The 72,089-nt window shown below is 32.0% G+C and overlaps 1 protein-coding gene across 1 annotated transcript; it reads left to right on the top strand.

Moving 5' to 3' along the window:
- Window positions 1-47,208: 47,208 nt before the first annotated feature.
- Window positions 47,209-48,510, top strand: LOC115885995. The gene has a single exon (XM_030905028.1). The coding sequence runs from the start codon at window positions 47,209-47,211 to the stop codon at window positions 48,508-48,510; it is 1,302 nt and encodes a 433-aa protein (XP_030760888.1).
- Window positions 48,511-72,089: the final 23,579 nt, after the last annotated feature.

Raw genomic sequence — 72,089 nt, 5'->3', positions numbered from 1 at the left:
AATTTTTCGACTATTCATAGGTTCATTAAACTTAAAATAATTTACAATGGGGCAAGAACGGGGGAAATTTTTCGTTATAATATTAAATTGTTTGAATGGAGGAAAAATAATATATGTGAAAATCAGGCGGATGTACGAAGATTCATAGTTATGAATCTTCAAGTAGTTTAGTTACTACTTTGGGATTTTCAAATTTAACTAAGTGGATGCAAATTTTTGGCTTACATTATTTCAACTTTCTTGTGTCTTCGAATAATCGCGTAATATAGATCAAAACCAGAGGAATATTAATTTACTTACCCGATCCGAGCGAATAAAAATGTCGCTATTAAAATAAATATAAACTTATTATTAGAAAATCAAATATAAAATAGGAGTAAATTGAAAGGCCGGCTCAAGAAAATCGAAACAATTTTAGTTGATACGCAAAAACAAAGGCTATTTCTAAGCAACCACTGTCGATTCAGCGCCTATATTATTATATAATATTCAGCGGCATATAGCCTACAACAATACATTAATTTCACCTGAATTAGGAAGATTTAGTTTTTAATACTTATTGTATATAAATTGCCATTGCTAAATATACAGGGTGTAGACTATATAAAATATTTTTTTTTCTTTTTAGTTGCCGTGAAAATATATTTCACGATGATGAATATGTGCGGTCATCACACTGGACGTGAAGAACGCATTCAACAGTGCTTCATGGCAGTTAATTCTGGACAAGTTGAGGAGAAGAAGAATAAATGGAAGCCTTCTGGCATTGGTAAAATCATATCTGAGTGAGCGTGAGTTGATGGTGCAGTACGAAGGTGTAACCAAGAATTTGGAGCTGAGTAGTGGCGTCCCTCAAGGCTCAGTTCTTGGGCCATTTCTGTGGAATGTCTTATATGACGATCTATTGAGAACGGAGATGCCAAAGGACGTAACGCTAATTGGATTTGCAGACGACATAGCAATAGTAGCAGTTGATAGGAGTGAGGACTGGCTCATGGAAAAAGCTAATCTGGGTCTAATGAGAGTCTTAAACTGGATGGACAAAAACTGTCTCAGTCTGGCACCGGAAAAAATGGAAGCGGTCCTCCTGACTAAAAGGACTAAGTTGAAACCAGTACATTTTAACCTGCTTGGAACACGAACTGTACCTGGTAGATCATTAAAGTATCTCGGGGTGTGGCTGGACAGCAAGCTCACTTTCTCCATACACGTACACCGTACCATAGAAAAAGCGGAAAAAACAATGTCCGCCCTTTCCAGACTTATGCCCAATATAGCTGGTCCAAGCGAATCGAAAAGGAAAACACTGGCATGTGTAATGCAATTTCATTCCTATGCTGCACCAGTGTGGAATAACGCAACTAATAATAAGGCACTTACCAGGAAACTCACCAGAGTTCAGAGGCTAATGTCCATTAGAGTAACTAGGGCCTACAGGACAATCTCAGCTGAGGCAGTTGGAATGATAGCTGCAATACCCAATAGACCTCCTTATCAATGAAAGAGCCAACATATACAACGGACAGGACAGAGCCACGGCGCGAAATTCCCTAATGGTCAATTGGCAGGAGCGCTGGAGGACTAGCACAAAAGGCCGATGGACACACAGGATCATCACAAACATTAGCAACTGGCAGAATAGGCGCTACGGGGAGGTCGATTACTATCTCACTCAGGCCCTCTCAGGGCACGGCTGCTTCAATGCATTCCTATATAAAAGGAAAAGAGCAACTACGGAGATTTGTAGGTAGTGTGAAGCAATAGATGATGCTGAACACACGATTTTTGCCTGTCCTAAATGGCACAACGCAAGAGAGATATATGAGAAGGAACTGGGGGAGGCGGTTTAGTCTGGAGAGCTTTGCCTTGGACATCATGGGAGAAGAAAATGAATGGAAGATGACCTATAATGTTGTACGGACGATCATTAGAACCAAGGAACAAGAAATGAGAACTTTGGGACAAGAGGAGTAGGTAGTAAGCCAGCTACCACGTTGAAGTAATGCGAGAGCAGTTCCAGCGTGGAGCATGGATTGGCAAAGGGGGGTTTTTAGTCGGTACAAACCCGACACGGCCCACGACCATCCAACATCGGGTGTCTTTTGAAGATTTTCCCCTCCATAAAAAAAAAGTTATGTCCGCGTTCACAAGTATTACATGATCTCATAAGTAACACATTAGCATCGCTAATTTATACTAATGTCTGACTCGAGGCTGTTATGCGCATCTATCTACCTTATACGGCTCTAGTTTTTCAGTACAGAATTATTAGAATCAATATTTTTTAGACGACGTGATGCTTACCAGATCGCATTTCTTGTAAATATTGGCTGAGCTGAATATACAGGGTGTATACTATATATTTTTTTTTTCTTTTTAGTTGCCGTGAAAGTATATTTCACGATGATGAGAAAAAAGTCTGGTAGATTTTGAGCTCTTAATACTAATATTAAGAGGTGTCTCATTATGATTTTCTATTTCCCATTTAAATAAAACGGGGAATCAATTTTTTTTGGAATTTTATTGCGTTCTAAAAAATCAGCGTATTATAAAAACCAATACATAATCCTATAGGAAATTGGACGGTCTTCAAAAAAGATCTGATATGATTTTTCATTTAATCGACTCGTTTGAAAGTTATCGAAGGTTAAACTTCATCAACAGACCAATTGTTATTTGGTAATATCTAAATATGAAAATGTAACAAATATTTTCCCTACACTAGAACTTACTACAGCTCATACCTATATAAAAGGAAAAAAATATTGATAAACATTACAGAATGTACAGGGTGGGTCAACGATAGATGACGAAAATCCATTATTTCATTTGTTTCGAAGTTTACAAAAAATGTTAAATATTATAGTTATATGCCTATATTTAGTTCTGTATAGAAAAATTGTCCGTTGGATGGTTTGGTGAGGTTAACTCCAGTTTTAAGATAGAGAAAAGTATGTCATATATTTAATTAAACGTTGCTTTCGTTTTTTAGAATCTCTTTGAGCTTTGAAGGAATCTAATAAAGGCAGATCAATTCCAGAACACTACAAAAACCATTCTTCACTAGACAAAACTCACCGGGATACCCGTATCTATTATTTTTTATTTTAGAAGCCATTCAATACAATTGTATTTACCTACTTATCACCAAAAGATTAATTCCAAAATAAAGTTATTTTCCTAATAAATTTGATATTTATTTCCTTTAAATTGTTAGTACTGATCCTATTCGATTAAAATCGACTCAAGCTTTAAACAAAGTGACATATTAATAAATCATTAAGTAATGCACATCAAAATATAAAGATAAAGGCTTGAAATAAAAAGAATGTATTTGAAAAACAAAAAGAAAACACTAATAAACAAATATATATTTCTTTAAACCAAATAGGCAGCATTTTTATTCTAAATCTGATATACCACTAACAATGACAATGATCATGTATGTTTTATATGTACGAGTATATGCATAAAATCAATAGATGTCTTATTAATTTAATTATGACCATTAATGAGGCCAAAATATGTTTGATTTTATTTGATTCGTTAGCATTATTTTTAATTTTTTAATTTTAATTTAACGTTTTTTCTCTCAGTGATACTAATGTATATCATTAGGCCATTTTTTTTAAATGATAAGGCGGGTTTTGCAAGTTAACACCTCATATCTACTCCTCGGAGAATAAACAGCTGTTATCAGAGGAGGATGTGAAGTACACTGTCCTCCCTCCAAAAGGAAGATTCCCATGTATCAGGAGTTATAGACCGTATGATGAGTTATAACTCAAGAAAGGAAGAAAGGGGGAGACAATAGATCTTCAAAGTCGGAGTGATTAACCCCCCCTCCCTTCCAATCATTCTACATTCTACGCACATTAATACAATTTTACCCTGATTTAACCATCCACGTATCTCCTATAGTTTTCGAGATCTCAGTGGCGGAGGTCGAATTTGAATAGGCTATTCCTTTTATTTTTAGGCTAAATCGATTTATTGTTCTATTTTGTCTAAGTCAGAATAGAAAAAGAAGAAAGTTGGTACTTATTCACATTACCCATTGATTAGAAGAGGTGAATAGACCTCCGGCATTTAACGTACCATGCAATTCAATTTAGATAATATGAATATGGGACTAGAGATAGGGCCAGCATGAGCGCCTCATTGGAATACCGGTACGACTAAGTTTTATTGGACTTATGTTAAAGTGACAGTGTGCTTTTTCTAATTCGGTTTCTACTTTCTTTTACGGTTGCAGTTATCTACAACATTCAATTGTAATAACGTAGTTATTACATACGTACTTAGTTTATAATTTTAATATAAATATCGGGTGTTTAACAAAAGTGGCTAACAAAGCTTTTTTATTTTTTTCAGATAAAAAAACGAGATTTGGTATGTTAGTATACAGGGTTGTTCACCACATGCAACACCTCATATTGTAGCTAAACGATTAGATTTTTACAAATTGTAAGTTTTGGGTTCGTTGAAGGATTATTAGAGCTACAATTTGAAAATATTTTTACAAGATACAGAGTGTCCCAAATAAGTTAAAAATATTATAGTTGTATTTTTCTAAATGGAACACCCTCTATGTTATTATATTTTTAGATTCTACGACTGAAATAAAGGTAAATTTGATTAAGGTATATTACACTTTAAACTTAACGTTTTAAAAATATTTTCAATTTTATGAAATTGCAGTAAAAATGTAAAGCTTCATTTCTCCAAGGGTATCGAAGTTTTTAATACTAAATAATTATTAAAGTTTATTCATTGATCAGATATTGTGTTGCAATAATAAACAAAATACTACCTTATACAGGGTGTCTAAAAATTCATATTAAATAATTACTAGCTTTAAACGGCAATAACTTGTTTAATTTAAATAGAACACTTTGTATATTTTACGAGAATCAGATTCACAATTTAATTGCCTATCAAATTGTATTATATTATTTTTTATCTATCTCTTCAAGTTTTTGTAGAAGTAGCATTTTCTTATAATTTAGACCTCATTTATCACTATACCCATGGAATATTGACATTTTAGATTATTTTTAAAATGTAACAAATTTTCAAAGGGTAGCAGATACTAATATCGATTATAATTCGTTTATTTCATCAAAAAAAGTAAGAAAAACTGTTTAAATATTTGTTAAATAGCACCAATTAATATGATCCTAGTAAAACTACATTTATTGACTGTTTACGTGGGTTAACAATAATTGCTCCAAATACTAAAAACGTGAATTTTGTATTTGTATTAGACAGTGTGGTAAAAGTAACATCTTATAAATTTTATTTCGTTTTTTGACGAATGCTGATTTATGACAACAGAGACGTTCATTTACATAACTTAGTATTGTATTGATTTCTGAGTCAAATCCACATTTATTTAGAATAATTTATTAATTAAAACAATTAAGTATGTAATTAACTAATTGTTAGGCGGAAATAATAGGCGGAGTATATTAATAATAGTAATAATTGGTATACTTTTTTAGAAAGATTTAAATAGTTTTCTTTTTCAAAAAACAAATGGGCTTGCAATATTATTATTTTTACCATCTGTGCATTTTGTACATATTATGTTGCTTTAAAAAAAATCTAAAATGTCAATATTCCATGGATATAGTGATAAATGAGGTCTAAAATAGAAGAAAATGCATTTTCTACGAAAACTTGAAGAGATAGGTAAAAAATGGTATAATACAATTTGACAGATAATTAAATTTGCATCTGATTCACGTAAAATATGCAGGGTGTTCCATTTAAATTAAAGAAGTTATTGTCGTTTAAAGCTAGTAATTATTTAATATAACTTTTTGAACACTCTCTATAAGGTAGTATAATTTATATTATTGCAACATAATATCTGATCAATAAATAATCTTTAGTAAATATTTGGTATTAAACCTTTAATACCCTCGGAGAAATGAAGCCTTAATTTTTTTACTGCAATTTCACATAATTGAACATATTTCAAAAACGGTAAGGTTTAAGTGCGATAAACCTTAATCAAATTTACCTTTATTTCAGTCATAGAATCTAAAAATAGAATAATATACAGGGTGTTTAAAAAAATACAACTATACTATTTTTTACTTATTTGGGACACTCTGTATCATGTAATATTATTTTTAAAATGTAGCTCTAATAGTATTTCAACGAACCCAAAACTTACAATTTGTAAAAATCTAATCGTTTAGCTACAATATTCCGTGTCGTATGTGGTGAACAACCCTGTATATGACATCAATCGGGACTGATTGACGTATTCAAATATTTTCGGTTACTTCTTGTTTCACCGGAAATGTCTACAACTTCTGATTTTTTAATGTTTCCCCGGTATTTTTTTACTTTATTTGATAGAAAATGACATTTCTAATAGAATGACATATCGTATGTAAAAATAGCATCTAGGGTGCCATGCAATGGCTATGTTAAAACCACTAATTTTTGATCAATGAGCCTTGGAAAAATACATTAAATCGTCTGACATTTTTCGTGTTTTTTCCTGACCGGTTAGAAGATAGGTACCCAAATCGTATTTATATTCATAACTCAATTTTTTCAAATGGAAGGAGCAGCATATTTGGAAAAAGCATTTTTACTAATAATTTGGTATCACTTGGCTCAACTTTCGTTTAGCTGAAATCTGTTATATAAAAAAATTACTTTTATACTATATGCATTCTAGAAGGCATTAGGAGTACAAATATACAAAAAATTTTACTGAGGCAAATGTGTCATTTTCATTTTTCGGACTTTAGTACAGCCGAAATCTGGTACATCAAAACTAGTCTTGGGGTGTGTTTTAGACATTTTTTAAACATAAAAACACAAAAAAGTGTCTGCGGAAATTTTTATTTTTATTTTACATAAAAAATGCTTTGACTTTAGAATAGCCGAAATCAGATACATGAAAAATGAACTTATATTTGTTTTATACGAGCCTTTACGAGCAAAGAAATACAACAAAATTCCTGGGGAAATGTGTCATTGTCATTTTGTGCACTTTGTTTTTCATATATTTTTCAGTTTAGAAGCTTACGGGACCCGGGAGCGAATAGGGCTAGGTGGGGTAATAACAATTCTTGTAGAATAGACAATATGATAATATAGGTTCTGGTAAACTATAAGTACCTCGGAATTTTGCACTTATTCTTGTTTTTTATTAAAGCTTTACGTAACTAGGGCTGATTCAAAACAAAAAAATCATTGGATCGTGCAGTTTTCTTTTATATTTTAATAATTAACTGTGATTTTGCAAAATATTAGATTGGTTAGCCTTTGGGTTGCTTTGGTTAGCTTTTCTTTGTGGAGGGTGTTAAGCTGTGGTTTTTATATTTTAATAATTAACTGTGAATTTTGCAAAAAACATTATTAGATTGTTAGGATTTGGGTTGCTTCGGTTAGCTTTTCTTTGTGGAGGGTGTTAAGCTGTGGTTTTTATTATATATATTTAAAATCAAGCATTTCCGCAGGAAATTTCTTATTTTCCTGAGTTTGCAAAAGTTTCTAAAAGGCAAAAATATATTTATTTTTTATATAACTGATTTCAGCTATTCTAAAGTTTAATAAATTTCCTTAGAAAATGAAAACAGCTTACTTCCGCAGGAAAATTTTTGTGTTGTGTTCAGAAAAGTATTAAAAATAAAACGCAAAATGTATTTTTTATAGCAGATTTCAGTTATTCTAAAGTGCGAAATTTGGAAATTACGCACTTCCGCAGGAAGATTTGTGTTTTCCGTGGTTCACAGTAGCTTTTTAAAGACATTTTTTTTCTAATAACTAATTTCAGTTAAACGAAAGTTGACCCTACCACATACTCGGTATTTCGAGTCAAATTTACAGTTTTGCTAAATTTATTGTCGTGACACTCTAGATTGAAATTTAAAATACTATTTTTTAAAGTGAAACTGTCAAAATTTGACATATCATATGTCATTCTATTAAGAATGTCATCTATCAAATAAAATTAAAAAATGACCGAAACGAATTGAATACTTCAATCAATAATCAATCCTGAATTATACCGGGTGCGTCTCAAAAGTGGCTCACCCCTATAACTTTTTTATTTTTTCAGTTAAAAAAGCCAGATTTGTTATGTTAGTATATGACATAAATTAAGATTGATTGACGTATTCAATTGTTCTCGGTTACTTCCTGTTTCAGCGGAAATGACTACAACTTTTGATTTTTAAATGGCACCCTCGGTATTATTTTACTTTATTCGGTAGAAAATAACACTCTGAATAGAATGATATATCATATGTCAACTTTTGATATTTTGGCATTTAGTTTATTTGAAATTATAACTTGCTAGTGACGAATAACGAAAATTTTACTCGAAATACCAAGTCTGAGGTACCAAATCATATATATTAAAATATGCTAATTAGCCACCGTCGTTCTATTTGAAAAAATTGAGACATGATTAAGAATACGATTTGAGCATTTTCTAACTGGCCAGAACAAGACAATAACAACATTAGACGATCAAATTTATTTTTTTCACTCTAGATTGAATTTTAAAATACGATTTTTTATTAAGCGAGAATGTCAAAAGTTGACATACTATGATATGGCATTCTATTCAGAATGCCATTTTCTATCGAATAAAGTAAAAAAATACCGAGGGTGCCATTTAAAAATCAAAAGTTGTAGTCATTTCCGGTGAAACAGGAAGTGACCAAAAACAGTTAATTGAACAATCCTCATTTATGCCATATACTAACATACCAAATCTCCTTTTTTAACTCCTAATCATACACATCATTATAACATTTTTATGTTCCTGGCTCGGAACGCCAAATATGTTTCGTTGCTCAAGTAGTTGTAATAAATATAACCAAAATTTATCTTATTACATTATATTCTCCTCATTATAGCTTAATTATTTCTCTCTCATAACAAACTCACATACAAATACAAGAATCATATAAAATTCTGCCGTATTAAAGAAAGATGCTTTTTATGTTCAAGTGTCTTTATAAAAAAAAATATTTTCCAACTAAATAAAAAGAAAAAACCCTTCTTTTGCTTTATTTCTAAAATGTACTTTTTGTAATGTAATGAAATATACTTTGGCTCAAGTGTAAATTCAACAGTTATCTATACTAATATATAAAATCCTTAAGTGACTGACATACTGATTAATCACGATCCTGCTCAAACCACTCAACGTAAGAAGCTCAATTTTGGCATACAGGTTGATTCTAGAATGTAGAGGTTCTATAAGAAGGGATTTTTCGAAATTCCAGGGTTAAGAGGGTGAAACCACCACTCAAATATTACAATATTTTTTATTTAAAAAACGGTCGTTTTCGAAAAAACGCTTAAACACCTATATTTTATTTTGTTTTTTTTACATATTTTAAGATTTTTTAAAAATGTATACAGGGTGTTTCGAAAAATCTGGCCATTGATTATCAGGGTCCTGCATAAAACGCTTGACGTAAAAAGCTGATTTTTGGAAAACAGATTAACTGGGTGTAGATTGATGGGGTGTAGAGGTTCGATAAGAAGGGATTTTTCGAAACTCGAATTCTAAGGGGGCGAAACTATCCCTTAAATATTAAAATATTTTTTATTTAAAAACCGGTGAGTTTTTCGGAAAAACTTTTAAACACGTATATTTTATTTTATTGTTTTACATATTTTAAGATTTTTTATAAATTTATACAGGGTGTTTCATAAAATATAACCATTGAGTAATCACGATTCTGCTTAAACTACTTGACGTTTAAAGCTGATTTTTGGTAAACGGATTGACTGTGGGGTGTAAAGGTTCGATAAGGAGGGATTTCTCGAAGAGGGTGAAAACGTCCCTCAAATATTACAATATTTGTTATTTAAAAAACGGTTAGTCTTTCGTGAAAACGCTTGGACAAGCATAATTTATTTGGTTTTTTACATATTTTGAAATTTTTTAAAAAATCATACAGGGTGTTCCAAAAAGTTGGGTAATTTCTTAACCACGATTCTGCTTAAACTGCTTGACGTAAAAAGCTTATTTTTGGCAAACGGATTTTTCGAAAGTCAAATTCCAACGAGATGAAACTACCCCTCAAATATTACCAAGTTATATAATAATATCGCCATATTGTTTTTTCTCATGCTGACATAAATGTGAGAAATTTTTATCCAGTGTGTATGTTAATGGAAATTCTTGCTTTGCTTTATCATCACCATTCTTCTTCTTCTTGCGGTGCCGTGCCTGTCTTCAGGCGTTGGCGATCTCCATGACTATTTCGTTGAAGAGTTATCTATCTTCTGCTGCATGAAACAGCCTCTCCACCCCCAGACCGGACCAGTTCCTATTAAGTCGCTGGTACACGTTAGTAATTTAATAAAATTAAAATCAATAATGTATGTTGATACAGGTATAAAAAATCAGCTTTTCCAAATCTGCCCTTTTTTGAAATAGCTCTTTATTATGCAGGGAGTTGCACTAATTTCTATACCAGAAATCTATATCAAGAAAGGATTTTTTTTAGTTTTAAAAAGACAGATTAAAAATATTTAAATTATGAATTTCTAAGTTTATTACAAGCTTTTTTTCATATATTATTGACAGTAGAAAAAAAATTTAAATGGCTATGCTGGGTGTAAATGACACTCTTTTGGTCGAACTGCATCAGTTTTCGGTAACGCTTGGACTACTCTAGTTGAATGGAAAAATTTATAATATTTAAAATTAGCCCTACAAATGTAATAAGAAAAACAATGTGTGGATAAACATACGAAAAAAATTTAATATGGAGCCGGTATACCAAGTAGTACTGCTTCGGCCGGGGTTGGAGGCTCGCGCGACCGACATCTGCGATGCGCGCTGAACGACCCAGTGACCTACTCGCCCACTTAGCCACGACGTAGCCAGCCAGCAGCGGCGAAGAACGCCAGACGCGACCAACAAGACGGCTCGCCGATTCTCGTAATAATAATTAACCATTTATTGTAATTTCTCTAGTACAAAATTTAGTTATATTTCTATAGTTTTATCTATAGAAATAAAAAGAAATCGTAAAGGGACTAAAATGGCAGTAAATACTGATATCGCAGAATACAGGGTCCGGCAATAGTGCGTCGGGCAACTGTAGCTGCTAGAATAAAAATCTTGGGAATTTTGTTTAAGTGCAAACCTAAAGTATGTACCAGGACGAATTTCAGGAAAATATTTTAGCTTCTATAGGGTGGCTCAAAAAAGTGTGAGTGGATTTGGATGATTTTGTTAAATGAAACACCCTGTATATTATTGCAGTTTTCGCTTCCTATCAAATCACCTTACATAATCCTGAGACATGAGGGACTATATTTGGATAATTTTAGAGATATTAATAAATAAATAAAAAATATATATATTTTTCAGCCTTTATTAAAAAAATTATTAGTAATACAAGGACTGTTCTCAAATTAAAACTATATTAGGTGTTTACTTTAGATGGTCTGTTCTTACTTTGCTATGAATATGAAAATCGTAAATTATACAGGATGTTCAATATTCTACGCCAAACTTTCTAAAATATAAAATATTTTTTCTTTGTTTTTTTTAATGGAACACCCTGTATAGTATTTTTTTTAGATGGAGGGTTTAAAAATGAACATTTTTTGTATTTAGTGTAAAACTTGGAAAATAAGTTCGTTATAATAATGGTTTTATAATTCGGAAACTCTATTTATTTATCTAGTAATGCTAGAACACTCTATTAATTTGAAAGTCGATTAGACAAAATAGTATTATTCATTGATAAGCGATGTAAATATTTGCGATTAGGTAAAATTGTGATGTAAGTGGACAGGCTTAGCTTGCCGGCGAGGCAGTAGTAGACGGGACGGCCGGGTGTAAAGTAGTGTTGTGTTGTGTTTTGTCACAGAGCTGACATTTGGAGGTTGCGAGTCTTTGGACTAAGGTTGCGAGTCTTTGGACTAAGGTTGCGAGTCTTTTTGACTATAAAGGATGCGAGTCTTTGACTAAGGTTGCTTTGGTTAGGTTAGGTTTTTATGACTATTAAGGATGCGAGTCTTTAAGCTTATTAGGATGCGAGTATTTAAGACTACTAAGGATGCGAGTCTTTTGACTATTAGGACGCGAGTATTTAAGCTTATTAAGGATGCGAGTCTTATTGACTATTAGGATGCGAGTCTTATTGACTATTAGGATGCGAGTCTTATTGACTATTAGGATGCGAGTCTTTTTGACTATTAGGGATGCGAATCTGTTTAGCTGCAGATTTGTGTCCGGAGTAAGCCCCTATACTTATTTCAAGTGACACCAGCTAGTTGTTGAAGATATACGAGAGAAATATCATTGGGCGGCTTTAACCGCAAATATCTGCGAAACCGTTAAAAATTTTGAAATATGTACTCTAAATACAAAAAATGTTTATTTTTTAATTCTCCGTCTATTGAGAAAATAATAGGGTGTTCCATTTAAAAAAAAACGAAGAACAATTATTATGTTATATTTTAGAAAGTTTGGCGTAGAATTTTGAACATCCTGTATAATTTACGATTTTCATATTCATAGAATTTTTTTTACGGCTATTAAGCTATCTTGTACAGGGTGGGTCAAATTCGAAGCTTTTAAATGGAAACACCCTTTTCTATAGGAGATAGACCAAAAGTAATATCGGTGTCTGGAGCTCAATTTTTGTCAAAAACATGATGGTGAAAACCGCATATCGATATCTGTTACTGTTTCAGAGTTACGAGGTGTTTTTCAAAAATGTGCATTTTTAACAAATTGCTGTAACTTTTTTGCTATGGAAAATTTTGTATTTCTATGAAAACATTTCCAAAGCACCTTTTTACGTAGAATTTTATGGTTTAAGTATAATTTTTTTAAAATTGATAATTTAAGAGTTATCAACAGAAAAATTGATTTTTTATATTTTTAATTTATTGAAAAGAATTTAAAATTACCTTTCCAAAAATATAACACATTTGATATTTTGCTCGATTCCTCTTCGAAATACAGAAGTTTTAAAAGTTTGCCACTTTTAACTAGTAGGCTTTGGACCCCTTATTGATGATATGCTCTTAATGGAACTCGAAAACATATTTTTCCAGCAAGACGAGGCACCGCCTCTGAACGCTGAAGTTATCAGCAAATTTTTGCAGCCAATTTCAAGAATAATTGAATAGCTAACCAAGATCCCAGCCGTTGGCCGTCGAGGCCACCTGACATAGGCCGCCAGCACTAGCCCATGGATCTAATCCTATGGATATATTTGCGGAAGAATAAAGATTCTTCCGTATAATCTCGACAAGAATTAGAAATACTTAGCAGTTATGAGAGGGTATCTTTCACCTCCACTGAGTTAATGAATTCCGCGCGAAATGTTCAAAAATTGTCCATAACAGAAGACGGTCGATATATCGAACAATTGTAGCAAAATCTCATGCCTTGGTTTGCTATTTATTTTTATTGTTATTAGATATAGTTTAAATGTGTTGATGTTGGTTAAATTTATTTTAAATTGTTATAAAATTGTGCATCTCTCATAGCAAATATTATTTTCGTTTTAATTGATGCTCACAGCTAGATTTTTTTTGCATTACAGCCGGTGCCGTTCCAAGCCTACTTATTTAAAGCGGGCGAATTTTTATATATTCTATATCTCGAAGAGGAATCGAGCAAAATATCAAGTGTGTTATATTTTTGGAAAGACAATTTTAAATTCTTTTCAATAAATTAAAAATATACAGGGTGTCCCATATAAAAAATCAAATTTTCTGTTGATAATTCTTAAATTATTAATTTTAAAAAAATTATACTTAAACCATTAAATTCTACGTAAAAAGGTGCTTTGGCAATATTTTCATAAAAATAAAAAATTTTCCAATGCAAAACAGTTACAGCGATTTGTTAAAAGTGCATATTTTTGAAAAACACCCCGTAACTCCGAAACGGTAACAGATATCGATATGCAGTTTTCACCATCATGTTTTTGACAAAAATTGAGCTCCAGACACCGATATTAGTTTTCGTCTATCTCCTATAGAAAAGGATGTTTCCATTTAAAAGCGTCGAATTTGACCCACTTTGTACAGACCATCTAAAGTAAATACTTAATATAGTTTCAGAACTGTTCTTGCATTTTTAATAATTTTTTAAGAAGGACTTAAAAATATATATTTTCGATTTATTTTTTAATATCTCTGAAACTATCGAAATGTATTTATTCATATTTTAGAGTTATGTAAAATGATGGGAAAGAAAGCCAAAAATGCAACAATATACAAGGTGTTCCATTAAAAAAAATCATCCAGGTCCACTCACACTTTTTTGAGCCACCCTACAGAAGTTAAAATATTTTCCTGAAATACATCCTGGTACATACTTTAGATTTGCACTTAAACAAAATTCTCACGTTTTTTATTCTAGGAGCTACAGATGTCCGACGCACTATTGCCGGACCCTGTAGACTTCTAAATCTTCCTCTGTTTTTTTCTCAGGTAAGATTTCGACAGACGATGACAGAAGAAAAGCAGATGACGTCCCATACCAATCTATTTATTTTACCAAAAAAAGTTTCTAATATTTTTTAAGTTAACTATGAATGGGTTTAAATATAAATCCGTCATGCCTCGTTTCTTGTTGTTTTTAACCAGTTTTATTGGTTGATTTCAAAAATGACAGATCATATTTCAATTTTATTTCTTATTGGTTTGATGAAACGATGAACGACAAACGGACGCCCGCGCCGATGCGTATGAACTCGCCTTTAGATTTTTGAGACTTGTCAAAGTCTTGCCAAATTATAGGTTATAATTTTGTGTCAACTTATGTCAAATATCTGCGTTTTGGAAGATAATACATTTTGATTCGTGGTATTATATGTGTTTTGTGTCTTTTGAAGTCCAGTGGAGGAAAAATCAATCCAGAGCACAGTTTATAGTTAATACTCGCTGCCCAGGCAGAAAGTCTTATATACCAATAAAGTACAACTAGCCAATCACCTTCTCGAATGTCCTCTTTGTTTATTTTAAATGGGTAAATAGTGGTGGACTTTGTTGAAATTGAGCTTGTTCATTCCTTTCATAGACACAGATCCAGCAGATATACTATAAATAGACTTGTTTATTTAAGCACAATAAATCCAAATGTTCTGAAAAAAGAAAACAAAAGTATGAGGTGAATAGAAACAGTGTTTCTATTCACCACACAAAAAAAGTGTTTTATTTACAAAAACTATTATTTTTGAAAAGTTTATACAGTTGATTAGAATTATCAATTGAGTACCATGAAAAAATACATATAATATAACAACTTACATGTACCAGCTTATGTATTACTTTAAAAATAAATATTTTATTTATAAAGTTTTCGCGCCATACAAAATAGGTGATAAATCGATCTCACATTTATTGATCAGCTGATTGACAGAAACAGTGCTGCTACAGATAAAAGTATAGTTTTTACATTTTATTATGTATTACCAATGATAGAAAAATTAGATATGTCGACTCTTTTTACTTTGAATATTTTTAATCGTGATTTGATTTTTTTCAGAAATGTTGTTTCTATTCACCACTATGTTTCTATTCACCCCATTTTACGGTACTGGTTTAAAAAAATTAAGATTATAGTTAAATAATCAACCTTTAAGGTAAGTGTTATTATTAATCAAATAGTTTGTTTTATTTATGTTGTTTTATTTATTCCTGTGGAATATTACAAATTTGTGTTTGTACATAAGTTATATTGATAAATAATAAATAAATAAATAAATGTAGGAAGTTTCTTGAAGCTTGAAAGTAAGAAATATTTCTTTTTTATTTTTTTTAGTATGTGGTGTTTTGTTCTTGTTTGTTTTGTATTAACACATACCGTTTTTTCTTAAATAAAATAACTCGATTACATTTTTTCAGTTTTATACAGTTTTTTCCAATATTTTGAATTTGAAGTAATCACTTATCAGTCAAATTTTAAATATATTAATTTCCTACTATGCGTTCCAGTTGTACCAACTTATTTCTTTGTAAAATAAAATAAACTACTTTGAAATTAAAATGACAGACACATCTATCAGGGGGGTGACAGTAAACCGGAAAATTGGAAACAGTTCTGGCGCGGTCTTACCCAGGCAGAAAGCATGGCCTTCTAGACTGTCCTAGACAAAAATCTGAATATTTATATATGATTTCTGTCAATTTCAGTTACGGAACATTTTTATCACATCGGCGTCCTCTTCTTTTGTCTGTGTGTCAGCCATGTGTCAACTCCCGAGGCCTCTGGCAAGGTCGGGCGCCATTTTAATTTTTGCCGTTTTAGATTTGATTGGAAGTTTGTTTATGATATTTGTAAGTTGAAATTTATAAGTACAAAGATGTTTTTTGATATAAAGTTCCTTGTTAACACTTTAATAAAGTATATATGGTATTAATTACATGAAGAAAATGATGAAATCGACGTTTCTGCGTGTTGTAGGTATGGGCCATATTATATGTAAAAATAGGTAATATATTAATTGTTTTTATATTTTTTTAGCTTTAGATCCAAGGATCTTGGGATATTCTTTACCAAGGATTTTTCCGTATCTCTACTTTAAAGACTGATCGGTGATTTTGAGCAATTGAAAGCAAGTTACACAAGGTAAATTATGATTATTGAACTATTATTAGCTTACATTAATTATCTACAAGATGAACAGAAATGCGTAATTACATATCACATAGGTACCTATTATGTATTTTCATAGCAATAATGCTATGTATGTAGATTATTTTTAAAATACAAATGAGGTATTAGATGTATATGTATCATATTTTTTATTCATTTTATTTTCACTCAAGTCCTGTTTGATTTAATTCACAACAGTCTTATGTACCTATATTTATGTTTTTTTTACATATTTTTTTTTGATTCCAGGTTTTGCGTGGGTTCCTGTTGTCTTTTTCTTGCTTCCAGTTAGTTTTATGCCCGTGAAGCTGTGAAAACATTTATTTATCTTCAAGTTTCTGTAAGTCAGTGCATTGTTACTTTACTATTTCACTTTAACACAGCATCTCTGATGTTATTTAAATATTTTGATATTGATACAGTAGTTTATGGGTTTATAGCTCTTTAATTGTGTTGATTTGCATATTTACATTGTTCTAAATTCCAAATAAATATTTTTGAGTAATTTTGTTGTATTATTTACTACTAGAAAATGTAAAAAATATATTAACCCTCATTTAAACCTCCTGAACAGCCCGCCATTAAAAACCGGAAACGGAAATAAATTTCATAAAATTGAAATTGTCATGTCAATGAAGTGTCTATGTCATGTCAAATCATGTCAAATGTCCCAGCCGCCATATCTGAAAATTAGTTACCCAGGCAGCCACGCTGTTTCCATAATTTAACATTGACTTGACACTTCTTGTATTTATTATTTTATGACATCTATCACTGTCAAGGATCTTGTCGTTGCGGATAGACTATAACTGTCCTGGCTATAATGGAACAAACTTTTTTGCATTTTCGTAATCTATTTCTCATGGTTGTTGTTAAAAATAACGTAGAAATATTCTGCAGAAATACAGCAAAGCGAAATTCCAATTAGTCTAGTCGTGTCGAGGAATCTACGTTCTGCATTAGATTTATGATAACCATTCTTCACCTAAATGCTTCGTTATTTAGGAATCCAATTCGCAGAAAGATTCGAGGAATAAAATCGTTCTCGGCTTAATAATCTTTTGACATGAATTTCCATCACGCCGTAATTTGTAATTTTCCAGTACTGGTACAAATTGTAATGCTATCTTAAATTTTTAAACAGGAAGTTATGATTGATCGAGATGAATATTATTAATAGTTATTTTCTCATAGCCATACATTAATTATTATACAATTATATTATTACCTTACTCAGAGCTGCAACAAGTCAGTTTTAAAAAGACTTAAGTTTTAAGTCATTTGTAAAATTAAAACGATTTAAGTCTTTAAGTCAAATTCAACATAAAGTTCAAATAATCTAAGTCTCAAGTCTTTGACAAATCATTTTATTTCAAGTTAAGTCATTTTTGAAAAGACTTAAATCAATTTAACGTTATTTAAGTCGTTTTTATAACTTAAGTCTATATTTTTGACTTAAATCATGATCTGCAAGTTAAGTGAGTAAAATGACTTAAAACAATATAATTAGATACTTTCAAGCCAAGACAACAAGAATTCAATTTAAGTACCTTTTTTTAAATGTTAATTTTAATTTCCTTGTATTACCAATTAGCGAGTTTGTTACTAAGTATCATAATATTAATTTATTGTAGGTACAGATGAGACTAAAACCACATAAAATAAAACGGTTAATTCTTAGAATAACTACAAACACAAAAATATGTTTTATATACATATATTTTGAGTTTTTATATATTATCGGGTGTGTCTCAAAAGTGGCTCACCCCAATAACTTTTTTATTTTTACAAATAAAAAAAAGAGGTTTGGTATGTTAGTATATGACATAAATTAGGAATGATGGACGTATTCAATTGTTTTTGGTCACTTCCTGTTTCACCGGAAATGACTACAACTTTTGATTTTCAAATGGAACCCTCGGTATTTTTTTACTTTATTCGCTAATAAATGACCTCGTAAATGATACTCTGAATCGTATGACATATCATATGTCAAATTTTGACATATTCTCCCAAAAACAAATTGTATTTTAAATATCAATCTAGGGTCCCATGGCTGTGTTAAAAACACTAATTTTTAATCAAAGAGCCTTGTATAAATAGATTCGATCGTCTAATATTTTTAGTGACTTATCCTGGCCGGTTAAAAGATGCCTAAATCGTATTTTTAATCATATCTCAATTTTTTCAAAGGGAACGAGGGTGGTTTATTAGCATATTTGGAAAAACACTTGGTATTTCGAGTCAAATTGTCGTTGTGAACCGCATGTTATAATTTTAAATAAACCATAATGCTTAAATATCAAAAGTTGACATATGATACGTCATTCTATTCAGAGGGTCATTTTCTATCGAATAAAGTAAAAAAATACCGAGGATGCCATTTAAAAATCAAAACTTGTAGCCATTTCCGGTGAAACCGGAAGTGACCGAAAACCATTAAATGTATCTGTCAATCCTAATTTATGTAGCTTTTAAGCTTTATCATTTGTAATGGTGATGATAAAGCAAAGCAAGAATTTCCATTAACATACAAACTGAATAAAATTTTCTCACATTTGTGTCAGCATGAGAAAAAAAATATTATGGCGATATTATTATATAACTTGGTAATATTTGAGGGGTAGTTTCATCTCGTTGGAATTTGACTTTCGAAAAATCCGTTTGCCAAAAATAAGCTTTTTACGCCAAGCAGTTTAAGCAGAATCGTGGTTAATCAATTACCCAACTTTTTGGAACAACTTGTATGATTATTTAAAAAATTTCAAAATATTTAAAAAAACAAAATAAATTATGCGTGTCCAAGCGTTTTCCCGAAAGACTAACCGTTTTTTAAATAACAAATATTGTAATATTTGAGGGGCCTTTTCACCCTCTTGGAATTTGAGGTTCGATAAACCCCTCCTTATCGTACCTCTACACCCCACAGTCAATCCGTTTGTCAAAAATCCGCTTTAAACGTCAAGCAGTTTAAACAGAATCGTGATTACTCAATGGTCATATTTTATGAAACACCCTGTATAAATTTTTTTAAAAAATCTTTAAATATGTAAAACAACAAAATAAAATATACGTGTTTAAGAGTTTTTCCGAAAAACTCACCGGTTTTTAAATAAAAAATATTCTAATATTTAGAATTCGAGTTCCGAAAAATCTCTTCTTATCGAACCTCTACACCCTAAAAAGTCAATCCGTTTTCCAAAAATCAGCTTTTTACGTCAAGCGCTTTAAGCAGGATCGTGATTAATCAATGACCAGATTTTTCGAAACACCCTGTATACATTTTTAAAAATCCTAAAATATGTAAAAAGACAAAATAAAATATACGTGTGTTTAAGCGTTTTTTCGGAAACTTGACCGTTTTTTAAATAAAAAATATTGTAATATTTGAGTTTCACCCCCTTCGAACCTGTATGCCAAAATTGAGATTCTTACGTTGAGTGGTTTGAGCAGGATCGTGATTAATCAGTGAGTCAGTCACTTAAGGATTTTATATATTAGTATAGATTAGTACTAATTTGACTAATACTGTCATTTGACTCTTCCCGTAAATATAAAAATTGGTGTTATCACTTGTATGCACAGAGTTAAAATAAAAGCAGTGTAGAGGTTTGTTATATACCTATAGAGAACGTGACGTGAGGCATCTTCTTCATGGTTCTAGATGCCGTGGTTCTAGGTCAAGCCCAAGCAAATACCCAATCCGTCCGTCTCCAACATGCAAAGTTGAAAGTCAAAGGTTCTTCCGTCGGAAAGGTCGACAGTCAACCATTCTGGCGGTGCGCAAGAAACGCGAACAACGATGCCAAACTTACCCATTTGCTAGTTAAATTACTAAAATATTGGAATGTACATGTCTGATGGACACATTTTTTTAGAACCAGAATAGCAGATGCTTTATACTCGTAAACTTATTTGCCAAACTGACAAAAAATGCTTAACCTTTCAGGCGGTATAGTATCTCCCCCGTCGTTAAAAGCCAAAAACAAAAAGTATAAAGAAAAACTATTTAAAATATACAAATAAATGTAACTACTTCGTGAAGCTTTTCGTTTTACTTTTGGTTTTACTTATACAGGGTGGCGCACCTCACTCACCTCGGTTGATTATACGAAAACGGAAAGATGTAGAAACAAAATATTTTATGGGTATATGTGGGGAGGCAATGTGTACAATTTAAAATTGTTTTGAAATATACAGGATGTTTCAGAACTAAGATCCATACCAAAGTTATAGTTTTTCTTATAAAACACCCGGTATTTTATTTAATTTTTGGATTCTTGGGCCGAAAAAAAGGCATTTATTACAAGGGTTAAATATGTTTAAAATCTTTGGTTTTTGAGATATTTAAAGATATTTAAATTTGCACGCTACAATAGAATAGATTATTAACACCCTCTACATTACTTTTCAGAATTAATTCTTATATACTGAGGTTAAAGGAAGAGGTAAACTTTATTGAAAAATGGTATTGCTTCCTTAAATTTATACAGGGCTATCAAAAGTTGCTAATCTATTTTAAGGATATATTTTATATAAAAACTTTGTTGTTTCAAATACATCTTGTATTTTTTTAAATAAATCGAAGCGGATTCAAACGTTCTTTCAAACTATATTAGGGTTTCCTATACCTATCTAGCTCAGATTTTGAATGAAATTGCAATCAAGATGGCTGGTGTCGCCATGGCAATTTTCTAGTGACAGTTAGTAACAATTTTCAAAGTCGACATTAGTTTATGGACTTTATTATTTATAATTTATAACAGTTTACTTAAATTTACCTACAATATAGTAGGTATTCTGGTATTCATTATTTTATCAAGAAAAACAAAGCAATATCTGCTAGCAGAACGAATAGATATGTTACTATAGTGATTTTATTTTGTAAGGAAAATTTCTTCTAGACCACAAGGGCTTATGCTCAAAGATATCCAAATAGGAATCTTCCTGATAAGCGTTCCTTTGAAAAACTACTTGTCCTATTTCGCAGAGCTGGTAGTGTGGTTTATTAAAAACCTATTAGGCAGAAACCTGTCGTTGGAAGTGAAGAAAATGAATTTGCCGTAATTGGCTCTTTTATAGAAAATCCATATGTAAAATCGTTATTTTTGGGGCTTACTCAACCGGGTCTCACAATGCAAATTCACCTCAAATATCCATTTAGTTGGTCATTGGCAAGCACTCTCTCATTGTACATGAAAATAACAAAACAAACATTTACTGATCTGGATAAAATTGATAGTTAAATAGTAAGACTCACCCGGGAGTATTCCGCCCCCTAGCCACTGACATCACTGACATTCTATTCAATATATCCCATTCCATATCTTCCATCTAATTCAAATATTATTCGGATCTATTGGTTAATAATCTTCAACAACTAGCTAGTGTCACCTGAAATAGTATAGGGGCTTCCCCCGGACGCAATTCTGCCGCTAAACAGATTCGCATCCCAATCGAATAAGCTATTTGGGTGGCTCACCATCCCAACGCCGCATCGTCAATCGAGAAGACATTATGGAGACCTCAAACTCTCAAGACCCACTCGAAGGCAAGACGTCACAGAGGTTTTCTTACCGTGGTCAAACGACCCCGTTGGCTTACAGTCAAACGACTTGCAACTATATTAGTCAAAAGACTCGCAACCTCCATTTGTCAGCTCTGTGACAAAACACCACACGACACAGCCGGCCGACCTATCAACGACTGACTGACCTGCCGCCTGCCGAGCTAAGCCTCCTCTTACATCACAATTTTACCTGATCACAAATATTTACATCGCTTGCCAATGAATCATACTGTTTTCTCTAATCGACTTTCAAATAGAGTGTTTTAGCATTACTAGATAAATAAATAGAGAGTTTCTGAAGGAAAGCATATTCTTTATTAGAACAGTGAATAAATAAAAGCATTATCATAACAAACTTATTTTCCAAGTTTTACACATATATCTACCGTATGATCGAAAAAAAACGGCGTCCAGTTGGCTGGGAAATGAAGATCGCTGTCATTTTATATGTAAATTTATATGGGAAATCTCATCGATCGTCATTTCCCAGCCAACTGGACGCCGTTTTTTTTCGATCATACGGTACAAGTCATCGTAAAATAAATCAAAGATCTACTTCTTCGTTTTTCTTGATATAATAATAAATACATATTTAATAAATATTATTTATTAAACTATTGTATTTCTTGATATAATAATAAACAATATTTAATAATAAATTAGATAAAATATATAATGTATTATTTTTATTTTTATTTATTTTATTAATTGTGCTTAAAAAAATTGCGTTTATCTTATTAAGGTGGCTGAATTCTATAAAATATCAAGAGATAACTTTTAATTAGCATTAAACAACCTACACAAATTTGATATCAAAAGAGAAAAAAATTAATGGCACACATGTTTTTTTTAAATATTCCAGTGATAACCCATATGCATGTCCCTGATGAATTTATCGACACTTGTTTAGCTTCAATGTCGCATTTGTAGTAACTTTTGCCCTCAAAATTTCATTCAAAACGCTAAAACTACTTGGAAGAAAATGGTAATAAATCGAAAAAGTATTAAGATTTTAACACCCTGTAGCTACGAAACAAAGCAGAATCGGACCTATGTTGATATGAAAAATAAATTTTATTTTTACGTGAGGAATCTCCCTACGACAGATGGTACATGTTTTTTGAAACACTCTGTATAAACCCATTCATAGATAACTTAAAAAATATTAGAAACTTTCAAAGTCAAGGTAATTTGTGCCCCTCATTTTTTGAGTCATATTGGCTGACACATTTTCAATTTCTACTCTTAAGTTTACAAAACAATCAGAAAAAAAATCAAGGAAATTACAAAACATCTATTGGCTGAGCTATTAAAATGTGTTCAAGTCCAAACAGTTTCTTAACTATTTTAATGATTACAGTTGAGGGTTGGAACCTTTTTTTTTGGTGTTACACAGCAAAATAAAATACTAAATCACCACAATACACCAAAACACTTTTATTTTTACACTGGACGCGCGTTTCGCTAACTATGTTAGCATCATCAGCAGATGATTATAAACTCAAATGTAATAAAAATTAAATATTTCAGTTTATAATCATCTGCTGATGATGCTAACATGGTTAGCGAAACACGCGTCCAGTGTAAAAGTAAAAGTGTTTTGGTGTATTGTGGTGATTTAGTGTTTTATTTTGCTATTTTAATGGTAAGTTGGCAACACTGTGAACAGTCGAATATTCAAATAGGTCACTGTCATTTATTGAATCACGGTCGGAGACGGCTAACGCTTTTTGATTAATTTATTTACTGTTCCTAATATTTGCATGCACAACTTGTTTGGTACATTTATTTTTAATTACACATGTAAGCTGTATAAAAGCGGTCAAAAGAGAACATTATGTTATAAATATTTTTTTATTATTATTGCCAATATGTAGGGTCAAGTATACTCTGTTTTTTTCTCAGGTAAGATTTTGACAGACGATGACGGAAAAAAAGCAAATGACGGATGACGGAACAAAAAAGATACAAATATACCATTAAAGAACTAAATATTTCTAAGTCTATTGAAAGGACAAACATCTCCACAACCCTAGATAGTGGTGGACTAGGGAGGGGGGCGGAAGGGGCGGTCCGCCCCTGGCCCCTTCTTTTAGGGGGCCTCCGAATCTTAATAAGTAATTTTTTATTCAACTGACAAACAAGGCCAATATGTGTTCAGTAGTTATAAAACAGTTTGTAGGTGGAGTATGCAAACCATACGTATACGCCAACTATAAACAGTATAAATGGAAGCAGATATTTACTTTATTATTAATTATCAGGTCCCAGTAATTCTCAATGGCATTTTTTATTTAGGAAATGAAATCAAGGGGTAATTTTCTTTGTTTAAAATATCGAATAATTATTATTTTTTATATATTTTGAGACTGAATTTATTTATTTCAGCTTTTAAGTTATTAGCCGACCATACCAATAGGTATGGCAGGCTATTAAGATCGGCAAAAAAAAGTTTTTTTAATTTCACTCAAAATGAGTTATTTGGGTCACAAATGACCTAAATACAAAATATTTTCATGGTATCTGTCTGTGTGTCTGTCTGTCCGTCTGTCCGTCTGCCGTCTGTAACAGGATAACTCAAAAACCGCTGAACCGATTTTAACCAAATTTGGCACAAAAATACTGTGGCACCCGAGAATCTGGCTATGAGCTTTTGGTGGGGGTGGGGGGTTGGTAAGGGGGTGTGGGAGGGGGTTAAAAATTTAAAAAAATCGTAACTCCAAAATTACAGTAGCTAGCGAAACGCGGTTTTCAAATTAAGATTAGGAATATTATTTGCAATAAAATTTGTAAATAACATCAAAATCAGTCAAAGTCGCAGTTTTCGAGATATTAACATATTTCAGTATGGGCGGCTATACGTGCCTCCCGGCGCCAATTTTTTTTCAATTCATGGTTTCATTATTTATTTTTACTGAATAAATATTTTAAATTACAACCAATGCACAGCATAACTTGTATTCTAGCTTCATTACTGATGAAGAGCAGTGAAGTCTTTAGTATAACGGGGGCCACGGGCCTGAGAGAGCGAAGGGGCCCCTCGGATCTTGAAGGACTTACAAAATCGCGATATTTTGTCGCGGTATTTCCCTGGAAGCATTTTTAAGAAAAAATATTTTTAAAATTGCGAATGGAAATAATGCAGAGGCCGTTTTAAGCGGCCCATACATTATCAAATTGCGCAACACAGGCTGTTGCGCAACGAGTTGCCAATGTATGGTAACGTTTGATGCGTTCCGCAATTGTTTGATAAGTTTTAAGAGTGTTTGAATTCTTTCGTGCAACAGGCGTTTGCGCAGCGCGTTGTGTAGTGTATATGTGTGTTGCGCTTCGTTGTGCAATATTTTAGTTCTTTCATCCAAATTCTTTGTTTTCTTTTTCGTTTTTTTGGTATCACTGACATCATCTAGGGTATATACGATAATAATTGACGCAATGGCAATTGAGGACATGATTGTATCTCAAACAATGCACAACTTTTAATAAAAAGTTTGATCAAAATTTTACTAAGTGCATGGAACGTTGCGCATCGCTTTGTTGGGCAAGTTATTTGATAGTGTATGGACCGCTTAAGGGTTTCTTATCATTGTCATAAGAAAAGAAAATATAAAAAAAATAAAAATATAAGATAAAAATAAGAAGCAAGGTAAAAGAAATATTATATAATTATTTACTGATATAAAAAAAGCTATAAAAGGGTGTCAAAATATCTAAAACCTTTTTTTTCTTATGACAACAGAAAAACTATAATTTATATTATAGCTGTGTTAAATTAAAAAAAACTATGTTACGGTGAGTTAAATCAAAAGATAAAGAAAAGAGACAGCAACACACTAATAGTTATTATTTAATTATTTAACTTTTACTCCTCAAACAGGTCAATGCCCAAATCGGTAGCTTCTACGGAGAGTAGGGGGGGGTTATAACTAAATGTGTCTAAATTAAATATAAATAAGCGCCACCCACTTTCTGGACCCTAAAAGTAAAAGTGATGTTTCTGAAAGAAAGTGGGAAACAAAATACTAAATAAAACAATAAGAAATCACTTAACTCATTTAATTAAGAAGAATCAGCAGCAATCACGATAAAAAGGTAAAACTCTAAATATTGTATGTATGGCTTAAGATGGGAAAATCAATTGTATCAATATATGAAATTAAATTATAGAAATATACCAATATATCAGATAAAACTATTTAAATCTTATACTGAAGTAAACTTAATAACTCAGTACAATTATATACTAAGGCAAATAATGAAAAGTAATTAACTACAAAACAGTACAGCTCAAAAAGTATCAGCAGTACACAAGTGGTAACTTGAACAAAAGTGTCTAAACTTAATACGGTTATATCGATATCCTAAATCTCAAAATAGTTATATAACAAACGGAAATACGACTCGCGATACTTACTAGTAAGTTCACAGATCGAGCCGCAAGTAAAAAGTCTAAAGAAGTTAACTATAACTATCTCAAATACGCAAATTAAATAATTAAACTCAATAAACAGTAAAATGAAATGAAATGGGTACTTATCAGGACATTCCAGAATCTCGGTGGTCGGTGACTCGGATGGTTGCTGACTTTTGATTGCTTATGGAAAACAGCGGACGGTGAGCTGGTTTCAATACCCCATAGTGGTCGGTCTGGTCGGTCTCAGAAAGTCTTCTGGATCAAATGAGCTAGGTGATGAGGTGATGGTTAGCTCAGAACCACATGGTGAAGAAACTGGATACTGGCTGGCAAGAAAACGGCAGCAACGGCAACGAATAATAGATCCAGCAGTACAAAAAGGTAAAATGGAGATCAAATCCAAAATTAAATGGAGATAAAAACGAAGTTAAACTAAATTAAATGGCCTGAAAAAAAAGTTCAAAATTACCTTCAAGAAAAACTACAAAATGGCGTAAAACATACCTGAGATGTCATGTGGCCATTCATTAACTCTTTTCTTCAAATTCTTGCTGTTAAAATAATTGGGAAAATCGGAAAACTCCACTTGAATAGTGCAGAACGGCAAAACTATTCACAAAGTAATTATTTAACAGAATTTGCTAGAACTTATATCAGCACAAGGCTTGATCCAAAAGCGTGTCTGCACACAAAGACGGATCGTTCTAGAAGAAAGAATCATGGATGAACACCGGACAAAAAGGGCAGTAAAAAAACACAGCAAATCAATGTTGCCAATAAACCAAATAACATACTCCCTAAGAGCAAAACATGATATACGTTAAATATAAAAAACCAATAAATCAAAAGTATTGAAAGTAAACGGAAATCGAAGAAGAAATCGAAAGTACTACAGGAAAATAATATTACGCAACCAATATACAATGTAAACAATCAAAAAGTCACCATCATATATAAATGTCATATATAACTGTCAATCAAACCCTAATTCGGTAACTAATGCTAATATGCTCGATATTTACGTTGCCGCAGAATAAGAAATTACAAAGTAACCTTAAATATTGTTTCACTGTAAACACATCGCTGTCAAAACACTACTGAAGCTAATTTCAATAACATTACGATTTTTCAAGCCTTTAAGAGACTAAATATCAGCCACACATCGTAAGTAATCTATTTAAAAGTATCTATTAAGAATTACTAAACGTTTTATTTGCTTTTAGTTTATGATGTTCAAGAATTGAATGTGCTACACTGATATCTACACTTGTTCGATTCAAAATAGAGTGAAATCCATACTATAATAATGGAAAAAGCTATAGCATTTTCATAATAATGGTACATTCCAAGGAATCAGTGTGGAATATGAGGATATAAACCAAATTTAACTTGTTGAAATAGAAGGCATCGTATTTAGCTTCGAAGAACTATAAAGCAGTACGAGACAGAGAAATTTACAGTGAAATTAGATCCTTTTTTATGTTGTTAAAAGAAAAAGTGTAATGCAAGAGTAAATAAACATATTTTAGCCTAGAAATTATATTATTTACCAAATTGTTTTTAGATTTTAAAGAAATGGCGAATGCTCCAGGTTTGATAAAACAATCAATTAAATTCAAGAAATGTCTCTAAAATTGCAATATTGAGCCCAAAATAAATAAAATTAGAAAAGAAATGTATGAGAATATAAATCCCGTAACATCATATCTATCGTTGATATTTCTTATGCTGCATGCTTTTTAATCAATCGCCTACGATATTTTTATATATATTTTAATTTATAATTTCGGTATGGACACTTGTTTCGGACTACTGTAATTTGATTTGTTTATTTGGGTATTATTTCTTGAAAAGACAACCTCGTGATAATTCCATGCCAAATCTTCTGGGGTCCGACATAGGGTTTCTTGTCTCATCTATCGTTCATATCTCATACGCTGTGCACTAAATCAGTTGCCTAATTTATTATCCATTTATTATTAATTATTGTCCATTTTTAATGAATCTTTCCCTACGTTTTTAATATAGAGGGTGCTACAAATTCGAGGTACGAGCATTGGTATCTCGGAAACAGTAATAGATACGAAGATGGTTAAATTGGGGCAAAGTTGCGCTTTGGGATGTTTGCCAAGATGCCATCAAAAAAGTTTTACAAATTTTTCAAGAGTTTTTTGGCAAAAACGGATTTTTTTGAAAATCAATTTTATTTTTCCTGCCGATACTTTTTAAAAAAATCGAAAGACTAATTGCACATTCTCATGGCCACTTTATTAGACCTATCTGATAGTATTTTTAGATTTTTAAATTAGCTGATAATTTGTGAAATACAGAGGCCAACTTATTTTTTTTAAATACGGGCCTGCATTTTTTATTTCAGGTTTTGGAAGAACTCAGTCTCCTGAATACAATGATATGTCACATCTTATACTTTTTTTTTGTTTTGAATACCTTAACAACAACAAAACTATTTACTTATTATTTAAAAAAAATTCCAGTCCGACTCTGTTTTTTTAATTATTTAATCTGGTTATATTCATCGCAACAATATTGATCAGTGCTAACTAACACTGATAAGGAAAATTGAATCAATTGAAAGATTCAAATAAATAATATCCAGATCAGCAATTTAAAGAATATTATTTTTAACTTTTCTTATTGTGAATTTGAAATTCTCAGTGTACGATCTAATAATTTGCATAATATTAATAGTAGTTATTATGATTAAATTAACTTCTACAAATTAGTATCTAATGCTTTACATAGTCTACATGTTCGAAAGGGTTACCACCCTCCCTATTGCACAAATTTATTTTTCGTTCAATTTTATTTATAGCTTTTGAATAGATCTTCTTATACTTTCGAATGCATTTTGTACTCTTTATTGTAAGTGTTGATTTCACTTTTTTGTAAAATTTGGACCTGTCGAATTACTTGACGTCATCAGATGGTCCCGGTACCTCGCTGGCTATTATACTGCTCTACCATTTCTAATCCATCTTCCGCGGAAGTGATTTGATTGTTTATATTACATTTTATTTATATTATTTTTTATTATTTTATTCCCATTTGATTTTTCATATTCAACCCACGTCACTGTTAAGTTTGAAAGCTTATCAATATTGTAACGATATATTAGATATTAAAAAAACAGAGCCGGACTTGAAATTAATTTAAATAAATTATCCAAAAAATAAATTGTTTCCAAATTTCCAAAACCAAAAATATATTAAGTGTGGCATATCATTGTACTCAGGAGAGCGAGTTCTTTCAAAATCTGAAATAAAAAATGCAGGTCCGTATTTAAAAAAATTAAGTTGGCCTCTGTATCTCACAAATTATCAGCTAATTTGAAAATATAAAAATACTATCAGATAGACCTAATAAAGTGGCTATGAGAATGTGCAATTAGTATGCTTAGATTAGTATGTTTAGATTAAAATGTTCTTCGTCTTTCCTCTCACTAAGTTTTTAATCGATTACTTAATTCGCATAAGCTTCACAAGAAGTCACGTTACGTAGCGTCGTTATTTACTAAATTAAACTATTATGGTAAATTCACACAAATGTTTTAAATATGTCTAGAAACATGGCAATTTTCCTAAGATTGTATTTCTGATTTAAATTAAATTTTTAAATTTACAAAACTCTGAAAATAATATCGTTTAGTAATAATCATAGACTTAAAATAAAATATAGACTGAGCATCTCATTCATAAATAGCTTGAACATGCGGTCAGACAATGTCTTGTTATTGTTGTGTTATTGTTTTAGGTTATAACGAGTGCGACACGAGCGATAGATAGGTTGTCTCTGTCGTAACGGTCGTTCCCTGACGACTCTGCCGAGAAACACAACACTGTCTTTCGTTTCTCAAGTACACCTGAACTCTCCGTATCATAGCCGGGTAATTTTTTTATTTTAATGAAGCTATAATTAAATTAAAAATATATTGTGTTTAAACTTTTTTATATTTTATTAAGATTTAGGACAGGTTTTTTAAATAAAAGTTTAGAAAAAACGTCTTAGAGTCCAAAAAGGATAAAAATAATAAAATACACGTTATAGAAGAAATTTTATAATCGAAATTACGTAATTTTTGAAATTAATAATAAATTATTAATGTTATTCAAACATTTACAACCCCTAATATTAATCAAAACATGATCTATTCCACAGATATAATAGAATCGACGACAGGGAGAGGAAAAAAAAATGTTTGATGTTTGTAATTTTTTTTCTGGTTAAGTGATGTCTTATTATGTAATATAGAGAAAACATAAATCTGTTCCATTAAAGCAAGAAAGGTGATAGGAAGTGGATTAAATGACTACATTGATTTAACTCCGTACTGTCTTTATTATACCTGGTGCGTCTCAAAAGTGGCTCATCCCCATAATTTTTTTATATTTTCAAATAAAAAAGCAAGATTTAGTATGTTAGTATATGACATATTAGGATTGATTGACGCATTCAATTGTTTTTGGTCACTTCCTGTTTCACCGGAAATGACTATAACTTTTAATTTTTAAACGGCATCCTCGGCATATTTCTACTTTATTTGATAGAAAATGACACTCTGAATAGAATGACATTATATGTCAACTTTTGACATTTTCGCATATGGTTTAATTGTAATTGTAACACGCGGTTCATAACGACAATTTGACTCGAAATACCAAGTGTGTGGTATTAATATATTCATAAAAAAATGCTTTTTCCAAATATGCTAATGAGTCACCCTTGTTCCATTTGAAAAAATTGACATATGTATGATTAAAAATATGATTTGTACATCTTTTAACCGGCCTAGACAAGACACGAAACCCATTAGACGATCAAAACTATTTTTCCGAGGCTCCTTGATTAAAACTTAGTGTTTTTAACAACACCATAGCACCCTGGATTGAAATTTAAAATACGATTTGTTTTTAAGCGACAATGTCAAAAGTTGACATATGATATGTCATTCTATTCAGAGTGTCATTTTTTATCGAATAAAGTAGCAATATACCGAGGGTGCCTTTAAAAATCAAAAGATGTAATCATTTCCGTGAAACAGGAAGATACCAAAAACAATTGAATACGTCAATAAATCCTAATTTATGTCATATACCTACTAACATACAAATCTGTTTTTTTTATCTGAAAAAATAAAAAAGTTATAGGGGCGAGCCACTTTTGAGACGACCCGGTATATTAAAAAATATTGCTTCATAATGTAATATCATTTTAAAATTCTTGTATGTTATTTTAGATTCTCAAGATAATTTTAGAATAAACCGGAATATATTTTTAATAAAAGCATTATTAATTATTAACAGGGTTATAATTATGATTTTGTTACAATGTAAGTAAGTAAATAATGTAATGTAAGAGAAAAAATTCAGATTTTACATTTTACTAAAATATTATCTAAATAAGCGCCTTTCTACAACAACGCCACTTACTCCTAATGGGTATATTGAGAGTTGCCTACCGGTCGAAAGTTGTTTCAAGACTTAAATGGATTATTTAAGTCAAATTTCTTGCAAATTTGGCACTGACGAACCATATTTTATAGTTCTTGAACAGAAAAAGTCAATAAAATAAACAATTAAAGACTACAAGCTAAGAAAATGCGTTAATACAGCCGGGGATATAGCGGCAACAAAGCTTTACCGCACACGTGCGACGCGTACTACAAGGTAATAAATGAATGAATAGGCTCCCTCGCTTCTAATCGGTGTTGTCATATTGTAAAGAACTTATCCTTTTTAAACAGTATCCGACTTATAATTTAGTAGTATAAGGACTATTTAATACATCTATGGAATATTAAAACCTACTTTATTAAACTGTAGTATTAATATCTCAATATATGTGTATAACAAGAAAAAAAATATTGATAATATTAAAGACGTGACAACATAGGCTGGATGATGAAGGCTCGGTCGACTGTACCCAGAAGTAAACATGTGTACAAAAAAGACTGTTTGGCCGCGTTGAGATGTAAATAGTGTAGTCTATATTTTATTTTTAGTCTATGGTAATAATAATTTAATATTTATAAATTTATAAAAAAACTGTTTCGTAAAATTACATTTTTTGTAAAACTATGCAAAAATATCTTATTTTTAAGTTTCTTATTAAAAGTACTTAAACTAATGTATCAATATTTGTTTTGTAAGGTTACTTAAATTTTTTCCGTGTTTATGCGCAAGCGTCGGACTGATGTAAACTATTTCTGACTGGTTTGCGAACAAAGCTAGGAAGTAAAAATGATGGGGTTAACAAGGACACGGTAGAGATACCGATAGTCGTCGATACAAATTTGCTATATGTCCTCAGTTAACAGCGACAACCAAAAAGTAAAGAGGCAAAAAGCAATGAGATTTTTGAATGTCCGGAGTGCGGTAGGCAGATAACATCACGTATCGGGCTTTTCAGTCACAGAAAAGCTCATGAAAGAAAACGCCTTGCGTGACCATCTTTTGATGCATGTCGAATACTCGTCAGCGAGTAATGGCAGTATGTATATGTATCTTTGAATAAGAAGACTAAGGAAGGAGCATAATGCTATCTATGTATTCATGCATGGTGGGTGGAAAAAGCTCTCTAGGGTGGGGATCCTTGACAGTTCTGTTTGACGATTCATTTGACACATTTGAATTTGATTTGAAATTTTGTGGATTTGTCAGTCTTTACGGAGCTTATTTTATGTTATTTATTATTTATTCTACTACTGATAGTTGTATAAAAGTAGTAAATCTAGATGGAAATTGTGGCAGAACTTAAATTAACAGTGACACTATCGCGATTTATCGAAAAAGACTCTAAAATAGTTGGTTGTATAGCGTGCGGTAGATCTCGGCAAAAATTGAGTGAAATAATGGAACAACTTTTAGCTAGTAAGTGACTATATAATATACGTATGTGTAGTAAACCGATCATTTATGAAATTCACCTAAATTAACTAAATTATATATTTTTCTTGTATTTTAGCTTTTATTTATTACTTGTCAAAGATTAGATGTCAAAGAATTTAGATACGTTAATTTGACTTACCTGCTTCAGTAGCGTATCGGATGTTTGTGTTAATAAATATTTATTATAACTTATCTATTTTTATTAGAATTATATATTTTATTAAAAATTTTAATAACTACCAACATTTATTCACAACGTAAAATAAAACAACAAATTATTGAGTCTACCCTACATCAATACTACATCAACCCTACGTCTACCCTACATCATAGTTTTACATTTTTTAAATAAAATTAGAAGGACTCTGATAAACCGGAATTTAAGTCGGCCATATTTGAGGCCCATCGCGGTGTACCTAAGATTTTTGATATGCTCCTTCCTTAGTCTTCTTATTCAAAGATATGTATGTTTATGTCCTATTATTGATGACAGCTAAAACTATGACAACAACAATTAACACGACGCGCGACGCTCATTGGCCTTACGTACCGATAGCTGTCGGTAACTTACCGAGGTACCGACAATTGTACAGATTGGCCCCTGGACCCTTCAAATTTTAGTTCTTTATTGCAATTTTCTTCTACTACTCTGAGGCTTGGGACGACATTAGAAAGCGAAAATACCTAGTTAACTATAATTGTCGTGGTTCGCGCCCGAAGAGCATGCACTTATTGTGTTAGAAAATACGTGTCCGTCATTTCTAATGAAGTTCGATTTGTTTGCAACATAAAATATACTATTCTTAAGTTAAGGACCTACTTTTTTCTCTTCTGTTATCAATCACCGAGACAGTAACATCGATAGGTTAGGTTTCAGAAGAATAAGGTCAGTCTGTGTTAACACGTCAAACAAGTAGATATACAGGGAGGCGCCTCTCATACGACGCGGAGGTTCCAGGGAGAATGGTAAATTATATCGAAATAAAATTTTGGGACCATATGTAGGTTAATTGAAAGCATTTTATAAAAATATATATAGTTATACAGGGTGTCCTCAAAAAAAGTTACACATCAAAGTTGTGTTTTTTGTAATGGAACACCCTATATCTTAATTGATTTTCGGATTCTAGGTGAAAAATAAGTAACTGGGCGGTCACAAGTAACCACAACACTACAACATAAAAAAACTATACACATATAAACTAAAATTCGTGAAATAAATGGCAAATAATATAATTATTATTTTTACCCACACCGCTGGCATTAGCAGTAGATTATGTTTGTCGCCGAATATATGCCCTATAGACGGAGAGCTGGCTACATAAAAAACCTTATAATCGTTACATAGCTAATTTTTCTTGTGAAGTATCCTTTTGTGTAGCCATTGTGAAATAGCCATGTCTGCCAGCGCGATCCCAGGGCTTAAAGCGGGGGCGGCCAATCGAAAGGGTGAAATTTTGGCACTAAAAATATTACAAGGTACACGAGTTATAATTGCCAAATAGCTTTTATTTATTATTAAGAAACGTGTAAAACTGTTGACATTTTTCTCGTGGCTAAAATGCCGGCAGACAACGCGAAAGAGGCATGGAATTTGACAAAAAAAAATCATCGCATACATGTATGTCGATTGGTGGAATGTCATGTTTATTTATTTAAAAAACCGTATGCAAAAGGACAGACAAAAAAATCGTGGCTCAATTACACACAGACAGTTATAAAAAACGCGATATTACGCTACAGGGTTAATCTTGAATAAGTGAAAACATTGTCAGAGCTGATAGATCTCGATAAAAGGAACATATTTTCTTTTTACATTTTTCCAAATAAGTCCATAATAACCGAGTTATTCAAGTTTGAAAATTTAAACAGAAATTGATTTATTTTTACATAATTTTGTGAGCCATCTGTTTATTTTTTCTGTACTTGCATCCCTTCTTTTAGTGTCGTAACCATAGAGTAAAGCCGTAAGCATGATGGGTTAAGAAATAATTATACCGTGGGTAAATTTGCGGTGAACAGGCAGTTCTAAAAAGTTTTCTGAAATATACAGGAAAATTTAAAAATAACGCACGATTTTCTACATCTTTTTTTTGCAAAAAAAAACTCATAGACGTGTTTCTGGGGTTGAAATATATCACCCTTAAAAGTATTTTCACTTTGTTAGGACTCACCCTGTATAAGCGTTTTCAGGAAACGCTGGTCGCGTTATCAATTGAAACATAATACCTGTAAGGGCTGTAAGTCTACAAAAATTTTACGGTGCGGATATCGACTCAGAGGAAGACTTGTTTGCGAGACCGGGGATCTGCAGTACGATGAGTCAATGATTCAAATAGTGAGACAGAATAGTAAATGTATGATATCTGTTTTGAAATAATAAAAAAATATATTTATAATATAATGGTATACATGTCTATACTTAAATGGGTGAGGCGGCGAGCGTTCCCTGAAAGCGCTAATTTAATATCGCGCTTTCAATAACTGTCTGCAGCTGATTTAGCCACGATCTTTTTGTCTGCCCTTTTGCATACGGCTTTTAAAATAAATAAATATGACATTCCACCAATCGACATGCATGTATGCCATAATTCTTTTCATTCTTCAAATTTCATTTTTTAATAATTTTTAAAACTTCATGCCTCTTTCTCGTTGTCTGTCGACATTTTAGCGACTAGAAAAATGTCTGCCACCAATTTTCCACGTTTCTTAATAATAAATAAAAGCTATTTTCGCAATTATAACTCGTGTACACTATAATATTTTCAGTATAAAAATTTCACCCTTTCGATTAGCTGCCCCCGCTTGAAGCCCCGGGATCGCGTTGGCAGACATGACTATTTCATAATGGCTACAAAAAGGATACTTCACACAAATTTTTTTTTAATTTTTTATGTAGCCAGCTCTTAGACTACTAGGCCGTCCACAATTCAATCCCAGCATCTTTCATCTTCGTCTCTTCAATGCTAACCGCGCCGATCTCGCCTATCTCTTTCTCGCAGGATTGATTGTTGAACGGGCCGGGAATCCACGAGCTTGGGACGTTACTAATTGACATCTTGATAGAAACTGCAGACCTACCGCTTTTTTGCATGTTTTTAAAGGACACAAATCAAAAAAAAATGCTTCAACCCCTAAAATCGCAAAAAGCGCTTGAGATGCAAAAAATGCTTTCGGTGTGGCCGTGGGCTAGGGCAATAAATGAAAAAGATATCACATATGTATCATGCAAATTTTATGTGTACCATTGTATACCTATTTTAAACCGTTATTTATGTGTTTCTATCTAAAATACTAAGGAAATACTATATTGCCTTTATAGACATTCCCAGCTGTGCAAAATCAACCTATATAACCCCATTTACTCTACTATTTCCTTTTCAAGTTCAGATTTATATTTCGTCTCTACTAAGATCGCACCAACGCGATGCCTACTAAACAGTCAGCTGAATAGGCTACTGTTACGTCTAGAGTGTAAGGTTTATTACCTTATCTACACCCATTTGACACCAATTAAAACAATTAGGGTCAATCCAAGAAATGCGAGTGTTTATAATCGCTATCCAAGATCTACATAAACTCATTTTGATGCCGCCGCACCGGTTCGGATTAGGGACGTTTCGATACCACCAAAGTATCGATACTTATTTATTTGAGTACTATGCCGGGTGCGCCTCGAAAGTGGCTCACCCCTATAACTTTTTTATTTTTTTCAGATAAAAAAAACGAGATTTGTTATGTTAATCTATACTTATATATAAAATCTTTAAGTGACTGACTCACTGATTAATCACGATCCTGCTCAAACCACTCAACCTAAGAAGCTCAATTTTTGCATATACGTTGATTCTAGGGTGTAGAAGTTCGATAAAAAGGGATTTTTCCAAATTCCAGTTCCAAGGGGGTGAAACCGCCCCTCAAATATTACAATATTTAAAAAACGGTCAAGTTTCCGAAAAAACGCTTAAACACGTATATATTTTATTTTGTTTTTTACATATTTTATGATTTTTTAAAAATGTATACAGGGTGTTTCAAAAAATCTTGTCATTAATTAATCACGATCCTGCTTAAAGCGCTTGACGTAAACCGCTGATTTTTGGAAAACGGATTGACTTTAGGGTGTAGAGGTTCGATAAGAAGGGATTTTTCCAAACTAGAATTCTAAGGGGGTGAAACCACCCCTCAAATATTTTTTATTTAAAAACCGGTGAGTTTTTCGGAAAAACTCTTAAACACGTATATTTTATTTTGTTGTTTTACATATTTTAAGATTAAATTAAAACATTTAAGATTAAAAATTTATACCGGGTGTTTCATAAAATATGACCATTGAGTAATCACGATTCTGCTTAAACTGCTTGATGTTTAAAGCTGATTTTTGGCAAACGGATTGACTGTGAGGTGTAAAGGTTCGATAAGGAGGGTTTGTCGAATCTCAAATTCCAAAAGGGTGAAAACGCCCCTCAAATATTACAATATTTGTTATTTAAAAAACGGTTAAGACTTTGGGAAAACGCTTGGACACGCATAAATTATTTTGTTTTTTTACATATTTTGAAATTTTTTAAAAAAACATACAGGGTGTTCCAAAAAGTTGGGTAATTGATTAACCACGATTCTGCTTAAACTGCTTGACGTATAAAGCTTATTTTTGGCAAACGGATTTTTCGAAAGTCAAATTCCAACGAGATGAAACTACCCCTCAAATATTACCAAGTTATATAATATTATCGCCATATTGTTTTTTCTCATGCTGACATAAATGTGAGAAAATTTGATCCAGTTTGTATGTTAATAGAAATTCTTGCTTTGCTTTATCATCACCATTACAATGATTAATTCGACGCGAACGAAGTCGCGGGTACACGCTAGTATATGACATAAATTAGGATTGATTGACGTATTCAATTCTTTTCAGCCATTTGAACTGGAAATGACTATAACTTTGATGACTTGACATTGATTTTTAAATGGCATCCTCGGTATTTATTTACTTTAATCGATAGAAAATGACAATTATGAAATTTCAATTTAGAGTGCCATGGCTGTGCTAAAAACACTAACTTTCAATCAAGGACCCTTGGAAAAATAGTTTGGATGGTCTAATGCTCTTTGTGTCTTATCGTATTTTTATTAGTTTGTCAAATTATAAACTATTTATAGTATGTCAAATCGTATTTTTAAACATATTTCAAATTTTTCAAATGGAACCAGGGTGGCTCATTAGCATATTTAAAAAAAGCACTTTTTTACGAATAATTTGGTACCACACACTTGGTATTTCGAGTCAAGTTATGAACCGCATGTTACAATTTCAAATAAACTCTATATGCGAAAATATCAAAAGTTGACATATGAAATGTCATTATTCTATACAGAGTGTCATTTTCTATCAAATAAAGTAGAAATATACCAATGTGCCATTTAAAAATCAAAAGTTGTAGTCATTTCCGGTCAAACAGAAAGTGATCAAAAAGAATTGAATACGTCAATCAATCCTATTTTATGTCATATACCAAGAAACCAAATCTCGTTTTTTGTTTGAAAAAATAAAAAAATTATAAGGGTGGGCCAATTTTGAGACGCACCCGGTATACTATTTCGGAAAAAAACTATCTATACCATCTGAAGTATCGAAAAAAAGTATATAAATTTGTATTATTACAAATAAAAAAGCAGTAAATTTTTAACTTTTTTATTCTATTAATGAATTAATTACAGTTATAATTTCTTTAGATATAACCACAAAACATCCCCCTTTAGAATTTTGACTTATATGTCATGAAATGATAGTAAAAAAGCGACCCTTTGAGCTTGTTTTCGCACTTAATTCATGAAATATCGATCTCTATATTTTATTTTATTTTTTTGGACATTACAGAAACACTTTTTTAATTGTAACGAAATATGTATATTAAAATTACATTATATATTAAAAATTACAATAAAAAATTGTAATTTATATATACCATATAATTTAATTTTAATATACCTATTTTGTTTTTTGATGTTTGATACCCTCTAGCGGATAAACAGGTCACTTTTGTATAGAGGTAAATTGTGCCCAACGAACTTATTTTGATTCCAAACATACGTAGTAGCTGTATGTCCACGGAAAATTGAGACACCTTGTATTTAGCTTAGATATATTATCTCCATTTCAGTAGTGAAAGTTTTTAAAATCGTTAATTTTTTTTCTACACACATTTTCCTACACACGTAAAAACCGGCAACACTGTATGCCGCTTTTTATTTTGTCTCTCTCTCTCTTTCTCTCTGTCAACCGGTCATCTATATTTATCTCTGTCGCATGCACCAAAATTATTCATTTTCACTCGATGACCAGATCGGTATTGTAAAAAATGTCTATACCCCGCGGATGTGGCGGATTCATATCTATGTAGCGTTTAAAAAAAATAACTATTTTATTTTGTAGATTTTTCTTCCAGTGCAGTGGCGAAATACACATAAAGGATTTTTTTTTGGCAGATCGGTATATTATACCTATATGCAGGGTGTCCCAGAAATAAGTGCAAGTATTTTAATAGGTAGTATAGTTCAACCCCTGAATACGCCTATGAGATTTTTTCGCGAAAAAAAATTTTTAAAATTCGGAATATTTTGAAAATAACTTTGATTTTTTTTTAATTTTTAGTTAAAAAACATAATTTCTTGATAACATAGCAACATAAGTAGTAGATTAAATTTACCAGAAAGAAAACCCAAAAAAGATCCAGTGGTTCTCAAAATTTTAGCAAAAAATCATTTTTTTTTGGAAATTTTCAAAGTAAAATAATTCTGTTATTTTAGACTTATTTGAAAAACGATAAAGAGAAAATATGTTTCTTTTATCGAGATCTACCGCCCCTTAAAATACTTGCTCTTATTTCTGGGACACCCTGTATATACCATATTCAAATAAAATGTTGAATCAATACAAGTACTTTTTTTTGGATTATCTAACTATGGTTTAGCAGATTATTTAACCGGCACAGCGTTGCCAACTTTTACATATTTTCTTTTAATCAAAATATTTTAGGAAACCAAGATAAATTATTTATAAATATATAAACAGTTATTATTTACATAAAAAAGTCACCTTCTTAACAGCACTTAAGGGACATAAAGGGTCATTACTACTGCTTTCCCGTTCAAAATATTATAATAAAGTTACGATGTTTTTTTACGGCTATTAAGCTATCTTGTACAGGGTGGGTCAAACTGGACGCTTTTAAATGGAAACACCCTTTTCTATAGGAGATAGACGAAAACTAATATCAGTGTCTGGAGCTTAATTTTCATCAAAAACATGATAGTGAAAACGCACATCAATATCTGTTACCGTTTCGGAGTTACGGGGTGTTTTTCAAAAATGTGCATTTTTAACAAATCGCTGTAACTTTTTTGCTATGGAAAATTTTGTATTTCTATGAAAAAATTTCCAAAGCACCTTTTTGTAACTGAAATTGACAGAAATCATATAGAAATATTCAGATTTTTGTCTAGGACAGCCTAGAAGGCCATGCTTTCTGCCTGGGTAAGACTGCGCCAGAACTGTTTCCAATTTTCCGGTTTACTGTCACCCCCCTGGGCCAAACGGTCAAACGAAAAGTGCCGTTAAATCACAGAGAGTTGACAGAAGCGATGTTGACAGGGCGCGCCTCCACAGAATAGTGAAACGATAGCAGGGTTGGCGACTAGGGAACGTAAAAATTACGCCAAGCGTACCAACAAAATGATCAGGCCTGAACGAGAGGGAATCCGGTGACGATAGGCCAGACATCATATATTATATGTAAAAAAGACATGTAACGAACTAAAAACGTTACAAAACATATGTATTTATTTTACTTTTAGAAGCTTTATATAAAAAATATTAGTAATTTTTGATTTGGATATAGAACAAATGTGTCTACTAGCTGTGCATTGAGCCAATTTTAGGTATATAGAACAAAATAAGGGGATATAGAATAATATAATACTCATTTTAAGCTGATTTATTTGTATTTCAAAATATTATTTCAACACCAAATAACTGAAATGGAGACATTAAGACATTAACTAAAAACAACATAAAAAAATAAAAACCTAAAATACAATAGTAGTAATTATTCGTCTGCATTGTTTATTAAAAACTCATCATCATTTTTTCCGCCTATTTGTTTGGTATGTATAGTGTTAGAATAACTTAATTAGATTTTAAATCTAATTTTTAACTCTCATTGGATTATTTAAATGTTTTTTTAGCTATCTCTAGTATTGATAGTCTTAGAGAATGATTGAGCAGTCAATTGAGTTGAAGCAGCTGGTTTCACAGAATTCCAAACTGTGAAACATTCGAATTTGCTAACAAATCAGGCAATCAGTGCTTTTCAAACGGATTGAGCAGTCAATTGAGTTGAAGCAGCTGGTTTCACGAAATTCCAAAATGCGAAACATTCGAATTTGCTAACAAGTCAGGCAATCAGTGCAGATCTGGTATTTTCGTTCCATATCCACTTCTTAGGATAAAGAACACTATATCTATTTTTTTATTACAAACTGTAGGATGTAGCCTTAAATAGTGATTTTTGGATGTAGGCCATTATATGGTTTCGCGACTTTCAAATTACCTAAAATGGGCATAGTACAAAATATTAGATTTTTTTTCTTTATTTGTGAATTTGGCTATATTGTTTTTGTGGATATAGAACAAGCTAATTCTACATAAAAAAAAGTGTATGTAACTCATTTTACCCCAAAAGTGGATATAGAACAACCTAATTCTAAGGTGACGATATGTGCAGTTCTACTTCAAAGAGCTGCTACAATCATTTCTCTCATGTTGTCGACAATAGTTGGTCGAGTTTAATAAACACTTTCTTTAATATATCTCCATAAAAAAGTCCAGACCAAAGACATTATAAAGATAGACCGAACATCTCATTCATAAATACTCGTTGGTAGTGTATCAAACATTCCAATGTGTCAAACAAAGACAGAAGAGACAGAGAAGTCTAAAATTTCCGACCCCGGCAACCGAGCCGGCAACTAAGCGCATTTGGATTGTTCTAATGGCCAGTGGCGTATCGTTTTTTGGAACGAATTTAATTAGTAAAGTAAAAATAAAGTAATTAGTAAAATTTTTACTCCATATTAATATACTACATTAACACTTTCTCGTTAGATGAGTTTTGTTATAAGGTCTAATATAATAATATAATTAATATCCCACATATACTTATGTTGAAACGTTAGTAGGTAGTTTTCGAAAATCGCTCCAACGTCGATATTCAATTTAAACTTTTAGTTACTTCTATATAAACTTTCAGTTACTTTTGAATATTTTCAGGGTGACTCAGGCTTCCGAAACAGTTCTATATTAGGTTTGTGGTTGGTGACTTTTCTTTCAATTTTTTTTTAGAATATGGAGGCAATGGGAAAGCACATTTTAGACATTTTTGTAATCATAAGTGGCCGGAACATATTTTTAAACTAAAGTTGTAGATTTGCCATTACATTTCCATTCCAGAAATACCTAGGGTTGCCACCTGTCCTTTTTTGAAATGGACAGTCCTTTTTTGGAATAACTTGTCCTTTTGACTTTTTTTGACTTAAAAAGTCATTTTTATTTACGTATTTTCCCTGGGAGAAGAAAAGAACTTAGAACTTCCCGTTTAATCTTTGAGAAAATTACCTACAGCAAACAGAAATATTCTTTTCGTCCAAATTTAATTAGAGGTGTTATAAAACATAAATAAATTTTTCTTGTTTAGAATAGGCAACATTATTTAGAACTTCCCGTTTAATCTCAAATGATAGTTTAGGTTTTAGTTTTACCTTTTTTTATCTTAAAAAGAACTTTTCAAAATTAGTAATTAGTAACGATTTAGTTAGTTTGCAATCGATAGCTTCCTGTGAAGTACTGTGTAATAGTTGTTTAATCTTGTATTATTAATAATTTCCTATACCTAAAATCAATATTTATTTTAATGAGAAAATTGTGTTTTTTTGAAAATATAAGACAAGATTTGACTTTCGGTCTTCTTCTCGTATTATGATGGCTCTGATACGAGGCAATTACCTTTAGTCTCTCAATAGAGAGGGCATTTATCATTAAAAGTATCAAATCTGTGTGCTACAGTATGGGATTTCTGTCGCATAATAATGAATATTACGTTTATTTACAAATCCATTACTTAGGTAGCTTAATCAGACAATCAAATTTTAGTTAAACGTCCCAATCTTCATGAACTGTATTAAGCATATGTATTGCGGTTTGAATCACCCTGTATGTTGACAAAAATATTTTGAAAATGTGCGTTACAATGGCCCCGATCTTATGTAAAGATTGAAATAAAAATCACAAACCAAAAACGTAATAGGTAAAAAGCTTTTTTGGAGGCCTGGGTTACTCTGTATATAGGTATGTATAAAACTAGTAGCCTAAGAATTATTTACACTTCGTCCCATTCTAAAAAAAGGTAAACACCCGTACAAATAACTCTAGGAAGAGGTATTTGTATTGTACGGTGGTAAAAACTTGTCTAAACAAGACCGAAGGCGCAGATATAAGATATAATAAAGCAATAAAATGTAAAAAAGGACGGGTAAACTCCTTTGTTTATTTGTTGAGCAAAATCCTTTAGAATATCGTATATAATGACCAAAATATGACGCAATTTAAAAAAAATGTTACTTTCTGGCATATAATAAAGTTTCAAATATATGCAACGTTTATATTCAAATTTGTTATGATCTACAACAATTACGGGCTACTACGTTCTTGTTTTAATAGATCAAAATTCAACAAATATAATTAGAAATTATTTTAATTGTGAGAGGCTCCCCTTGTGGGACGCCTATGTACGATTACGGCGGAAACAATACCTACCTGTGAAAAGACAAATTCGGGTAATTTGAGCTTATTTTTCCACACATTTGACACTGTTCTACCATATTAAAAATTCGCAGATTCAAAAGTATGCTAAACAAAATCAAAAACTACTGAAAAGTTCACTTCGGACTTGATTCCGACTTCAAACACACCGTAAGCTAAACGTAGTACGCTATAACGGACCAAAGGCCGTCGCGAGGGGTGGTGCGACGGACGGCTCATTTCATTCTGGAACACTAGCAGCGACGTTGCCAATAGTTCTAGACGTTTCAGCACATTAAACAGTAAACACGTCCTTTAATAGTAACGCATTATATCCTCTGGTTAATAACATATTATTACGCATGCTTCTTTAAAAATAAACTATTAATTTTATTAAGAAATTGAGATTCATTGATATCCGGTGAAGGTTTTAAAGTCACCTTTTCTGCAAATCAAACTAAGTAGATAGGCGCAAATTTGAGATGTGGCAATGTCGCCTTCTCTATCTCAGTTGGTTTTTACAGTACGTAGTCAACCTCCGATTGTTTGATCGGGTTAACATGCACAATGTGATATCTGTTCTTACTAAATCTATGGTCCAGACTAAGATAAATCAGGAGCATTTAAGTATTCTATTAATTGGTGAATGCACACTGCAATCACAAACTAATAAAATCATGTCAATATTCTCTCATGTAGAATAAGTTTCCATTTTCCGTAAATTTCTGACATTTTTTTAACTGACAGAAAATGATAACTAGTTGCTTAAAGTTTGACAACTACATTGAAGAAACGTCAGACTTATCTAACACAGCCACTTAGATTTTAGAGATAGGAAACCAATATTATTTTGAAGAGACATGAATTTCCCTGCATTGAATATTGGAATATATACTAGGTGTTCCATTTAAAATATGTTACTATGGCTTTTAAATGTGACTAATGTTCAAGATTAATTTTTTTCTCACCCTGTATAATTTAATGGGTCAAGTTTTAATTGGATTTAATGTACAATAGTTATTTTGACTACATATTTGGCTATTTCGGGTAAATTCCCATTTAGGTAGCTTTTATTGAAATTTAGAAATTGTTCTTCATTTTTAGAAAATGTTAAATATGTCAAAACCCTTGCATTTTAGACATATACTTCTCTAATAAAACTCACCTTTATTTTTCTCCTAGAATCCGAAAATCAATTAATATATAGGGTGTTCCATTACAAAAAATACATCTTTGATGAGTAACTTTTTTATGAATCCCTGTAGAACTCTCTATATTTTTAAAAAATGCCCGAAATTAACCTACACATGCTCAAAAAATTTAATTTCAATACAAATTGTCGTTCTTCTTGGAACCTCCATGTCGTTATGAGAGGCGCCACCCTGTATATAAACCTATACATAGTTAACTTAGAAACTTTTTTTGGTGAAATGAATGAATCGATATGGACGTCATTTGGCCTTTTTTCTGTCATCGTTTGTCGAAATCATCCCTGAGTCGTAAAACAGGGTATACAGGGTGCTACAAATTTGAGGTACGAGCATTGGTATCTCGGTAACTGTAATAGATACGAACATGGTTAAATTTGGGCAAAGTTGCGCTTTGTGATGTTCACCAAGATGCCATCAAAAAAGTTTCAAAAATTTCAAGGACTGCTGAGTTTTTTGGAAAAACTGATTTTTTTGAAAATCAATTTTATTTTTTTCTGTAGTTACTTTTTACCAATAACTAATTGCACATTCTCATAACCACTTTATTAGGGTTATCTGATAAGAATTTCTAAATTTTCAAATTAGCTGATAATTTGTGAGATACAGAGGCCAACTTAATTTCTTTAAATACGGATCTGCGACACCTCGGTCTCCTGAATACAATGATATGCCACACTTAAAATTTCTTTTTTGTATTGACATTTGAATTAATTAATTTCAAGTCCGGCTCTGTTTTTTTTTTAATTTTTAATGTATTCATCGTTACAATATTGATAAGGTTTCAAACTTAACAATGTGGGGTAAAATATTGAATACGGAAAATCAAATGCAATAAAATAATATATAATAATTAATATAAATTGTGTAAAGGAACCACGTTTATGTTACCAAAGAAAGCAAACTCGAAAGACCCTGAAGATTACAGACCCATTACCTGCCTCTCTAATGTATATAAACTAATGACAAAAATAATCTGTACAAAAATCACTGAACATCTGGATAGAAATCATAATAGCAGTAGAACAGAACGGATGCCGGGAAAGGTCTAGAGGCAGTAAAGAATTACTAATCATAGATAGTGTTATATGCAAGCAGGCGCAAGATAAACAAAGACACCTATCGATAGCTTGGATAGATTATAAGAAAGCGTACGATTCTGTCCCGCATTCTTGGCTTCTCGAGGTTCTGAAACTATATAAAGTTGATCAACAACTCATCAAACTGCTAAAAATAGCTATGACAAAGTGGAGTACCAAACTAATAGTAAAACATCAAACTGAAAGCTGTGAAACCAACTGAAATAAAAATAAGACGAGGTATATACCAGGGGGACAGCCTAAGCCCAATATGGTTTTGTCTAGCGATGAACCCACTCAATATTATGCTCAAGAACAGTACATACGGATATAAAATTAATAGCCAAATGAACTACCGGATGTCACACTTGATGTACATGGACGACCTAAAACTATACGCTAGTAACGAACATCAGTTACAAAGCATGCTTGAATTAGTCAGTAGATTTAGCGAGAAAATCAAAATGGAATTTGGACTGAACAAATGTGCTGAAGCTCATTACAAATAAGGAAAATTAAAAGACAAACCGAATATAAAGCTAATGAACGAACTAGAAATCAACACTCTCAAAGAACCAGCTTACAAATATCTAGGCATGTTGCAGACCGGCCAAATTAAAGACAGAACAATGAGAGATATTACTAAAGAAAAATATTTAAAACGTGTGAAAACAGTTGTCCGAACATACTTACCTGGAAAAGAAAAAATTATAGCAATTAATAGCTGGGCAGTACCTTTAATTACCTACACATACGGTGTGCTGAAGTGGAGCGATACCGAAGTGAAGGAAATAGATAGAGCTACTCGTAAAATATTAACGAAGAACCGAATGCATCATCCTATTGCATCCACTGCAAGATTATACTTACCTCGAATAAATGGGGGCAGGGGACTTTCTAAGGATATTTGCAGAAAACAAGTAAGCAGTTTACAAAAATATTTTAACAACAAAGAAACCACTTTACATCGAGCAATAAGAACCGTTGATACAGGATATTCAGTCTTAAACCTAGCTAGAAATGAAATCACTGATAGATCACCACTGAGTGTAGGCGACATAGTGCAGGAATTAAAGGGCAAGGCGTTACACGGAAAATACTTTACTGAATTGGATGCAGATTGTGTAGACCAAAGTAAATCAGTAAAATACCTAACGGAAATTCCACTTACCGGCGAAACTGAAGGGTTTATATGCGCTATTCAGGATCAGGTGATAGCTACAAGATCACACAGAAAGTTTGTTCTGAAAGAAAACATAACGGACAGATGTAGAATGTGTAACCAATTTTCAGAATCCATACAACACATAAGTTCAGGTTGTCCCACGTTAGCACCAACTAGTTATACAGAAAGGCATAATAACATAGCAAAAATAATCCATTTAGAACTGTCACTAATTCTTGATTTACAGTCTGTGCAGACGAAGTATTTTAATTGCACCCCAGAACCTGTAATGGAAAATAGCAGCCATAAACTATATTGGGATACACTTATTTTAACAGATAAAACAGTATTACATAATAAAGCCGATATACTCTGGATAAACAAATACAAGAAAGAATGCTTCATAATTGATATAGCCGTACCATTAGACCAGAATCTTCAAAAAACTGCAACAGAAAAAATACAGAAATATCAAGATCTTGCATATGAATTAAAAAGAGTATACCAGTTCAATAAAGCCATTGTTTTACCTTTTGTAATCTCTGCCAATGGACTTATTCATAAAGATTTTACATGTAACACGGAATTATTGAAATTAAACCCAAAGCTTACCAACGAGTGCTTAAAAGCAGCCATATTGGGAACAATAAGAATTGTCCGAAAAGTGCTTAATATTTAGAAGACCCTGAACTAGAGCAGTTCTGGTCAAGAAACCAAACCTACCGAGTTAATCGTGAAAAAAGAAATTAACAGTCAAATCATTTTCCCGGAAGATGGATTGGAAATGGTAGAGCAGTATAATGTCCAACAAGGTTCCTGGACCTATCGCCAAGGGGCTACATTACTTGACGTCATTTGGAAAAGTGAAATCAATTCATCTCAACATTTACAATAAAGAATACAAAATGCATTCGGAAGTATAAGAAGAAAGTTCAAAGAGCTATAAATAAAATTGAACGAAAAATAAATTTGTGCAATAGGGAGGGTGGTAAGCTCGGTGGTAACCCTTTCGAACATGTAGAACATTAGAAACTAGTTTCTAGAAGTTGATTTATTTATAATAACTACGATTAATATTATGCATATCATTAGGTCGCACACTGATATTTCAAATTCACAATAAAAAAAGTTAAAAATAATATCTTTAAATTTCTAACCTGGATATTATTTATTTGAATCTTCCAATCGGCTCGATTTTCCTTATTCGCAAAGTTAAGATATTTTTTAAATTTAAGATATTTCCTTATATTAATTAGCGCTGATCAATATTGTTGCAATGAATATAATCAGTCGGACTTGAAATTATTTTAAATACTAATTAAATAGTTTTGTTTTGTTATTGTTAAGGTCAGGGGTGGATGGGTCATATAAGAAAACGGGAAAATTCCCGGTGAGCCGGTGGAAAGATAGGGCGGTGGGCCGGCCGCGCCGGTCCCGATCAGCGCTCAAAATAAGATTGGATTAGCAAAATTCAAATGGTTAATCTTCTAACTATAGTGACGTAAGATTCTTAGAAACTCCATAACTAACTAATCAATTTGCATCAGTATAATCGTCAGTTGCTTTTAAAAATAAACACCAATTTGTAAAATAACTATTGTAAGATATCTTTCTCTCAGACACTTATAATTTTAATAAACATCTGTTTGTTTGGTTTGAAAATTTTTATTATACAAGGTGGCTTTATAAGTGCAAATATTTTCAGGGCTAGTAGATCTCAATAAAAGAAACAATATGTTATTCTCTTTACCGCGTTTCAAATAAGTCCAACCGAGTTATTACAGTTTGAAAATTAAAAAAATATATATTTTTAAAAAAATTTAAGCCACCTCAATTTTTCGGTATTTGCATCTCTTTTCGTGCCGTAATATCAGAGATTATGAAACTATACCGTGGGAAAATTTGCGGTGAACAGGAAGTTCTAAAAAGTTTTCAAAATGCACTATTTTTAACATCTTTTTTTGCAAAAGAAACCTCATAGACGTGTTCTTGGGGTCGAAATATACCACCCCTGAAAATATTTGCACTTATTTAAAACTCCCTCTGTATAGTTTTACCACTATTCTTTTATTAATAACTAATAAATAGAACTGACTGGCAGCAGAAAAAATAATGAATAGCATTAGGTAAATTTAAATAGTCTCGATGTAAGTGTATACCATGTATATATTAAGAATACGGTAACGTAGATTGACAACTGGGGGCCTCGGTGCAATATTTTTCGAGCTCCCCTTTGTAAAAAGATTGACGAATTTGACGCGAACTCTGCGGTTGACAGAGAAAACATGTGATGACTATCTCTATGCTGGAGAACTAAGAGCCAAGTCTAAATTGTTGTTTAAAATGTTGCTAAAATTAATTTACTAAAAATTACTGAGCCATCAGAGAAGAGTTAAATAAGGTTTCAACTAGATTAGATAATAAAATATTAATATGTCTGGAAAATCAAAATATTCTTATTATGGACTGTAATATAGCATTACCTTCGAACACATGTATATCCACTGCCTAGGTCTAGATTTTGTTCGTTTGAATCATGGCATTATCATACTAGATGCCAAATGCAGAAAAGTATAAAGGAAAAGTGATAACAACTAATATAACGACCTAAAAAATGCAGCAGTTTTAATGGTGACCGCGGTTCATTCAGTTAAAAACACATATACACGACGAGGCTGCTGCTCTACCAGAAAAGAGAGAACTTCCTTCTACAATGTGTAAGAAAATATATACCTGAAAAGCTAAAAATAATGTATTTTACAGAGGATTGTGCCAGCTGAACTGAATAAATCAGGAAATCTTAAAGTTTCTTAAAATCGTAGCCTATTTAAGATCAAATTACCGTTATCGATAATGGAAATAAAGCAGTAGAACCCTGTAATACTGAGCCTGATAAATAAAGCAGTAGAACCCTGTAATACTGAGCCTGATAAATAAAGCAGTAAAACCCTGTAAAATTGATCTTTGTGAAAATTTGATCAAGACAATTTCAATTTTTTTAAAAAACCGGAAGCAAAAGAGCTTTTTTCGCACGAGCGAAAACACCTTTACTTATATATTAATAAATAAAATGTGTTTCTTCGTTATGGTCATTTTGTTTTTGTGGATTTGAGCCGGTTCCCTGTTATTCCCGGGCCGGCTTCCACTTCCCCATCCACCCCTGGTTAAGGTACCCAAAACAAAAAAAATATATCAAGTGTGACATATCATTGTACTCAGAGACCGAGTTGAAATAAAACAAAAAACCTGAAATAAAAAATGCAGGTCCGTATTTATAAAGAATTAAGTTGGCCTCTGTATCTCACAAATTATCAGCTAATTTGAAAATCTAAAAATACTATCAGATAGCCCTAAAAAAGTGGCTATGAGAATGTGCAATTAGTTTTTGATTTTCTAAAGTAACGAATTTGTAGCATCCTGTATATATAGGTACTATTTATTATGATTACTAAATCGGAATTAAAATATGGGTCTAAAAATATTAAATTGGTATTAAGAAGTCTTTAATAAATAGTATATATGAATTGGATTGATAATTTAATATAATTGGTAGAATAATCAATCCAATAACGCCAGTGTCATAAAGTGTTGAAAAAGAAATGAAAGAACTGTATATTTCTTTCTCTGGTCCCTTAAGTAATAATTGTCCGACCTAATTATCGCCGGTAGTGCCAGTTACGATTCTCGTTTTTATGAAACGTACATTGTGCATGTGGTTCGTTCAAATGAACGAATCATAGGAGTCAATTCGATATGAGAAATTGAATAGTGTGATTCGATAAAGTAAGAAGAATTGTAATGCCCATCACTAATTCGCAGAAATCTATACTAATATATAAAATCCTTAAGTGACTGCTCGAGTGACTGACTCACTGATTAATGACGATCCTGCTCAAACCACACAATGGAAGAAGCTCAATTTTGGCATACAGGTTGATTATATGGTGTAGAAGTTCGATAAGAAGGGGTTTTTCGAAATTCCAGTTCCAAGGGTTCAACAGTTCCAGTTTCAATCACCCCTCAAATATTACAATATTTTTATTTAAAAAACGGTCAAGTTTCCGAAAAAACGCTTAAACACGTATATTTTATTTTGTCTTTTTACATATTTTAAGATTTTTAAAAATGTATACAGGGTGTTTCTAAAAATCTGGCCATTGATTAATCACGATCCTGCTTAAAGCGCTTGACTTAAAAAGCTGATTTTTGGAAAATGGATTGACTTTAGGGTGTCGAGGTTCGATAAGAAGGGATTTTTCGAAACTCGAATGCTAAGGGGGTGAAACCACCCCTCAAATATTAGAATATTTTTTATTTAAAAACCGGTGAGTTTTTCGGAAAAAATCTTAAACACGTATATTTTATTTTGTTATACACATATTTAATTTTTTTTTTTAAATTTATACAGGGTGTTTCATAAAATATGACCATATTGTGTAATCACGATTCTGCTTAAACTGCTTGACGTTTAAAGCTGATTTTTGGCAAACGGACTGACTGTGGGGTGTAGAGGTTCGATAAGGAGCGGTTTCTCGAATCTCAAATTCCAAGAGGGTGAAAAGACCCGTCAAATATTACAATATTTGTTATTTAAAAAACGGTTAGTCTTTCGGGAAAACGCTTGGACACGCATAATTTATTTTGTTTTTTTAAATATTTTGAAATTTTTTAAATAATCATACAGGGTATTCCAAAAAGTTGGGTAATTGATTAACCACGATTCTGCTTAAACTCACTTGACGCAAAAAGCTTATTTTTGGCAAACGGATTCAATTCCAAGTCAAATTCCAACGAGATGAAACTACACCTCAAATATTACCAAGTTATATAATAATATCGCTATAATATTGTTTTTTCTCATGCTGACATAAATGTGAGAAAATTTTATCCAGTTTGTATGTTAATGGAAATTCTTGCTTTGCTTTATCATCACCATTGCAAATGATTAATTCGACGCGAACGAAGTCGCGGGTACACGCTAGTAACTTCATAAAAAACGTTAATGTAAATAATCGCTCCGTCAAACAGATAATTACGTCAAGAAGTGACCTCATTTCGAGCGTTAGAACTGGGTCATCTCGATTTGAAGGCCAAGGAAAAATCCTCCTCCTGTTGTCTGTCGGCGATCCCGTTACATCCAGTGAATCATCGCACGCCGACATTACGAAACAATTCGCAATTCCAACAAAAGCACACACGCATACTAGGGATGTGCGATTCTGTAAAGGAATCGATTTTTTTGGATCGATCTAGAAAAATCGCAAGTGAAAAAATCGATCTTAGTGAGATCGATCTTTTTTTTTAATTCAATTTTTGACTCTGATTTTCCGTTTTTGCAATCAATTAAAAATATATATTTCTATTTTTTCATGACTTTTTTACACAAAAAAATATAAAACAAATTATACAAAAAAGGTATAATTCTGAATACAACAGCAAGCAAAATTACTTTAGGTGGCAGTGTAACGTAAAACTTTAAAACTTAATACCTAAAAACAAAACAAAACAAAATAAAATTCTAAATAATGAAAAAGTAAAATTACTTTAAAATTATTTCTTTTTGTTACATAATTAATAATATCTTCTGAAATTGAGGATGAAATTCGGATTGCATGACGATTCGAGATTCGATCTCGATCTAAAAGAATCGATTCTATACAGGGTGCTACAAATTCGAGGTACGAGCATTGGTATCTCGGTAACCATAATAGATACGAACACGGTTAAATTGGGGCAAAGTTGCGCCTTGGGATATTCACCAAGATGCCATCAAAAAAATTTTAATATTTCAAGCATTGCTGAGTTTTTTTGGAAAAAACGGATTTTTTGGAAAATCAATTTTATTTTTTCCTGTGGTTACTTTTTAGAAAATCAAAAAACTAATTATACATTCTCATAGCCACTTTATTAGGACTATCTGAGAGTATTTTTAGATTTTCAAATTAGCTGATAATTTGTGTGATACAGAGGCCAACTTAATTTTTTGAAATACGGACCTGCATTTTTTATTTCACGTTTTGAAAGAACTCGGTCTCCTGTGTACTTAATACTAATATATAGTAATAAGTAAATATGCCACACTTAGTATTTTTTTTTGTTTCGGATATTTGAAAAAAAAAATTAACTAATTTCAAGTCCGGCTCTGTTTTTTTAAATATTTAATCATTACAATATTCGTTACAATATTGATAAGCTTTCAAACTTAACAATGACGTGGAGTAAAACATTGAATACGGAAAATCAAATGCAATAAAAAAATATGTATAAAATAAATAATATAAATATAAAATAATTTTAAACAATAAAATCGTTTCCCCGGAAGATGGATTGGAAATGGTAGAGCAGTATAATGGTCAGCAAGGTTCCTGGACCTGTCTCCAAGGCACGGGAGGACATTACTTGACGTCATTTGTAAAAGTGAAATCAATACATTTCAACATTTACAATAAAGAGGTCAAAATGCATTCGGAAGTATAAGGAGGAGATATGTTCATAGAGCTATAAATAAGATTGAACGAAAAATAAATTTGTGCATTAGGTAGGGTGGTAACCCTTTCGAACATGTAGAGCATTAGAAACTAGTTTGTAGAAGTTGATTTATTTATAACTACGATTAATATTATGCATATTATTAGATCGTACAATTGAGATTTCAGATTCACAATAAAAAATATTAAAAATAATATCTTTAAATTGCTGACCTGGATATTATTTATTTCAATGTTTCAATTGGCTCGATTCAGCGTTAATTAGCGCTGATCAATATTGTTGCGATGAATATAATAAGATTAAATAATTTAAAAAAACAGAGTCAGACTTCAAATTATTTTAAATAATAATTAAATGGTTTTGTTATTGTGAAGGTACCCAAAATCAACAAAAAAATATAAAGTGTGGCATATCATTGTACTCAGGAGACTGAGTTCTTTCATATCCTGAAATGCAGGTCCATATTTCAAAAAAATTGGCCTTTTAAATTGGTCTCACAAATTATCAGCTATTTGGAAAATCTAAAAATTCTATCAAATAGCCCTAAGAAAAGTGGCTATGAGAATGTGCAATTAGTTTTTTGATTTTCTAAAAAGTAACGACAGGAAAAAAATAAAATTTACTTTCAAAGAAATTTTTCAAAAAACTCAGCAATCCTTGAAATTTTTAAAACTTTTTTGATGGCATCTTGGTGAACATCCCAAGGAGGGCAACTTTGCCCCAATTTAATCATCTTCGTATCTATTACGGTTTCCGAGATACCAATGCTCGTACCTCGAATTTGTAGCACCCTGTATAAAATCGGTTTTAGATTAATCCATTCAAAAAATCGAGAATCGCATGTCAAAAGATCGATTTTCTGAAGAATCGATTTAAATCTAACATCCCTGTATACGTGCAATCTAGGTAGCAACTGTACGATCGCGAAGAGTACCGTTAGTTACTTTTGCTTATTTATGTTTTACATGATCTTGTTTGTTAAAGATTCTCCTGAAAAACGATCAGCGTTAAATGGTTAAAATGTATTCGTAGAAAAACATTTTTTTACTGTAAAATAGAAAAATATACACGGTGTTTCAAAAACCATGTGCCATCTCTCGTGGGGAGATTCCTCATGTAAAAATAAGACTTATTTTGGTATCAACATAGGTCCGATTCTGCTAGTCTGAATCGGCCTTTTACCTTATTTAAAAAAAATGCAAAAATTGTGTGTCTGAATAGTTCACCGGATCTATCGAATTCTAAATATTTAGATTTTTTCATTATCTGGGGACACGGCAGTGCCCCTCCCAAGTCGAGCACAACCGTACCATCCTTTTCTCGAAGGTATAAGTGGCATGTTTGACCACCCTGTAACTTCGTTGTAGATAAAGCAAGAATATTAATTTTAGCTAAACATGAGGAGATACTATATCTGGCTAGATTACCAAAATATCTACTAATTATACCACATAGTTTATGAATTATCGCTTGTCAAATTTCTTTAATTTCGACATTGACTCACTGACAGATCATCAAAATTCTAAGGTATTTCTAGATGTGTCACAAACTTCAAATTTTGAAATTTAGGTAGCTTTGGTAACATATAACCAAAGGAAAAAATGAAAAATCTCGAAATATCTTTCTGGATTAAAAGTTAGCTGTCTAGCCGCCACCAGTAATTGACTTTCCAGTCGAGAAAAAGGTCGAAAACTAGAATTAATCGAAGCGGCCTTTTCTGATTTTATTTGTATATAAATGTAATAACAATAAAATTCAAAGATTATGAATTAGTGTCACTCAAACCATAAAATAATTAACTATAAAGAAGTGTCAACTCTGTGTTAAATCGTGGAAACACGATACGCCACCAAAAGCCTTCGTGGTCGTCTGGGGAACTAATTTTCCAATTGACAGGCTGACATGATGGCTTCATTTTTATTTCCGTTTCCGGTTATTCAATGGCGGGCCCTCTTTCAGTTTAAATGTATCTTGTATTTTTTCTTGTCATAAATAAAACCAAAAAAATAATTTATTCACATATATATTTATTTGAAATATGGAACAACATGGCAAATAAATATAAAATGTAGAGGATTGTATTGTTTTAATATCAATTAGTTAATTATATGCACTTTTAACGTAAATTAGTAAGAAATAAGCATGACTTACTAGTAAATAAATACACGTATTCGCAGACTTCAAGGACAGAAAACGGACACAGGAACATGAAAACTGGAGCCTTACACAAAAACCTGAAAACAGAAAAACAGATTTTTTAAACTAAAACTAACAATGTAAAAATATCAATATAAAATACAAATATACTAGGTCTACACTAAGATGCATTTAGTAAATTTAATCAAACATACTGCAGATAATATAATTAATGTTTTGGCTATAGTTAAAAATGATCATACCTTGCAGTAAATTATTTCCATTTTCAAAAAAATCGCCGATCAAAGAGGTTATAACAGCATTTTCTTGCATCCGAAAAATGTAGAAACGGTATTTATTTACTACCTATTTTTCATATACATGGGACATACCTACTACTACAGAAACGTCGTTTTCTCCAGGATTCTTCATGTAATATATATTTTATAAACTTTATTACCTTTATATTTATAAATTTCAGCCGAAAAATTGGACTTCCAAAACGAAACTAAACGGAACGAATTAAAATGGCGTCAAATATTTCTAACAGGTTTGTTCTAGAACATTTGTTCACAACATTTGTTCTAGAACGAATCTAAACTGTGAAGTTAGACCATTGTATCATGAAGTTAGACAATAGTTAGACAGAAACATTGCTGTCTATGTCTAGGCGGACATACTGGAATGACAGGAATGACAGAAATGACTGTTTCAATTTTCCTATTTCACTGTCACCCCCCTGACTCAAACTTCTTTCACTTCGACAGTGACTCCCTCACCTCCTTCAAAATTACAAGTTACAAGGTACTTCTAGAAGTGTTACAAACTTCAAATTTTGAATTTTAGGTAGCATTAAACTTATAATGGAAGGAAAAAATTAAAAATCTCGAAATATCCTTATTGGTTAAAAGTTACCGTGCCTGTCTACCCGCTACCGGTAAATGATTTTACATTAAATTTTGTTACATTAAATTGCAAAGGATGTCTAACAAAGCGAATCGGTACTGTTTGATTTAATTTAAGAAATCGATTATATCGACGAAAGTCAAGACAATGAAACCTAACGGGACTTTTGTCGACAAAAAGACAAAAACTGCGTCGAACCCTAGTAGACGCTTCCATGTGCTCAATGGAAATCGAGCGTTTTCGCGCCGATCTATTTCCTTCGGTCTGCCAATCGGATTTGGATGATTAAGAGCGTCTAGTCCATTTGATAAGTGGGTCGCTCGCATTTATGACAAAGATATTTGGTTTAACTGTACATCGAATGCCTGCTCACCGCAGATCGTTGTCGCTCTGCCTACGACTAGGTCAGAGGCTAGAATAGATAGATTTTCGGTGAGAAAAGAGATACGGTGATATGACGAGCCAATAGAATAGTTCGATTATAACTGGCAAAGAATGATCAACAACTATACACATATGTCCAAAATTATTGCATATCGACAAATAGAGTATCTTTGTAGTTTTAGAATTAAATATACCTTGTGTAGGAATTGTTCACATGTTTTGCACAAACTTTAAAAAAAATAAGGTAAGATAAGGAAAGTTTATCGCCAAGTCGAGCACAACGCACAACCGTACTATCCTTTTCTCGAAGGAATTAGCGATTTTGACCACCCTGTAACGTTGTTGTGGATAAACCAAGAATATTAATTTTGAACATGGGGACATACTATAGCTGGCTAGATTACCAAAATATCTAGTAACTAAACCTTATACCTAGTTTATGAATTATCGCTTGTCCAATTTCTTTAAATTCGACATTGACTCAGTGACAGATTCATCAAAATTCTAAGGTACTTCCATAGATATATAAAACAAGTTTAGATTAGAAAGTGCCCATAAGGACAATGTAAACACTATTTGGCGCTATTCTTGCAACGGTCGCGACCCAAAGCTTTTGAAAATTTCGGAGCGGTTCGGCTTTTTCCGGAATTATATCGCCAAATATTGTTTATTCAAATTTATTATTATTTTCTTTTAATTTTATAAATAAAATACAGTGTGTTGCATAAAAGAAACTTTATTTTATATAAGGACATGTATGAAATACCTATGAAACATTGGAAACCGAACGTTATGCCACGATCGACGATGGTTTTTGCAGTTCACAGTTCACAGCACAGCTTTTTAAGTTTTTAATGCCATTTGTTCACAATTATCACGGGTTGGAGTAAACAAAACTTGAATTAAACTCACAAGATAGCAATAATCACTTTGAAAATGGACGCTATAAACAGTTTTCGGAATTTCTTCAATGAGAGCGGTTTAGATTTTGAAAGATTTTATAATTTTTGAAGATTCTGACTTTGACAAGAAAAAATTATTTCTGTTTTTGTTTTGGGGTTGTTCTTAGAAACCATAGCAACCGCTATAGCAGCGCCAGATCGCGTATAACGGTCGCGACCCAAAATTTTTACGGGTTTTCCTATCTAAACTTGTTTTATTTATCTATGGGTACTTCTAGATACGTCAAAAACTTCAAATTTTGAATTTTAGGTAGCTTTAAGCTTATAATGGAATTGTATGTTGGAATTCTGCCTAGAAAGTTCTTGCCAAGTTCCAACCTAGATGTCAGATTGTCTGATGGTCCAGCAACAATATTCCCTTCGGTAATCTTCCAAGAATACCGCTGTAACCGTAGAGTTTCTCCGTCCAGCAACCAGTTTCTCTGAGCCTGATTGCACTATTAGATGCCAGATTTTTAATATGAAAATCTAATGGGAGGAAATGGAGGAGCATATTTAGAGCATCTGTGGGCGGCGATCTTAACGCCCGGCGCCCCTGTAAAGGTTGATTCCGAGGGGTGTCTCACTATTGGAATTACCTGTACAGGGTGAGTCAACGATAGAGTAAAGTCCATTATCTTATTTGTTTCAAGGTTTACAAAAAATGTTTTATATAAAAGTTATAGGGATGGTTAAGATACACATTTTAAAATTATTATGGAGTATACAAGGTGCTTCAAAAAAGTGTGGCGGCTATAACATATGTTTTTTTTAAATGCAACACCCTATTTTTTATTTTATTATTAGATTGTGCGTAAAATTCCATAACTTTTTTATATAAAATGTTATATACCTAAAATTAATAGTTTTTATAATATTTCAATTTATTTAAACAAATGTTAAATTGCAGTGTGGTAAAAAATTATCAGTGGTGCCATTGTTTCTGAAGTTGGAGTACCAAAATTTGGTAGGAGAGTTTTATAGAGATGAAAAAAAAAAAGATATATGCAAAGATATTTTAGTTAAATGATACAGGGTGTTCAAAATATATTTATGTATTTCAACTACTTAAAATTAAAAAATCTCAAATTTTTTAAACGGGACACCCTATATATTATCATTTTTTCTGATAAATTTGACAAAACGCTTCAACTTTTATTAAGTATGTCATATCCCTATTTCTAATAGTTTGCGATTTATTCCCATTTTTTCTATTTTTACCCATATTTTCAATACAATTACCCTATAAAATCATAGTTGCCATGACAAAACAAAACTATTTATTACTTACCTTTAACAAGTAGCTTCATAATTAGTTACAGTTGCTGGTATTAGTTAAAATTAATTAACTTTACTCAAATAAACTAAGTCGCAGTAGTGAATTTCTTGGTGTATTTCTATATTATGAAAGATGACACTTGGGATTTTTCGTCGGGGCGAATAGCTACAGATTAGGGTAATACTAGATTATCTAATTTTTGAAGACTACTGATATATGAATTTTCTTCGACAGACCGTAAAGTTTTTTCTCGTAGTAATTCTGGTTTATAATTCATTTGGTAAAGCCAATATTACTACTGCCGCGAAACCGTCCCATTACACACTGAAGATGTTTTCTAGATAATATACATCTATCCTTATAGTAGTTAGTAAAGTGCTATATAATATATAGTACTGAACCAAAAAATGTGGTTTTCTAAGCTTGTCCGTGTATATCAATCACATTGACTAATTCATTTCAAGAAAATCTGTAACTATTATCTCTACCATTTATACTTATTACAACAAATTAAACTAAAATTCAAATTTTATTCTTAACTTGCTTAACAGACATTCTGAAATTCTGATAATTATTACTTTTTGTCATGGTAACTATGATGTTATAGCGCAATTGTATTAAAAATATGGGTAAAAATAGAAAAAAATTGGAATAAATCGCAAACTAATAGAAATAGGTATATGACATTTTTAATAAAAGTTGAAGAGTTTGGTAAAATCTACCAGAAAAAATGATAATATATAGGGTGTACCATTTAAAAAAATTTAAATTTCTTAATTTTAAGTAGTTGAAATTCCTAAATATATTTTGAACACCCTGTAACATCTAACTAAAATATCTTTACATAGGTCTTTTTCTATATCTCTATAAAATTTTCCTACCAAATTTTAGTTGTCCAACTTCAGAAACAATGCCATCATTAACAATTTTTTAACCCACTGGAATCTAACATTTGTTTAAACAAATTTAAATATAACAAAATCTATTAATTTTAGGTATATAACACTATATATAAAAAAGTTATGGAATTTTACGCAACCATCTCTATAACTTTTATATTTAATATTTTTTGTAAACCTCGAAACAAATGAGATAATGGACTTTACTCTATCGTTGACTCACCCTGTACATTTTCTTGGCAGTCGCTGGCAGTCATTGGCAGTCTTATGGCAGTCGCCTATAATAATTACATGGCAGTCATAGGCAGTCTTCTTCATAGTCATTGGCAGTCGCTTAGCAGTCGAAGGATATTTTGGCAGTACGTGTGCATTTTTTACCCGAGTGAGACACCCCTCGGTTGATTCTCACTATACCTTCCGTTTCCATTCCATATCCATTCCATATCCGTTCCGTATTTTTTATTGTATTGGCGCTATACGTACACTGAAAAAAATATTGTTCATAATATTAATGAACATTGATTATTAACTGTTGTTTCATTGGGACAATGATTTTTTTCATTATATTAATGATTTGTTAATCATAGATCGATGCCTGATTTATTAATAGTATGAATCTAATTTCATCAATATAATGAAAATCTGGTTATTAAATTAAAGTAAGGTTTTCATTAATATAAAGAACGCGTTCATTATTTTTATACTGAAACTTTAATGAACACATATTCATTATATTAATGTACTAATTAATTGATCAATGAGTTGTACATTGTGACAATGAACAATATTATTAATATAAGGAACACACTACATTATGTTAATGTACGGGGTTATTAATATCAGGAATAAAATATTAGGACTTAAATGGTGGCCATCTTGATCGGTTACTTTGGCACTTTAATAACGTCTGTGTGGTTGGTTCTCTTCAATATTTTAAATATTTTAAATAAAAGTCCTATCGTATTGTAGTTAATTTGTTGTGTTGTCAAATCAAACTCCGCTGTGTGAGATCTCTGGTGCGGGTATTCATTAAAACAGCGGTTTCCAAATATGTTTCAGAAGAAAAAAAACATAGTAACAAGTCGAGGCATGAAACTGAGTATGGTAAATTCCAATGTTCTTTTAATATTAGACATTTTAATTATTTTGATATACGTCGCCTTTAGAACCGGAACAAGATGCTGAGACCTGCCTTTAAGCCCTCAAATTCGACAAATAACATCGGACCAATGACCTCTAAATAAAGTAGACCCGGCATTTCATTCATAAAAAGAAAAAGATCAGAATCAGACATTCGTTTCTTGTTCTATGCGAGTGGGAACAAGACGGGCTGATCGCAGTCATGAAGGATTCCCGAGAGAATGGCAACGCTGTTCAGAGATCTTGAGAATGTGTGCCAGTGGCGTAGTTACTTTGATTGTAATATATAATTTAATATTATATTCTCGTAAATATAATTTTTGAATACGATATATTGTTGTGCTAGATGGCTCTTCAAATTTTGAAAATGACTATTTCTATACTCCAATCACTTCTATACGAAAATAACTAATTGAAATTATGATATGCACATTTCCATAGTAATGTCTGTAAATTGCTCCAGTAGTAATATAATCCATCAAGCGTTCAATGAATACGAGCCGAAGACGACTTTTATAAAACATTTATGTGAATTAATGGTATTATTTTGATTGAAGCAACGGTGAAAAATGAGAATATTTTAAAAATGTCTTGACGAATTGCAATTTAATATTAGGTTACTACAAACATTACTATTTATAACAACAATAATAAAGATTATTATTACTTATTTCTGGATCAGTTTCTTCGCGGATAATCGGGACCTTATACTGAATAAATAATTAACTATTCAATAAAACATATCAAACAAAGACGCATTCATCTTTTAAACTATATAATTTTTTTTAGTCTTAATAAACAAAACAAAAAATACATTCCTCTATTACAAAAATTATACTATCAAAAATAAAACGGCGTCAAAGATGACAATCGGTGATAATTTTGGCAAGGTGATATGTCATGACCCCTACTCTTGTTTATTTTTTAAAGACACTTACTGATAGTAGTACGCCTTAAGGTTGTATTTGATTTTTGGAAAATTCGAAAAAATTTTTTTTGGATATCGATTTGTGTTTCTGGAAAAGTTCTATCCTTTTATAATTTTTCTATAATCAGTATTAGTTTTTGACAAGTTTTATGTCAATTTTTAATAAATTCTTCAATCAATTTTTAATCAATCTTCATCATCGATTATACGGTATAACAAGAGTTATTATATTAATAGTGTCGACACCAGGGGTGGATGGGGAAGTGGAAACCGGCCCGGGAATAACAGGCAACCGGCCCGAATCCACAAAAACAAAATGACCATAATGAAGAAACATATTTTATTTATTAATATACAAGGTGTTCCAGAAATAAGTGCAAGTATTTTAACTGGTTGTATATTTCGGCCTCAGAAACACGCCTATCAGTTTTTTTGAGAAAATTTGGAATTTTTTGAAAAAATTTTTGGAAATGTTTTTAGTTTTAGTTAAAAAACATGATTTCTTGATAATCTAGCAACATATGTAGGTAGTAGATTAAATTTGCATGAAAGAAATTCCAGAAAAGATTCAGTGGTTCTCAAAATTTAAGCAAAAAAGCATTTTTTGTTTAAATTCTCAAAGTAAAATAACTCGGTTATTTTGGACTTACTTGAAAAACGGTAAAGAGAAAAAATGTTTCTTTTGACCAAATCTACCCCCCTTAAAATACTTGCACTTATTTCTGGGACACCCTGGGTAAGGGTCTTGATAAAATTTTTTATAAAGATCAATATCGGGTCGGACATCTGAATTTTTACTAGAAAATAGCTCAGTTTCACAGGGTTCTACTGTTTTATTTCCATTATCGATAACGATAATTTGATCTTCAATATGCTACGATTTTGAATCACGATATTGAGAAATTTTAAGACTTCCTGATTCATTCAGTTCACTTGGCCCAATCCTCTGTGAAATACATAATTTTTAGCTTTTCAGGTATATATTTTCTTACAGATTGTAGAAAGAAATTCTCTCTTTTCTGGTACAGCAGCAGCCTCGTCATGTATACATGTTTTAATTTTGGTATACTTCTCATCACGTAACTTTGCCTCGTTTCTACATTTGGCATCTTGTATGATAATGCCATGACTCAAACGAAAAAAACCTAGGCAATACCTTGGAAACATATTAATATTTTATTATCTAATCTAGTTAGAACCTCATTTAACTCTTCTCTGCTATCACTAATTTTTAGTAAAATTATTCTAGCAAAATTTAAACAACAACTTAGACTTAACTTTTAGTTCTCAGACTTGGCTTTTAGTCCGTCCCCAATTCAAATCAAGCTTAGAGATAGCCATCTTCATGTTTTCTCTGTCAACAGCAGAGTTTTTTGCGTCAAATTTGCCTACCTTTTTACTCAGAGGATCGAAAAGTATCGCACCGAGGCCCCTAGTTGTCAAGCTACGCTACCGTATTCCTAGTATACACTTAGGTCGAGACTATTTAGATGATATTCACTCTTTTCTGCTGTACGCCCGCCGGAGTCTTTATTAGTTATTAATAAAATAATAGTGGTAAAACTATACAGAATGAGTCTTAAATAAGTGCAAATATTTTCAGTGGTGGTATATTTCGACCCCAGAAACACGTCTATGAATTTTTTTTACAATAAAAAGATGTTCAAAATCGTGCTTTTTCTTTTAAATTTTCCTGTATATTTTAGAAAAATTTTTAGAACTTCCTGTTCACTGCAAATTTTCCCACGGTATAGTTTCTTAATCGTTAATATTACGGTACAAAAAGAGATGTAAATACAGAAGAATTTCGGTGGCAAACTTTTTTAAAAATAAATCAGATTTGTTTTAAATTTCAAACTTTAATAACTCGGTTATTTTGGACTTATTTGAAATACGGTAAAGAGAATATATTATGTTTCTTTTATTCATATCTACAGCCCTGAAAATATTTACACGAAGCAGCACCAATAAGGTGCACTTATGGACTCACATTGTATAATAAAACATTTCAAATGGAACAACAAACAACAGAATGTTTATTAAAATTATAAGTGTCTCAGAGAAAGACATCTCTAACAATAGTTATTTTACAAATTGGTGTTTATGTTTACTGACGATTATATTGATGCAAATTGATTAGTTAGTTAGGCAGTCACTAAGAATCTTACGTAACTTTAGTTAGAAGATTAACCATTTATTTTATTGCTAAATCAATCTTTTTTGAGCTCTGATCGGGACCGGCCGCGGCCCACCGGCCCATATTCCCACCGGCCCACCGGGAATTTTCCCGTTTTCCCATATGGCCCATCCATCTCTGGTCGACACTGTCGACTTTTAAATGTATAACTAAACAGGTTATGGAATTATTTTATTGTATTAATAATACGGTTCATTAATATAAGGATTTAGGTACATTATATTAATGAAATCTGTTCATTGTACCAATGAATGTGTTCTTCAAATTAATGAACACTGTTCATTGATTTAATGAACTAATGAAGTTCATAGAGTTAATGAACTACTTTTCATTGTGCCAATTGTTCATCGGCTCAAAATTAATGATTTAATTCATTATATTAATGAACTTTTTCATTATATTTATGTCGACTTTTGGTTAAGTGTAAGCTTCCGTTCCGTATCAGTTCAATGCTTTTTATTGTACAATTTATATCATTACGAAAGTTTTAATTTAAAAATTTGTATCTTTTGAAAAACGCAATAGATTTAATTAAGAGGTGAAAGAATAAATAAATATCCGCAAAATTTTAACAGAGCTGGTACAAATGTAAGAAGTTGACAACGCTGTTTCCGATACGCTTCAGTTCGTCCGCCAAAAAAAAAATGTATGGAAGGAAGGATATGGAACGGAAGGGAAACGGAACGGATATAGTGTGCATTGTCCTATTCATTTACATGATATAATATTTTATATAAACGGTAGGGAAACGGAAGGGAGCTGATATGGAAGCAGGGGTGGATGGGGAAGTGGAAACCGGCACGGGAATAACAGGCAACCTGCCCGAATCCACAAAAACAAAATGACCATAACGAAGAAACATATTTTATTTATTAATATACAGGGTATCCCAGAAATAAGTGCAAGTATTTCAACTGATATTATATTTCGGCTTCAGAAACACGCCTATCAGTTTTTCTTTTGCGAAAATTTGGAATTTTTTGGAGAGATTTTTGGAATTTTTTTTAGTTTTAAGAAAACATAATTTCTTGATAATCTGGCAACATAGGTAGTAGATTAAATTAACGTGAAAGAAAATCTAGAAAAGATACAGTGGTTCTCAAAATTTAAGCAAAAAAGCATTTTTTTTAAATTTTCAAAGTAAAATAACTCGGTTATTTTGGACTTACTTGAAAAATGGTAAAGAGAAAAAATGTTTCTTTTGACCAAATCTATCCCCCTTAAAATACTTGCACTTATTTCTGAAACACCCTGGGTAAGGGTCAAATCACCTCAAGTAAGGGTGATTTTCGCTCGGGCGAAAAAATATTGAAGTTGTCTTGGTCAAAATTTTTATAAAGATTAATATCGGTTCGGACATGAATTTTTACTAGAAAATAGCTCAGTTTCACAAGGTTCTACTGTTTTATTTCCAATATCGATAACGGTAATTTGATCTTGAATATGCTACGATTTTGAATCACGGTTTTGAGAAACTTTAAGACTTCCTGATTCATTCAGTTCAGCTGGTCCAATCCTCTGTAAAATACCTTATTTTTAGCTTTTCAGGTATATACTTTCTTACAGATTGTAGAAAGAAATTCTCTCTTTTCTGGTACAGTAGCAACCTCGTCATGTATACGTGTTTTAATTTTGGTATAATTCTCATCACGTAACTTTTCCTAGTTTCTACATTGGGCATCTTGTATGATAATGCCATGACTCAAAGGGAAAAACCTAGGCAATACCGAAGCAGTGGATATAAATGTGTTCTGAGTTCTGAGGTAGAATATGTTACGGTCCGTAATAAGAATATTTGGATTTTGGACATTAATATTATTAATATTTTATTATCTAATCTAGTTTAAACATTATTTAACTCTTCTCTGCTGTCTCACTAATTTTTAGTAAAATTATTCTAGCAAAATTTAAACAACAACTTAGACTTAACTTTCAGTTCTCAGACTTGGCTTTTAGTCCGTCCCCAATTCAAATCAAGCATAGAGATAGCCATCTTCATGTTTTCTCTGTCAACCGCAGAGTTAGCGTCAAATTCGCCTAGGTACCTTTTTACTCCGAGGAGCTCGAAAAGTATTGCATCGACCGCCCCACGGTGGGGCATGAAAAAGGTGATCAAAATTCGAAAAAGCAAATGTGTTTAAGATTTCCCAAAAAAAGGTAAATGATAAGTTAAATCATGTCTGCCATGAATGTCGTTGCTATGGGTGTGTTTAGTTGCATTCATTCGTTTCAACGAAACGTCAAAGTTGTTACTTCTCACAGATAAGAGGTAAATAGCTAAATTGTATGTTTAAAATTATAAATTGTTGTTGTTCTTGTGCTCTTTTTATGTTTATATTATGTTTTGATTGAAAATGGCTCAGCAAGCTGCAGGTATGTATTCTACAAAAACGTATTATTTATTTTGATATTCTCTATACTAACGATTTTTTTTTGCAACTAAAAGTTAGGCGTTCAGAAAATTTGATTAAATTTGTGACATTTTTATTATACTTAGAGATTTAGTTGCGCATTTCGAAGAATTCAGCATATTGTCTATATAGGTACGTTTTACTTAGTAAACATTGGGCTTTCATACAGTAAAATAAATACTGCGACTTTTTGCGACTTTGCTGATAAAGTGAGAAAAACATTCTTGGTTTCCTCTAATTTGCCAATCAGTGATATACTAATGCGAGGTGTAAACCGCGACGGCATTGTTGTGTACAAAGCGATCGCATTAGTGCCATTAGCAGTATAGCACAATTTGGCATTAGTAGCGACTTTAGTGGTATGGGCATTGCTCGCGGATCGGTCGTAGCATTAGTAGTATTAGTTGCGATATTACTACTGGCATTAGTGGCATTGACCGTGGAAACACTGGAAGTGATTTTTCTTTCTTTTTTTAGAATCGACGAATTATCCTTTATTTTGTTCATATTATTTCCTCTTTAATTGAAAATAGCAATAATTTATATAAGGTCTACATAAAAAAATTACCCCACTATGCGCCCGCCCCCAGTTGTCAAGCTACGCTACCATATTCCTAGTATAGTTTCACTTAGATCGAGACTATTAGATGATATTCACTCTTTGCTGAATGCCCGCCGGAGTCTTTATTAGTTATTAGTAAAAGAATAGTGGTAAAACTATACAGAATGAGTCTTAAATAAGTGCAAATATTTTCAGGGGTGGTATATTTCGACCCCAGGAACACGTCTATGAATTTTTTTTGTAAAAAAAAAGATGTTGGAAATCGTGCTTTTTCTTTTAAATTTTTCTGTATATTTTAGAAAATTTTTTAGTACTTCCTGTTTACCGCAAATTTTTCCACGGTATAGTTTCTTATAATCTTTGATATTACGGCACAAAAAGAGATGCAAATACAGAAAAATTTAGGTGGCAATTTTTTTTTAAAAATAAATCAGTTTTTTTTTAAATTCAAACTTTAATAACACGTTTATTTTGGACTTATTTGAAACACGGTAAAGAGAATATATTATGTTTCTTTTATTCATATCTACCAGTCCTGAAAATATTTGCACAAAGCAGCACAAATAAGGTACACTTATAGACTCACCTTGTATAATAAAACATTTCAAATGGAACAACAAACAACAGATGTTTATTAAAATTATAAGTGCTTCAGAGGAAGGCATCTAACAATCAGGGGCGGATCGTGAATTTGTGGGGCCCTGGGCTGAAACTACTTAGAGGCCTACCTAAGTGCTTAACTAATAGCCATGTCAAAAAACTGTTTCTATAATGATATATTATTATTATATATTCTTTATTGCACAAAAAAAACATAAATGTTACTTAAATCTACGCAAGTATTAGTTGTACAAAAGGCGACCTTATTGCTGTGGTAGCAATCTCTTCCAGGCAACCTTTGGGTGAGAGAGAAACCGAAATGGTGATATTATAATAAGAATAAAAAAAATAAAACAATTTTATTTATTTATTATGAATTAGTAAAATAAATTGATAGGTTGCAGTCACAGAAATTGACAGTTATTTGGTCATCACATTGCAAGTCTTTTGTTAGATCACAATTTATGGAAAGAAGTGATAAATTATTTAGTCGATGGTTTGACATTGTTGTCCTATATTTATTTTTTACATCTTGGAGAAGGAGCGTTCTGCCTCACAGCTAGTAATTGGCAGTGTTTAAAAAATCTTTAAAATGGTATAGCAGTTAGGACGTATATAGACGTTATAGGGAACACGTCAATAAGTTTATTTTCATACATGAGCATAAAATGTCACTGCAAGAGGTGTAGGACTCTGGCTTAGATTGGAGTAAGTACGATTTTAATTGAATGCACTCATTCACTAAATGCTCGTCTACGTCATCGGGATAGTAATCGATAATATGACTAGCAATTTCTAAATCTATGTTTTTGATATTTTTGTCTTGCAAATCCATTAAAAATTTGAATTTTTTGCTATAAGTCTCATATAGACTTGGCTCCTTTTATTTAAATCCATAATCAGCTTATCCAACGCAACGTTTAACGTGTCTCTTTTAAATCTTTCTGCGCCGTATACTGAGAATTCACCTGTAGACTTATCTGAACATTTTGGAGTAATGCGTCTCTTGTTTATGTCATTGTAATCTATTCCCACACTAGTACATAATTTTTTAGCTTTCTCTTCGTATTCCTTTAGCTTTTGATCTGATTGGTGTCGTATGTTGTTCTAAAAGTCTTTAATGACACAATTAACTTGTTGCCTTTACAAATGTCTAAACCAGGGCTCTGTATTTTTTTTTATTAACTAAATGAAATCTCTCCAAAACTTCTTCCCAAAAGATAATCAAAATTGCAGCCTCGAGTTTCGCCATTTTATTGAATAAATTTCGTGCCTCTTTCCGGAAATCAACTTTCTCAACCTCATTTTCAGTGAAACTTTCGAAAATTTTCATAATGTCATCATAATTATTTTTTAAGGCTTTGACAGCATCATAGTGGCAAGACCATCTGGCCTGGCTTAAACTTTTTAACGTGAATTTTAATTATATTTCACGATTCAACAGTTCCCACCTATGGGTCTGTTGTTTTTAGCGGGGTCTGGGGGCCCCTTGTAACCTCGGGGCCCTGGGCTACAGCCCAAACAGCCCTTAGGTAGATCCGGCCCTGCTAACAATAGTTATTTTACAAATTGGTGTTTACATAGATAAAAGAAAATAATCTTCTATTAAGATAGATATGAAACTTAATAGTAATATTTTGGGTCAAAGCGCCCCTCCGTGTTCTTAGTAGAGACTACGTTTAATCCAGCGCCTTCGCCGTTTCTGCTGTAAATATTTTTTATGTTTATATTTGATTTCAAAGGATATATTTGATTTCAAAGGTTTCAGCAACCAGTTTCTGTGAGCCTGATTGCACTACTAGAGACCATATTTTTAATATGAAGATCTAATGGGAAGAGGTGGAGGAGCACAATTAGAGCATCTATGGGCGTCGATCTTAACGCCCCTGTAATGCACACACACGCACTCCTTTGTACCTTTCCAAGCTTGGAAATATTGGTTGTCTTCTCCTTCTTTTCTGATGTTTCGCAAAGAAACATCGAAAAGTTCGAAAGTTTAACAATCACTGTTTCAGGCTATATCGACAATAATAAATAGACACAAAATACAATCGAGATCGTTTTAATTTAATAAAGCCCGTGCGAGTATCTCATCACTCATCTGTCGAAATCCGTGCAATTGCCTCCAATTTATTTTTCAATTTGGCTGCGATAGGTGCCTAAGTCGGTCGCCGATCGCCCATTTGCATCTTCGACACGAAAAATGAATCGTAACGACTGGGACCTTTAAACTTTCCAAGTGATGCCCCGGCCGCAGATTCTCACGAACATAATGGTTTCACATAAATAACGCGCCGGTCGGTGCGGGATTGGTTTTTTGGTTTACGGCCGCGGTATTTAGACGGATAATTGAGAATGTTTTAAACAACTGATGATGAGGCGACTAGTGAGCCAGGGTCGGTCAAGTATGCCCCCGTACTAGAGGAAATTCGAAAATAGATATACCATTATTTTGCACACATTTTGCACACCATAAATGATATTTTGCACACTTACCTAAGAGAAACCAGAGCAGTTTTTTAAACGGGAGGCAAACTTGACCGTCCCCCCCCCCCTTATTACGAAATTGATTTATTTCAATGTACATCGATTCGGCTAATTTTGCACAATTTTGCACACCTGTTTTTGAATTTTGCACACCATCCTGATTAAACTTATGAAGGTTTGAAAATTTGCGGAAACTTGACCGTTTCAAATATTCAATCTCTTATAACTTTTGTCAGGAGAGTGTGCAGAATTCGAAAATAGCTGTGCAAAATTGTGCAAAATTAGCCGATTCGTTTGATAAACACAACATTCAATTTCGTGACAGATGGGGGGGAAATTGCAAATTTTCAAACCTTCATAACTTTAATCAGGATGGTGTGCAATATTCAAAATTAAGTGTGCAAAATTGTGCAAAATTAGCCGATTCGTTTAATATAAACAAAATTCAATTTAGTCACAGATGGGGTGGAAATTTCAAATTTTCAACCCCTTATAACTTTCGTCAGGAGGGTGTGCAAAATTTAAAAACAGGTGTGCAATATTGTGCAAAATTAGCCGAATCGATGTGCATAGAAATAAATCAATTTCGTGGTGGGGGGGGGGTCAAGTTTGCCCCCCGTTTAAAAAACGGCTCTGGTTTCTCTTACGTAAGTGTGCAAAATATAATTTATGGTGTGCAAAATTGTGCAAAATGTGTGCAAAATAGTGGTATATTTATTTTCGAATTTTCTCTAATACGGGGGACAAACTTGACCGACCTAGTGAGCCACTAGTCGGCATTATTATATGACACTAAGGCTGTATTCCGTTGCAACACCAGGCGAATCAGACCGGGAAACTACGGTAAAAAGCGGTTCCTGAAAAACATCGGTTTGATACGGAACAGTTTGGTAAAATAC

The sequence above is a fragment of the Sitophilus oryzae genome, unplaced genomic scaffold (assembly GCF_002938485.1).
Source record: "Sitophilus oryzae breed Bouriz unplaced genomic scaffold, Soryzae_2.0 scaffold_465_pilon_pilon, whole genome shotgun sequence".
In the NCBI taxonomy this organism is placed as follows: domain Eukaryota; kingdom Metazoa; phylum Arthropoda; class Insecta; order Coleoptera; family Curculionidae; genus Sitophilus; species Sitophilus oryzae.
This window is presented reverse-complemented; position numbering and strand designations above follow the sequence as displayed.

What these genes read in the sequence shown, in the direction of transcription:
- LOC115885995 (XM_030905028.1), top strand. Translation starts at nt 47,209, where the DNA reads ATGAACGAACTAGAAATCAACACTCTCAAAGAACCAGCTTACAAATAT.